Source organism: Papaver somniferum, chromosome 10 (assembly GCF_003573695.1).
Source record: "Papaver somniferum cultivar HN1 chromosome 10, ASM357369v1, whole genome shotgun sequence".
Classification (NCBI taxonomy): domain Eukaryota; kingdom Viridiplantae; phylum Streptophyta; class Magnoliopsida; order Ranunculales; family Papaveraceae; genus Papaver; species Papaver somniferum.
In genome coordinates this window covers 38,301,240-38,373,328 of record NC_039367.1, presented here as the reverse complement: position 1 = coordinate 38,373,328, position 72,089 = coordinate 38,301,240, and the positions used below count along the sequence as shown (strand labels likewise).

The following is a 72,089-nucleotide window of genomic DNA, read 5'->3' as shown; positions in this document are numbered from 1 at the left end:
CCCAGTTTGTGACATGTTTGATGTCTCGAGTGTTTTCGTGGAAAACATGTAGCACTTTGCTACGTGTGGAAAGTCAAAGTCGAGGGACTTACCACAGGAAAATAACATGTAACGCTATTGGGCTCGTTTTGGATGGTCGCCTAAAACTTTCCACAGGTTTGTCAGTTCGGTGGTGAACTTCGATGGCTGAGATCGCATCTCATGAAGGAGGGTAGCCGTTGATTATGGTTACCTTGTGTTGGCGCCTGATAATGGCGCAGTGGTGTTTCGGTGTACGCCGGTGGCAATGTGGCACGGCTGGCATGGATCGTGCATGTCAGTATCACGGTGGCGCAAGTGGCGCCTGGCGTAGCCATGGCCATTAGATTTAGGCGGCTGGTCGCCCAAAACTTGCCACAAGTCTGTCAGTTCGGTTGTGAACTTGGATGGTTGAGATTGTATTTCAGGAGAGAGGGTGGTCGTTGATTATGTCCACATTCTGTTGGCACCTGTTAATGGCATAACAGCAATAGCCACAGCGTGGTGGCATGTGCCTACGGCATGGTGACATAGCCGCATCTGTGGCGTTGTGGCATGGCCAAGGCTAGGATTTGGCGCCGTGGCCAAAGTTAGGGCTTGGCGGCATGTCCAAGGATAGTATTTTGCGTCGTGGACAAAGTTAGGGCTTGGCGGCATGGCCAAGGCTAGGATTTGGTGTCGTGGCCAAAGTTAGGGCTTGGCGGCATGGCCAAGTCTAAAGTGGCTCGTGGCATGTTGTGGACTATGACCAAAAAATAGGGTTTCGGCTAATGCTACTGAAGCAAAAGTCTTGTATCGATCATGAAATCCTAATTAGAGCCCGTTATGGCATTGGACACGAACAGAAAGTGGATTAGCGCGTAGTGGCGTCATTTGTGGCACATTGGCATGTTACTGCGGCAGAGTGGCATGTTGGCATGTTACTGCGGCAGAGTGGCATGTTGGCATGCCGATTAATATGTTTTTGTGGCAAGGCGCGTTTGGATTGCCAGTTAGTATGGTGGCGCGACAGGGTGCGTTTGGCCTTTAATATATGGTGGCGAGTTTAGAGTGACTTGATTAGTCAAGAAAAGGGGTCGGCCAAACATAAAGCGCGGCACACCTCTAGTGCTCGTGGCGTATTTTAAAGTGACCTGATTTAGTCGGTAGGAAGGAGAGGGGACGGCCAAGCATGGGCGTGGCTACACTTCTGAAGTGAGTGTGGCGGCTTTAGAATAACCTGATTGGTCGAGGGAGATGGGGCCGGTTTAGGATGGGGCATGGTCAATAGTGCTGGTTGGCCTAAGGCATGGCCACACCTCCCTTTGCTACTGCTCCTATCCTGCGACTCCTTGTTTTCTGATTCTGGGCAAGATTTTGCACCTACTAATCCATGGAGGATTAATTACCTAGTTTTCTTAGGCTTAATTTCGACAAGCAAGGTCTGATATACTGCGCAAGGCGTAAAAACCCTAACCTTTGCAAATTAGTCAGGATAATTGATTGAATTCTATGTGTTGACACAGAGTTCTTTTAAGTTCATTGCCAGAGAGTAGCATGCTTTCTGATTGAATACCTTATGCAAAGACCTCATCCTTGATACTTGGAAATTCGTGCTACTCTGCTGCGAGTGAACACAAATTGTCATGCCATATCAACATTAAGGGTTCAGCCGTGGAACATAGCACAGGGAGTATTCAAAGAAGCTTATATTAATCGAATGTAGGCAAGGTGCCAAAATTTATAGAATACTTGGGATTGTTGCCACATGCACCGTTCTGGGTAAATTTCATAAGAAAATATTGAGTTGCTCAATAAATGTGCCAGTGAAGAGGTGGAAACTCATGGCTCCGTTTCCTTACAGAGTGACGTCACATCAAATGTAAGGTTTTATAATTTTAACCCTAAGCTAAAAACCACCATCAACATTAAGTCCCCTGCTTAGCTCGGAACAGTGGCATTGTTGCGGGTAAGCATGAGATGGTGACAGACAAGGATAGAATCGAAACGGAAAGTCATGAAGAGATTGTCAGGAAGATTTGGCTAACCTTTGTCAGGAGGCATGAAGAATCTGTGATCCTTGCATTGGCGGATTTGCATAAATTCGGCTTGGCTGTTGGCATCAGTGCTGCATCTTTGGCTATTGATCGGCAGAGGTGGCATTGCAACTTGGTCCGCGGAATGGGCGTTGACTGGGTAGGAAAGGTAGATGGCGCTGCCTTGGCCGGCTAGGGCATGATCAATGGCGCTGCTGGTTAAGGCGTGGATTGTTGGCGCTGGTTTGGCTGCAGACTGATGGTGCGGGTTTGGGTGTGGTGCTGGCTGGGACGCGGACCGTTGGCGCTAGTTTGGTCGCGGCCTGTTGGCGCCATGGAGCTTTTCCAGCACGGGTCCGGTTGCCTCTTTCCGTATATAGCCCAAAACAAGAAACCTTCCTCCATCCGAACTCCAAAAAGGTGTTATGCCTATAAAAGGAGTCACCTATCCTATTTACCTCGTATCATTGGCTTTGTTTCCACATCTTGGTGCTAGCGACAGAGTGGTAGCAATAAACCAGGCGAACATATTCCAGGTACGTATCTCCGTGCTTCTTCTTTTTGTTTGCTCTTCTGTTGTTGGTGTAAACCCTAGCTATAGGCATATCTTCCATAAACTCGTAGAAATATTTCCATATGAATGATTCTTCTCTGCTAGCGGTATTGTAGTAACATTAGCCATCAGATTGATAGTAAGGAAACCGATTATTATGCAAAGTAGGCGTGCACGGACGGTGGCTGCCATTAATTCTTTTCCCATGAAAATCTAGCTCTAGGGTTTTCTTTTCGTTTTGTGGCCGTGCACACAACATCCGCGGTGTGACCCACTCTTCCTTTGGCCGAGAGTATACTTCCTGATGCGAGACACGGTTTTGGATAGGGGCGCGTTTTCCCACGGCAAAACATGGCTTGTTGAAGCGAGTATCAGCCCCCAAAACTTGCCACAAGTCTGTCAGTTCGGTGGTGAACTTGGATGGCTGAGATTATATTTCAGGAGAGAGGGTGGCCGTTGATTATGGCCATATTCTGTTGGCACCTGTTAATGGCGTAACAACATAGCGGCGGCGTGGTGGCATGTGCCTACGTCATGGTGGCATAGCCGCGTCTGTGGCGTTGTGGCATGGCCAAAGCTAGGATTTGGCTACGTGGCCAAAGTTAGGGCTTGGCGGCATGGCCAAGGCTAGGATTTGGCGCCGTGGCCAAAGTTAGGGCTTGGCGGCATGGCCAAGGCTAGGATTTGGCGCCGTGGCCAAAGTTAGGGCTTGGCGGCATGGCCAAGGCTAAAGTGGCTCGTGGCATGTTGTGGACTATGACCAAAAATTAGGGTTTCGGCTAATGCTACTGAAGCAAAAGTCTTGTTTCGATCATGAAATCCTAATTGGAATACGTTATGGCATTAGCCACGAACAGAAAGTGGATTAGCGTGTAGTGGCGTCATTTGTGGCACATTGGCATGTTACTGCGGCAGAGTGGCATGTTGGCATGTTACTGCGGCAGAGTGACATGTTGGCATGCCGATTAATATGTTGTTGTGGCAAGGCGCATTTGGCTTGCCAATTAGTATGGTGGCGCGGCAGGGTGCGTTTGGCCTTTAATGTATGCTGACGAGTTTAGAGTGACTTGATTATCCAAACATAAAGCGCGACAACACCTTTAGTGCTCGTGGCGTATTTTAAAGTGACCTAATTTAGTCGGTAGGAAGGAGAGGGGCCGGCCAAGCATGGGCGTGGCTACACTTCTGGTGTGAGTGTGGCGGCTTTAGAACAACCTGATTGATCGAGGGAGATGGGGCCGGTTTAGGATGGGGCCTGGCTAATGGCGATGGTTGGCCTAAGGCATGGCCACGCCTCCCTTTGCTGCTTCTCCTATCCTGCGGCTTCTTGTTTTCTGATTCTGGGCAAGATTTTGCACCTGCTAATCCATGGGGGATTAATTACCTAGTTTGCGTAGGATTAATTTCGACAAGCAATGTCTGATATACTGCGCAAGGCGCAAAAATCCTAACTTTTGCAAATTAGTCAGGATAATTGATTGAATTCTATGTGTTGACACAGTGTTCTTTTAAGTTCATTTCCAGAGAGCAACATGCTTTCTGATTGAATACCTTATGCAAAGACCTCATCCTTGATACTTGTAAATTCGTGCTACTCTGCTGCGAGTGAACACATATTGTCATAACATATCAACATTAAGGGTTCAGCCGGGGAACATAGCACAGGAAGCACTCAAAGAAACTTATATTAATCGAATGTAGGCAAGGTGCCAAAATTTACAGAATACTTGGGATTGTTGCCACCTGCACCATTATGGGTAAATTTCATAAGAAATATTGAGTTGCTCAATAAATGTGCCAGTGAAGAGGTGGATACTCATGGCTCCGTTTCCTTACAGAGTGACGTCACATCAGATGTAAGGTTTTACAATTTTAACCCTAAGCTAAAAACCACTATCAACAGTGAGGTAGTAACCGGTCCCTACCCGATTAATTTTATAAGTTAACTGGTGTAACCGGTCCTGGTAATTGATGTAACCGATCCTGGTAACTTGTGTGACCGATCCTAGTGATTGGTGTAATCGATCCTACCTGATTATTTTTATTGGGTAATATTGAATCCTACCTGATTATTTTTATAAGGTAGCACTGATTACTTTGAACTTCAAGATGTTAACATACTTTGAATACGAACAGATACTCTTATCTTTTATTTTTCAAAGATATTCCTTAATAACTCAAGGAGATCCCGGTCCGAAATAAATTAAGAATCTTTAAATTAAGGTTCTTAGTTTTATATGCTTTAATTACCAGCAATTAAATGCATATCTCTGGAAAATAAAAATTGGTAATGTGCATTTACTAATTGGAGATTTTCTAGTGAGATTTCGGAAATATTGGACAAAGCATTTCCAGGAATTATGAAAACCAATTTGGCATTTATTGCATATCTTGAGATATCTTTATCTGAAAGAATCAAGAGAGTTTTTACCAAACAGATTTGTTGTTCCTTTACTGTTTGGAATACGATCCAAAGGAATTGCTCCAGTGCGTGCACTTACTGAATGTCGGAAGCACATGGATACTGAAGAAACTAGGTAAACTATAAGTTTAGTTGCTTGGTCTCAACTATACGAAGTTTGTTAGATTTTGTGTGGTGGCTTAATTCTGAGAGTATTCAATTTGGGACTAGGTCCCGGGGTTTTTCTGCATTTGTGGTTTCCTCGTTAAAAAAATCTTGCTGTGTCATTTACTTTTGTTTTCCGCAATTATTATTGTTGTTTATTAAAATTAAAATACACAAACGTTAACTCCGTATTACTTGATAGCGATCCTATAGAGTTTTGTTAAGTCCGAATCTATTATCAAGTAATCACACTTTGATTGTTGTATTGTCTCGATCTCATATCTATAGACGATCACACAAAGTGTGAATACCGATTTGTAGTATTGTCTCGACTTTGTCCATAGACAATCACTTTCGGTAAGAGGACTTATAGGTGGGTAATTTAAAGATCGTGGTGTATTTGGGTACCCTCGTCTTTTCATATACCTATGAGTTTTTTTTCCATATTTTGATAAATCAAGGTGAACATGTACCAATTGATATATCGTACTTATATTCCCGAAGAACATCCTAGAAATATCAATCACCTCACAATAATCTTAATCGTATGATAGCGAAACAAGATATTGTGGAATCACAAACGATGAGACGAAGATGTTTGTGACTACTTTTTATCTTGCCTATTAGAGATTAAATCTCGAGTCAATCTTTGAGAAGATAGTACTCATTCACGATAGAAAACAGCAAGATCAGAACAAGCAACTACAGAGAAAATAATTGGGCTTGGCTTCACAATCCCAATGAAGTCTTCAAGTTGTTAACCTACAGGGTTTTGGAAAAAACCTAAGGTTAAAGGAGAATCGACTCTAGTCGCAACTACTATCACACAGGAGGTGTGGGGATTAGGTTTCCCAGTTGCTAGAGTTCTCCCTTATATAGTCTTCAAATCATGGTTTGCAATCAATGCTACCTTGGTAACAAATCATTCGATATTCATCGTTAGATGAAAACCTGATTAGACTCAAGCTAATATCTTTCAACTGTTAGATCGAACTTAGCTTATTACACACAAATAAAAAGTGACTTCATTTAGATATGAGTAACCGTACCTTAACGTGTACACCTTTGTTGGCTCAACAATAGTTAACCGAAGTTAGCCATATGAACACTTTCATATTAACCATAACTAGTTCAAATGACTCAAACGAAACTAGTTCTAGAGTTGTTCAATTGTTTATATTCTCATAGAAGTATACAAGACACAATTGAAGCAAAATCGATTTTGATTTACTCGAATCAATTCATGAACATTATAGTCATGGTTTGCAAAAGATTGCATTCCTTAATATATAAATGTATTAGTTCATGAACAAACCGATTTTAGAACATAACCTATTCAAGTATGCAAACAGGTACGCATACATAAGTAGCCGGACTTGGTCTGTGTTGCCAGTATGTAAACGGGTACGCATACTGTCGTTCACATCCGAACTCAGATGAATATAGTGCTCGTACGGGTACGCATACTAAAGTTCCCGGACTTCAACTGACTTTGCCAGTACGCATACGGGTATGCATACTATAGCTCCTGGACTTCACCTGACCAACCAGTATGCATACGGGTATGCATACTAGATTGTCGTTCTTGGACTACACATATTCAAGTGCGCATACTGTGTTTATGTCCAATCATGGTTAATCGTTCTAAACTCACATTTCAATCATTGAAACATTCTTGGAAGACGACAACAACTGTCTCACACAAACTATTAGCTTCAAAGAAATTTTTAAGTGATTGAATGATCAATACAAAATATTCCGAGTCTACATCAAATGACTATCTCATACAAATCATGTAAGATGTTACCATGCGATTTTCACATGATCATATTTTGACTTTCGTCAAGAATATAAGATAAACTTGGTTAAAGCGAAATCTTACTAACACATATTTCGAGAAATATGTAAGCGAGTTAACTCAGCTCGAAATATCAAATGTGTATAATTGAAGTCTATATAGCTACACGAATTTTTTCTCAAATAGTAGATAGAGTAGATAGACTTTTGAGTGATAGATGAGTTCAAGTCTCCACATACCTTTTGTTGATGAAGTTCCACAAGCTCCCCTTAGAATTTCTTCGTCTTCAATCGATGAACGTCGTGAAGTCTAATGCTCAGCTATACTTTCTATCCTAATCCGAGACTTAGCTATAAGTAGACTAGAAATCAAGACTTATAGTTATGACAACTAAACTTGACAAACAATCTTGAGATAGCAACGCTTGCGAGTTCGACCGAGAAGTGCTCTAACAATCTCCCCCTTTGTCAATTTTAACAAAACTATCAATACATATGGATGACAAAATAAATAAACTTTGTAGCTTCTCATCCAAATGCTGGATTTCCTTGGTTCTTCAACATTACTCGAAATCTTCGTCACTTCCAAGTACTCCAGTGATTCTGAACGTGTTCAACTCAGCATCATAGTTGTTAAAGATCCGTAGCTATAACAATGAGAAAACAGTTGCTCTCAATCATTGTTATACAGTGTCACATTATTATTACACAACATCAAATTCCAATTGTATCACAACTTTGACAACAATACTATGGTGATATGTATCACTCCCCCTTAGTCAATACTCCATCTCACATGAAAACCACTCCCCTTTACATAATGGTTCGTAAACCATATGTATTTGTAGTGTGAACTACACATTAATTCTCCCCCTTTTTGTCAATATAAATTGACAAAGGTACGAAAACTAGTGGGATCCTAATGAAATTCTCATAGATATTCTTCATGACTAAAAGAAAACATATCAACTTTATTTAGATGCAATAATATAGTCGAAACTAAATGCATTCATCAAGGAGTTAATAAAGATACAAGAAAACTCCTACAATATTCCACGACCGCACTCCCCACAAAGATTTGGCAATTAAGCACAAGTTCAATTAAGAACTCTCCCCCATAAAATGTCATTCCCGAAAGAACAACAAGAGCGACCTTACTTTTACAAGAAAATATAGATTTCTCTAAACATTAAAAAATCAAATGAAACATGAATTTGTATCCATAAAACTCAATTAAATTAACCACAAGAGAACGCATGATTAATTTAATCGGAAATGCTCACATAAGAGAACTTATGGAGCCGCACAGTACTTACACAAAGATGTGGATCAGGGAAAGACCAATAATGCGGAATATACAAAGATTCATTCTATTTTTCATCAATATTTGCATAAAGACATATAATAGACTTAATTTTTGCAGAAAAAAGTTCATCCTATCTTCATCAATATTTGCATAATGACATAATGGGCTTAACTTTTGTTGTCAAAAGTTCATTCTATCTTTTATCAATAAAGAAATATGATAGACTTAACTTTTGAGCAAATATGGGACAATCACAGTTCACGGACGCAAACACACATATCCCATAACAAGTTGCAATATACAAAACCATAAAGACTAGTATTGAAAAATCATCTTCCAAATAAACTTTAGAATTTAAATAAATAAATATAAAAACATTGCAAGATGAAAATCGTTGGCAATAGCTATGTGTACTCACAAAAATTGTTATCCCAAACCCTAGTTATCCTTCTTAAAGCACAAAAATAAATTCTCATAAGAAGTTTCCTAGACATAATAAATTTAAGCAAGAACCGAAAATCATTTCACTTACTTTGAAGACTCTTCTCATATTCCCTGTAATCATCAAGTTCATCTTCTATTAAATAAATCCTGGATTCAAGATTATCCATCTTGTCTACAAGTCTTTTGATGGAGGTAACTAGTTCGCTCTTCAACGCCCGTACTTGTTCCAAGACAAGATTCATGGTTAATGAGAGTTTATCAAAATGATAACCAGTAGTATTTCCATCAGAGGATGGATCATGTTTATCTTGACACATCTCATTATCAGAAGAACCAAAACGAACTTTCTTAGAGGGAAAGAGATTAGTCCATACGTCATCCTCTTTACTGGAAAGGCTTGAAGATGACATGATAGAGAAGGTAAATGAAATGCTTGCTTAAGGGAAATAAATATCTTTAAAAATAAGAAGAGATGAGATAAATTCCCAAAAACACCTTTGACAAAAAACCTAACAGAAACTTAAAAGAGATGGGAAAAACATCCAAGTGTTCAGAAACAGTTCTTAGCTAAATAACCAAAGCTAAAGCAATTTAGGGAGATACACGAACAAGTCAGCATAAATCTTTTCACATCTTCTTGAAGATTATTTTTCTTTTCAAAGGAAAATAGACAAGAAAAATCTTCAAAACTTACAAAGAATAATTTCTCCAACCTAAAGAAGGATCGAGAGGTTTCACAATAGAGGAGAATGATTTTGTTAAGACTTGTTTCATATTCCTCTTTGTTGAGTGAGAATTAGAAGAGGATATTTTTCTGAACAGATTGTTTATCGATTTTTGCATACTATGAATGGTTCTGAAAATCTCTTTAGAAAATGACATAGATTTCTTATGAGATTTCTTTTTTCTTCTTCTGAAAACGTGACATAAAAGAAGTTTTCTTATGAACCTTTGTGCAATCCGTTTTCTGGGCAATCCTGATTTTTATTCAAGGTATACTCACGATTTTCTGTGAAGCTAACCATGTTTTTCTTATCATGAGAGATATTAGAACACGACAAGATCACATGAGTAATATGTTGATTTAGTTTGCTAGAACATATCGAAGAGTATCGATCTTTCTCTATAACATCACAATTGTGAGAAGTCGCATTTTCTTGTCTTAATGTTTTCAGTTGACATTCCAGATTTTCAATCTTTTTAATCTAGACTTCTTTTTCCAGTTGAAATTTTCTCTTAATCAAGTAGAGATGTTTGGTCAAGAGACCGAATTTTTCTTCTGCAAAAGTTTGATTGTTTATCATGGAATAATCAGAGCTGTTGGAAGAACAAAAGTGATTATCAACAAAATAAATGAGAGAACTTTCACAGACTTCTTCCTCTGGACAGTAGTCAAGAGTTGACATCCATGCTTTGGTTATCTCACTCACTTCCTTATCAGGAACATCAAAAATGTGATGATCACATTTGTAGCACATGAAAAAGTTCCATTATCATAGTTTTTGTGAACTTTCTTATCCACTTCATTGATTGAGGAAGATTTTTTATGAGACCTTCTTTTTCTTCTCCTAAGAGTTTTCTGTAATTGTTGTACACACAGTGAAAGAGTAGAATTAAAGAAATTCACATCCTTCAGATCAATCAATTTTGGACACAGAGAACTTACATCAAAAGTACCAACGGAATTGAAACTCATTCGAAGTTTTTCTCTTTTACTAAGTTCATGATAAAAAAATCTTTAGCTTTCCTACCAGATTATTTATGGATAGAGTATCAAGGTTATTTCCTTCAACGATGGCATGTTTCTTAGAATCGTATTTGGCTGGCAACGATATGAGAATTTTCATCACAATGTCTTTTTCAGGAATAGTCGTACCCAATGTAAAAGATGTATTAACAATTTCAGACACTTTGTGATTAAACTCATCAAATGAATCTTCATCAGCCGTACGAAGGTTTCCCAATCAGAATTTAGGTTTTGAAGCCTAACTTCCTTTTTAGAGGTATTCCATTCGAAAACAGTTTCTAAGGTATCCCACGCATCTTTAGACCGAGTGCACGTAGTTACATGGTACCGAAGATTTGGGGTAACGTCATGTAAGATAGCATTTAAACCGTTAGAATTTTGCTTTGCAGCGAGAACCTCGTTAAGTTCATATCTACCAACATCCTTTGCAATAGAGACACCGTCCACTGTAACTATTGGAGGACTGTAGCCATTAACAACATAAACTGATGATTGACAATCACGCGCTTGAAGAAAGAAACGCATAGACATTTTCCACCATAAGTAATTCGATCCATCGAATACTAGCGGTATGTTTATACAGATAACACTTCTGTCCATAGAGTCATATCGGTACAAACACAGACGCATGAGGTCTTAAACGTGTTTTCCAGCTCTGATAACAATTAAAAAAGCGGGGGTCTAACAACCACATCCAATATTTCGCTTATCAATCTGTATGGACTAACTCCAATATACTTTCAAGAGAATCAACTAGACAGTCAGACTCAATCTTAAGAAAAGTATATCAAATAGTTAAATCTCAATTTCTCAATTCAATCTACAATCAAACAAATAGGAATTTGCGAGCCCGATTGAATATAAGAAATAAGTTGGACGATATCAAAAACCAATATCCAAGCGTCAATCAATTTAATCAACAACCAAAGGTTGGATTCACAATTGATTGAACTTACACACAACCTTTGATATCTCAATTATATAAACAAATATAATGCAGAAAACAAATAACACAGACACCGGAAGTTTTATTAACGAGGAAACCGCAAATGCAGAAAAACCCATGGACCTAGTCCAGATTTGAACACCACACTGTATTAAGCCGCTACAGACACTAGCCTACTGCTAGTTAACTTCAGACTGGAATGTAGTTGATCCCTAACCAATCTCACACTGATCAAGGTACAGTTGCGTTCCGTACGTCTCTGAATCCCAACAGGACTCTACGCACTTGATTCCCTTAGCTGATCTCACCCACAACTAAGAGTTGCTACGACCCAAAGTCGAAGACTTGATAAACCAATCTGTCTCACACAGAAAAGTATATTGAATATATAAATATGTCTCATACATATATACCTATGAGTTTTGTTCCGTATTTTGATAAATCAAGGTGAACAGGAACCAATTGATATACCGGACTTATATTCCCGGAGAACATCCTAGAAATATCAACCACCTCACAATAATATTAATTGTATGCCAGCGGAACAAGATATTATGGAATCACAAACGATGAGACGAAGATGTTTGTGACTACTTTTTATCTTGCCTATTAGAGATTAAATCTCGATCCAATCTTAGAGAAGATAGTACTCAATCACGATAGAAAACAGCAAGATCAGAACAAGCAACTACAGAGAAAATAGTTGGGCCTGGCTGTGCAATTCCAATCAAGTAAGTCGTTAACCTACAGGGTTTTGGAAAAAACCTAAGGTTAAAGGAGAATCGACTTTAGTCGCAACTAGTATCACACGGGACGTGTGGGGATTAGGTTTCCTAGTTGCTAGAGTTCTCCCTTATATAGTCTTCAAATCAGGGTTTGTAATCAATGTTACCTTGGTAACAAAGCATTCAATATTCACCGTTAGATTAAAACCTGATTAGACTCAAGCTAATATATTTCAACCGTTATATCGAATTTATCTTGTTACACACAAATGAAAAGTGACTTCATTTAGATATGAGTAACTGTACCTAAACGTGTACACCTTTGTTGGATCAACAATAGTTAACCGAAGTTAGCCATATGAACACTTTCATATCAACTATATTCATTTTAACCATAACTAGTTCAAATGACTCAAACGAAACTAGTTCTAAAGTTGTTCAATTGTTTATATTCTCATAGAAGTATACAAGACACAATTGAAGCAAAATCGATTTTGATTCACTCGAATCAATTCATGAACATTATAGCCACGCTTTGCAAAAGATTGCATTCCTTAATATATAAATGTATTAGTTCATGAAAAAACCGATTTTAGAACATAACCTACTCAAGTATGCAAACGGGTATGCATACCTAAGTAGCCGGACTTGGACTGTGTTCGCCAGTGCAAACGGGTATGCATACTGTCGTTCACATCCGAACTCAGTTGAGTATAGTGCGCGTACGGGTACGCATACTAAAGTTCCTGGACTTCAACTGACTTCGCCAGTATGCATACGGGTATGCATGCTATAGCTCCGGGATTTCACCTGACCAACCAGTACGCATACTAGATTGTCGGTCTTGAACTACACATATGCAAGTACGCATACTGTGTTTATATCCAATCATGATTAATCATTCTAAACTCCCATTTTAATCATTGAAACATTCTTGGAAGACGACAATAGCTGTCTCACACAAACAATTAGCTTCAAAGCAATTTTCAAGTGATCGAATGATCAATACGAAACATTCCGAGTCTACATCAAATGATTGTCTCACACAAATCATGTGATCATCTTTTAACTTTCGTCAAGAATATAAGATAAACTTGCTTAAAGCGAAATCTTACTAAAACATATTTCGAGAAATACGTAAGCGAGTTAAATTCAGCTCGAAATATCATATGTGTATAATTGATGTCTATATAGTTATACGACTTTTGTCTGAAATAGGAGAGAAAGTAGATAAACTTTTGAGTGATAGATGAGTTCAAGTCTCCACATTCCTTTTGTTGATGAAGTTCCACAAGCTCCCCTTAGTAGTTCTTCGTCTTCAATCGATGAACGTCGTGAAGTCTAATGCTCAACTACAATTTCTATCATATCCGTGACTTAACTATAAGTAGACTAGAAATCAAGACTTATAGTTTTGACAACTAAACTTGACAAACAAGCTTGAGATAGCAACGCTTGCGAGTTCGACCGAGCAGTGCTCTAACAATAGTTCTTAAACTTTGACACGACGTTCAAATTAATAATTCTTTAGAAAAACTCACACTATCTTGTACCCTACAAATGGGTAACGTCACTTTATATATTAAGAAATTTTTATTCTTCTTTAGAGACCCTAATTTGATTTTTGATGTTGTTCGGATTGTCTGCAAGTCAACACAACAAAAAAGAAGCACATTTTTTTGTCTAAGTCTATATAAAATATGTATATGATATTATTATCTATCTCTCAAAATGATATGATTCTAAATCAAAGAATTTTAATTTTATTTAATCATGATCATGATAAGCATAGGATAAAGGGTTATAAATAAAAATTATTATCAACACGAGAGTTATAGTGTTAAAGTCGTTAGGTGATGATACCATTGATTTGAGTTTGAACTCATAAAAAACTGAACCCTACTTACCGGGAAAACAACAACAACAACTAGCCATTATACTTTATAGATAACTGAGTTAACGAAAATGCTATATATTTTTTATGTATTTTATTTATTTTTAGTAGGCCATATTTTATTCATTTGACCCCCCCTCCCCAAAAAAAAACAAAAACATAACCAACATGTTATAAGCCGTACCATCAATTCATCATGGTGTCAATATAGTGTCCATAAGTTGAGCGCCATATAGAATTTCCGCTGAGTTCAAATTCAAAAGATAAGTTTACTGCATGTTTGGCAACTTGAAATGCTTCTGCTTCTTCGAAGTAAGATTAGTGAAATTAAAAAAAAGAGTTCAACTCAAAGGTTACTTTTTCACTTCTAGAAGTAATTTTTTTTGGTTTTTTGGTAAAATTACGACTTTTTGACTAATTAAGTCGAAAAATTACTTCTTAAAGTGTTTCCTAAAATTAGACCGAAAGGCCACCTCTTAAGATGTATCCTAATAGCATGTTTTGATGCCAGAAACAGATTATATTAGTCAGCTTCATAATTTTTTTTTGCTTCTAGGGATTATTCTGAAATTGTATACCCAAACTAACTTTTGATTTTTTTACTTATATAATCCAAAAATAACTTTTTAACTCATATCCAAACATGCTATAAACCTTGGAAGGATCTCTTCGCACTTTTATTTTCACAGTATCTCACACGTTGGACGTTATTTTTGTGAAAAAACCAAACCCTAACGGACTTGAAGCTAATATTTCGAGAATATGTTCCTCTTACCAAGTTTTACATGCCTACCAAAAATGAGCACATTCCGATATATAAAACCTCATAATCTACTGGTCTTAATTTTGACGGCCAGAAATCCGTTGATTTTCAATGAATCATTTTCAAAATAGTAGATGGTGGTGTTACACGTCTCGGAATACGCTCATTTTCGGTAGGAACATAGAGATTTGTAATAATTACATATCCCCAAAATATTAGCTTCAAATCCGTTATGGTTTGGTTTTTCTTCGTAAAAATGACGTCCAACGTGTGAGATAGTGTGATAATAAAAATGTGAGGGGATACCTCCTCCTTTTAGTAATATGCAAGGATATTATAAGTAAAGATCCCATGATAAAATCTCTCATGCTTTGCTTATTTTTTTACTACTAAAGATAACCCGTTCCGTAACGACACTCGCTGCAATATTTATCGCATGAATGCAACCAAAATCACTTATAACATAGTGTTCTAATCATATTTAACCAAAAAAAAAAGGTAACGTAAATTTAATTATTGCTTCGAGTGGAAATATAGTTGGCTACTAATGTATCCTTTGGTTAGGCCAAATCCCATATACTTATTATTAATTCTTAATAATCCTTTTAGGATTTGTTCAGATGGTATGTACATGTGTATTATATTTTCCATACATCCAATTCAAATATGAAAAATTAGAGCGAAAGAAGGTAGGCATTTGTCCTATGTATAATCTATTCAAACAAATAAACATTTTGACGATATTTCAACCTAAAATTTACATGAGTTAATGAAACCGTTCAAATTCTCAAATGATGCAGACTAACTGAATGGCTTTTGAACTCATTCCATCTCGTATCTACTGGAAATTTTAGAGCAGGCGATTCAGCTGTATTATATATTAGATTTGTGATGCGTGGTTCATAAGAAAACATGCAAAACCCATTAGGTAATTATAATTCTTTGCACATGTTTATTAATTAAAGTAGTTAATTCATAGGAATGAAAATGGTGGTTGTGATTCTTGGCACCAAACGTCTTCATATCACCAAGGTAATTTCCAAAAAAATTTATGCTTTAATTTGTTTATTATGTGGGCATGCTGAAGCGCCCCATTTTCAAGAATCCATAATTAACACGCAAATCCAAAACTTAAGGTACTGATCCATCTAGTCCATTATCACTAAGCTGATAAAACCAAAGTAAAAAACAATCGACAGCAAGCTTCAAAGAAAGAACAACAAGAGTTTCCCTTGCTGAACTAAGAGACTAAATGTACAAATTTAATCCGCACACTTGAAGAACATTTGCAATTTTTCAAATAACAGGCATCAAAAGAAAGACCAACTAAAGATTTTAAAAGGAATAATTTGTTGGAGTGATAATTAGGGGAAAGTAAAGAGGCAGAGAGGAGTTTTCATTGATCAGAATAATAGGGTTACATGGAATATTATCCTTTATACATGTGAAAGGGAATACCAAAAGGCTTCCATTTTGGACCGCACATCCATGGGCATGGGCCCTTCAACACTCCCCCTTGTGCAGTTCAATAATGGAACTCCAGATGTAGTGCCACGTATAGTGCTTTGAATATAGTTCTTCAAATGTCGTTCTCTCCTTGATGACTTGTGTCGAAATCAATTGCCTTACTAAAACTGTGACAAAAAAAAAACCAGTGGGATAAAACCTTGGTACAACTCTTCACATGTAGTACTTCACATGTTGTCTCGTACTTTACATGTAGTTCATCACATGCAATACGATCTTCAAAGATCGACGAGTCTAAGTTGATTGCCTCGTTAAAACTTCGTCAGGAAAACCCAGAGGGAAAAAACTTGAACTAAAGAAAAACAGTACAATATTAAGCAAACTTAGAACATAGTTGGACTCGAATATGTTGCCTCATTAAAACCTTGACAAGGAAACCTATTGGGACAAAACCTCGACGAAGGGGAAAGAGTACAACGTGACAGATGCAAGTAAAGGTGATCCGTTGCAGATGATCACTTTGCTTCGTTGAAGTTGATTAGTTGCCTCACAAATTCTAAGGCAGAAAACCCTTATGGGAAAGACAATAGCCTTAGTAGGGAAGTTAATTCCCGGTGTTTGTTGTTGTCTCATTAAAAACCTTGTCGAGCAACAAAACCCTGTGGGAAAAAGTAACCTCGGTGAAGGAAAAGAGTTCAACACACCATTAGATGCTCCTCCTGATTTCAGACAATTTTCATTGGTCTAATGCAGTCAAAAGGAGTTTATCACACATTATTTTGGTGACTTGAATGTTTTAAGACCCTGTTGTTGATTCTGGAAGTTACGTTGCTTAACGAACTATCGCGTTTCATTTCTTTGATTCAGATATTTTCAGTAATATCAACGCGATCTTTACGTCTTCAACGTTCTACATACTTGTGTTTTTAGTGTTGTCTTGCTAAAAACCTTGTCGAGTAACAAAACCATTTTGGAAAAACTATTCTCGATCGAAGGGAAAAAGAGTACAACACAACTTCAATTTCGAAGTAAAATATGTGGACATCATATCCTTGGATCCTCCCCCTGATGTCAGAATCTCCCCCTGATTACTTTCAGAGTTGTTCCAGACAGTTCCTTTAGTCATGTACTTTTCGAAACTGAATATCAGTAATGACTTAGAAAATAGTCTACCATATCTCCCCTGATTACTTTCGTTGGAGAAGAGATTATTGTTCTTTCATAATCAACAACCTTTGGATTGCACTTTCGTTAGCATTCCTTTTTATGTCTTTGTAGGGATATTACAAATTTATGTCGATGGTTACCTTTAAGTACATGCTTACATTCACTATACCATTCCAATGACGTTGCGTTGGCCTTGAGATGTATCTAGCTAACAAGTTCACTGAGGATGTAACATTTGGTCGAGTACATTATGCTAAGTACAATAATGTGTCTATTATACTTTGATAAGGAAAGTTCATCTCCCGACCCAACTTCCTCATCTTCCTTTAGACGAATTGGCCATTTATGTACATTTGAAACTAGACTAATCGTGGGTGTGCTAGCAGCATGCACGTCCTTGTTAAATTGCCTGAAAATAAACATATGCAAACTGGTGGAATAATATACCACAATCTCGGTCTTCTAGTTTAGAACATAGATAGGATCGAGATTTCCCAGGATTTTCATCTCAAATTCAGATTTTAAATAGCTTGTAAGATCTCTTATTCTATTAAGAGTACTTATCATGTCCATACCGTCGACATAGATAGCTATAAAACTGAATCATGAACTTATTTAATACGCATGGCACGAAACCTTACTTTTTTATCCCTTCCCAATCAAATAGTCACTTAGACGGGTATACCACATCCGCCTGATTGTTTAAATCAAAAAGTGAGTGTTCCAGTGTAACTGCAAACACACTCTGTGGTTTAGAGTCATTCGACTTGGTAAGCAAAAGGCCATCATGCACTTTTGCAAATATTTTTCAGTCTAAATCTCCAGAGATATAACAACATCTACTATGTTTCAAGTTCATTTGAAACTACCAAGAAAACTAATTAACTGAACATTATGATGTTCAAAAGAGTAAGCGATCCAGTGGTTTGTGACAAAACCTCGCGCCACAAGGTGATTCTTTATACTTTATGACCTCATTCTTCTCACTACACTTTGTGACAAATAACCACATATGTCGCACAGGCTTTACACTAGGTTGGTTAGCACTAGCACGCCAAATACCCGTATATTTGTCAAAGAACTAATTTCTACCTGGATTGTGTAGGTCAAATATGCTATTTATTTGAAATTAATCAAAATAAAGCATGGTTCGATCTCCTTTTGCTATACTTATGGCGCAACTATTTATGAATTATATCATCAGTGTGCACGCATGATCCTTCCATTGACTCATGTGTATTCTCGTAATCCGTCCGGATTTCATTGTTCTCTAGAATCATTTAAAACTTCGGAGCGTCCTCCAGTTTGATTTATGGACATATTCAGAGACAATCTTATGAGATGATTTCTGATGATATAAATAAGTTGTGCCTTACTCACCTACTTCCTTTCTAGGTGAGGATTGATTGAACCAAGTGGTCTCTCCAACTTACTTTATGGAGCCACGGCCTCAACCACACTTCCACTGAGTGTAGTTGCAACACCTTAGTCTATGGTGTATATCCCGTATTGAGGATTTGTAACTTTGCAGGTAGGTTTGCAGCTGGTATGTGTGATCTCATCACTTTAGCAACATCAATGTACATTCTGAAAATCGAATATTCTTTATCACTTCACATTTACATTTGTGGAGTACAAGAATCAATATGAGACACAGTGGGAACACACCACGACAATTCATGTCGTTCCCTTAGAAAATACTTTTTCTTATCTCCCCCTAACGACGGAAAGAATGTCTCATTAAAGTGATAACCCGCAAATCTAGCGATAAGAGATCTCCTGCCAAAAGTTTTAAAATGCGGATAATTGTTGGGAACTCATTTCCAACATAACTTAACAGTTTTGAAGACCCATCATAGTACGATGTGGATTCGTAATGGCACATATATAGTGCAACCAAAAATGCGTAAGAACACGAATGTCAGGCTTAAATCCATTTACCAACTGGTACGCAGAAAAGGTGGACTAATATTGGGTTCTAAAAACGAATTAAGTAAGATGTGTGTAATGTTGCATATACCCAAAGCAATAAAAGATAGGTTGGTAAGGATAACCTATTCCTTAGGCACCATCTTAACCTTTGATGGTAGCCTCTGCGAGACCATTGGGTATAAGATCCTCTATATTGATCCTATTAAACACGCAATATTCATCAAGTGCTTTTGATGTAAATTCTCTAGCATTAACAAGGGTGGTGAGCCTTTGCACTTTGCATTGTGTAATATGTGCTAGTAATTCTACAAAAATTAAACGCATCGTTTGTTGTGAGCAATAACTGATTCAATGCGTCGAATCATCCACCAAAGCCATAAATCACTTGAATGGTCCGCATTCTGCATGGATATATGTTCACTAATAACACTTTATTTCTTTGTAGAATGAGTTATTCACCATTTGCATCTACGTAAAACAGTGTGGTCTCAATCATGTTTTACTAAACAAAGACTTTGTTAGATGAGTGACGTCCTTTCTTACTCTAAAGCATAATGGGGAGAGGCAGTGCGAATCTAGTAACTTTAGAAATCACTGATCGTAATATATAGATAGCGCAACTTTGTATTCTGTTAGTTCATCGTCTTGTACACTCAAATGAAGTGATGCCCGTGTTAGTACTTTCAAAATGGAACATCGTATCACAACCAATGTGCCTTATGGTTATGTCAAAGTCTTTATGGATCAATCCCAATTAGTTCATTGTTGGGCTTAATATGGATTCAGTAATTCAAGTTCCAGTGATTTACAGTTCACTAGATTGACACATTAATTGTCTAAGACTATGCTTCGTTTCACATTCATTAGAAATAATTTATAGATGCAATCAACTCCATTCTCACTATAAGTTTCCAAAAAGGTAGGTAAAAGTTCACGCACGAACACCCTTTGCACTTAACAAGACGTGATTAGCCCTTACATACAGAGCTTAGACATAGAGTCTTGAGAGATTTAACAAGTGGTGTGGCCTTATTACGTAACAAAAGTTTCACTCTAATTACTTTAGAGTGAATATATGTTACGTTTCATCCAGATATATCTCAAGTACTTTAGAGAATTTATGTCTCGTTAGAATGATGTATCTTTCATTCCATAAGCGCAGACATTTGATCTAGTTCAATTAAATAGTCAATTGACCATGCAAAGTTCATTTTGTCATTAAAGTTGATGTCTAAAGTATGACCTTCCCATGAAAATTGGTTGTTGCTACGGTACTTGCATTACATTGCTTGTACCAATACCAGTAAGAAGATTCATTCCCAATTCTTTGGTGAGAGCTAGAATTACATCTTAGCTTCATCTCATTTTCAGTTGATACCTATACTTTGGTGTCATTACTACTGGAGACAAAAATACATATTTGTCTCATGATATATATATGTCCCTTTTCACATGCTTTATATGAGTCGGTACGTCTAACCCTTTTCATTTTCAATTTTGCTGCATTTAGCTTAATTTGAGAAATTCTATATCTCAATAGGCCAAGAGATCACTACACATGTCAACCACTTACTTTAGGTTGAGTAGATTACTAAAGGTAATTCTCTTGTTGTCACACTTCAACATATACTATTTCGTTAGTATCATGGATGAAGTAGAGAAATGGAAATTTTCTGACGCAAATAAAAAAAATTGTGAGTTCTTCCACAAAATATTGGGATACATGTGATTTTATTTGCAATGTATCTTTTGAAACTACTGACTCTTTAATAGTCGCGCAAATATATTACATTCCACGGAACATTCAAGTTTGGGGAGAAAATATCAAATATGCAATAATGGTCTTCAAGTACTTCTAAACCCCAAATACATACATTTGAATCAAGTTGGTATAATCAATTGTACAAAAAACACCATACAACTATAACCAATATCATATTCAAGAGAACTAAATAACATTAACCAAAATTCTTAATAGTCGAGATTAACAGTCATGATTTGAGTTACCGTTTATACGATATGGATTTATGTTAAGACAAAGAAAAATAGAATTAGACATGTTCTTAAAATAAATAAATAACTCAACAAGTATTTAATATTAAAACCCACATCAATATTGGTTACGTACCTCCATCCGAGCTTTGCTTCCACTGTACAGTCCATGTATCAAATCGAACATCCCATGTACATATCTTAGGTTCACACTGTACATAAGCGAAACCGGAACGGCTTTGATCATGCACGTCCGGAACTAGACCCAACAGAACAGGACAGCCTATGGGTTGGAAATAGACCCCACAGTACAGAACTGGAACTGGAACTGGAGCGGGACTGGAGCCGGATCGGGACGGGACTGGAGCCGGATCGGGACGGGACTGGAGCCGGATCGGGACGGGACTGGAGCCGGATCGGGACGGGACGGGACTGGAGCCGGATCGGGACGATTTCCTTTCTCCGCGAACAGACAGGGATGCGAATTGAATTCTTCTTCTCCTCGGAACGCAAGCACGCAGGTTCTCACCCCCAGATTTTCCAACGATCTAAATCTAGATCCGCAGGCACAAATCGCACAAAAGAACAAAAGCTTAGTTGATTAGTACATACGGGCAGTACCAAAATAATCAACATAATTACTGATTCATACATACACAGACAGTACGAAAACAACCACCAAAACAATTCTTGATCACAAACTTTTAATAATAATCAAAATAATCCCAAATTCATAATCAAAATCAAAGTAATTAAATTAATCCCTAATTCAAACGGATTAAATTAAATTAATGAAATTAATTAATCAAAGTAATTTCTAATTCATATTCATAATAAAAAAAATGGGAAAAGAGAAAAAAAGATAGGATCCAACTTATCTGATTTGATTCCATCAATTTCAACATTCCCATTGATTCCAACACACTGTATATGATTGAAAAAAAAAATACAGATTCAAAACAATTTTTCACGGATTTGATAGCAACCCAAAAAAAAATCCAACAGATTTAGAGCTCGTGGTGATAACGTGTTGGAGTGATAATTAGGAGAAAGTAAAGAGGCAGAGAGGAATTTTCATTGATCAGAATAATAGGGTTACATGGAATATTATCCTTATATACATGTGAAAGGGAAGACCAAAAGGCTTCCGTTTTGGACCGCACATCCATGGGGCATGAGCCCTTTAACATAATTTAAATATATAGCTTTACTAAACATTTAGAAACAGTGTGTTTGTGATAAGTTAAACACATCACCTTCAAGACAACAAACACAGAACTGCCCACAAAAAGATATCGGCAGTGACCTCCCTATACAAAAAAAAAAAACGAGACCCTTCACTCGACCCACACGCTAATCTCTTCTTCGCCCGAGTCAACACCTCTTACAACAAGGTTACCTGCCACTAAAAGGAGATGGAAAGAGTGAGCTAAACAAGCCCAATGGATACTTACACTACTCAAATGTAATCATTAAAGTTGAACTTTAAATAATGCAAATTTTCCCCAAAACGTCGATAAATCAAATCTGAAAAGATAACCAATAATTGTATCGTAAATAGCAGTAAACCATTCGGCACACTATAAACTAAATTCCATTCATTCAACATATAAATATACTGAGAAACATAATCCTTTGGAGTAGCAAGGCGTGACTCTCTTGGATTCTTCAATGATCATTAAAGCCCCCTGAAGTTTGCGGCTTCATAGTCAAAATAGAATTTGTACCTTACTAGTACCTCATTCTATGTGTTCTCTACATACAAGCACTTAAGGGAATAACAAATAGAAACACCATTAATTGACAGAAACGCTTAACACGAAGAGCCCATCCCGCTCATGTTTCAGAACATCGCCATCCATTTAAGGAGTTCTAAGAATCATAATCTAAAACGCCAAATTATAGGTAAACTGGATGCAATCGAAGTTGTCAAATTGCAGAAAGTAAACAATCATGTACACAAAACTAGCTCCCTCTTTTGATACTAATATCAGTGCAAATTCCACGCCTATTAGCGTATTACTGGCAGCAAATTCCACTCCTATAGGTGTACGTAAATATAGTTATAAGGAAAAGGTGAAGGAACATATTCTTTGTACCACAGATGGGGATTTTCCCTTCCCCAAACAAACACATAGACAATAAGAACATTTCAGGTTCTTTCCAGTCAATGGAAAGACAACACAGTTTAAAGAAATCCAAATTAAAATTACCGCCCTTATTTTAAATGTACCCTCCCTGGAATTCTAAAACAGTTTAATTGTTGCCCAACCATATATTTATAAGAAACATTCTATATCTGTACAACATCAATATCAGATACTTACACACATTCATACCATTACTAGGTACCAAAATGTAACATATAATTTGATAATAAAACTCTACTTCGCATACAACAATAGGGTATAGGTATCAAAAACAATGCATGAGTTTGTTTAAGTGTATAAATTTAGTTTTGTAAAGAGACATCAATGGTTACAAAAGAGTAATGTAAATTCCCACCTCAAACCGCTAGTCAAACCTTAAGCTTTGAAGATCTTCTATTGAATCCAATACACCTTAAGCACATAGAAGCTAAGTCAGAAAAACAGAACGACTCCACCGAAATCGACTTAAGAACATAACAAGCTGATCTGGACAAAAGTATTAACCCAAACATCGAATTCTATCTCCTTACATTGACATTGAACCATTGAAGACATTTCAAAGAATTAACAGTAGAAGTCTAAGGCTAAAACAAGATGCAAACATGTCCATTATGTTGAAAAAGTAACTGCCGTGAGTACAGAACAGCAGTCACCAAAACTGGTACATCTCACAACGAGTAAATCGAAGTGGAGCACTTAACACCACGATTCCATCATCATTCAGAGGCCTACTTTTCAAAGGGAGGAACTTTAATCCCAATCGTAAACTGTATTGCCCTAAAACATGTCAAAATGTCACCTGAAATCATGAAAAATTCTGGTGTGCTGTTGTGCAATTCAATTCAACAAATTTTCATAAGAATTCTAAAATTCATGGTGTCATGTAAGACCACAATATACTTCATTCCAAACCCTAGCACAGTTCTACCCCTATCATGCATCAGTAGTATGAGGGACTAAAATAGATTGGTTTCAAACGGAACCCTAAATAGTTCATAGACAGATCAACAATTGATAGTAGTGGTATTTGAATCAAAATATACATATCAAATTGGTTGGAGAATCGTTGTATAGGAATTCAATTAATTGAAACAAAATTATACCGACAAGGTTGAAATCGTACCGTTAACCTTCAATCAAGAACACACAGAGAAACCCCCCTTTCGATTACTCTTCAATTTCCCACGGAATTCAACTAATTGATCTGTTCAAGACCATAACTTTCCTTCCTCACAGATCAAAATCAGGAACTCAATATAAAATTCACTCCTTCAGATTTTATTTCCTCTTCTCGCCTAGTTTTCTTACTTTCTAAACCACAGGTGTTGAGACAAGGAACATAGCAGCAGAAGATAAGTTCAGTAGTTTAATCATATCCTTTTTCTTTTCAAACTTATCCTCACAGTCACAGGGCATACTAACCAAGCAGCTATGTGGACGCAACCTGTTACGAGGCATACTCAATTTTTTTGAGGCATACTCATTCATTACACCATGTATTATAAGGGGTGTTTAAAGGTAGTTCAATTACCTATATATCCTTAAACAATTTAAATTACTAGAACGTCCCTCAAAAACCTAAAATCAAAAATCAAAATAAACTTTAAACTTAAACATCTTGGACTCCAATTCAATCAAGAAATTGATCAAGTAAAGCAAACACGAATCAAAGTGAGCGATATTGAAGTGCGAAATCCAAACCTCAATTGCTCTTAGATGTATTTTAGAATGTATGTATAACAAACCCATCTTGTTTTTGATTGATTTTATTTTGTTTGATCGATAGAATATGATTTCAAAGATGAAATTAGGGTTTTCAGAAGATCAGTTCGGTTGATCTTGGGGTATCAATTTTGAGCCGAACCTAGTGTATCATTTAGAGAAACACTATGTTCGGCTCACGCGACTTTGCTAAATTTTGTTCGAATCAGCCGAACCTAAATTTGTCAGTTTCAGAGTGAAGTTCGGCTGACAACTTTTCAGCCGAACCTCAATTTTTATAAAATAAACCTAGGTTCGGCTGATAACTTGTCATCCAAACCTAGGTATATTTTCAAAAAACAGAGGTTCGGCTGAAAAGTTATCAGCTGAACTGTTCATCTGGTCAGTAGATCTGAGTTTTAAAAATTCATTTTTTTGAAAGATTCAACTTATAAAAAGAAATTAAACCTCGTATAAAAGTCTACCTCTGATTTGAATCACCCATTTTGGTCACTTTTAATCACTAAAATCTCAAAATTCAAAACCCAAGTTTTTTTTTCACTTCTTCTTCTTCCTCTCAAAAATCCCAACTCTCTCACATAAATTTGATTTATCTACTAATTCACCACTAATAATTTTATTTTTAATCAATCCTTAAAATTCCTAGCTAATCAAATCTAATCATAATCATTAACACTAATTATGTAAGGATAGTTATGCCATTATCGAAAAGGGTGGATACGGGGTGATGTTGTTTTTTATTTAGTGACCCTATTTTGGCATTATATAGTATGCCTCAAAAAAATTCAGTATGCCTCAAAACAGGTTTTTTATTTAGTGACCCTATTTTTATTTAGTGAACCCTGAACCATCTAGATGTCAAAACAGAAGCCCACCGCATGACCATTGAACTTGTAGATTAAGCCCAAAAACCATGATTTGCAAAATCCTAATATAATACTAAGCTAGATTAACCTCACCAAATACAATGCAAACAAAGCAGACATTTAGCATCCTAATAGTAAACTATTGAACTTCTGTAATGGTGTTTCTCCTTTCTCTCTTCCTTTCTGCAGAAAAAACCGTAACAAAGAAAAGAAAAAAAAAAGAACTTTCATCTTCTTCTTCGTTTTCACCCTGATCTGTCCGGATTTGATCTGATTTTTCGGATCTTCTGGGCAGATTAAGGTTTGTATTCCTAGTTTGTATAGTTTTCAATAAAACAAATTGTTATTCCAATAATTTTTAGGGTTCTTTTTATATTTCTGATGAATCAGATGGCTTATATATGCCATCTTGATTTCTTATTATATGTTTTTTGTAACAATTTCATATAGCCTTCAAGGCATTTCTATCGATTGTTGCAATCGTTTCAAAGACATCTTCGAGGACGAATTACATTGGTTTGACGTAGATCTACATTACTGTGAAGATCCATGGCTTCCGGATGTGATCGTGTTTTCGATAAACAACGCATATTACTCCTATGTTATGGGAGCATCAAATCTTAAAGAAGAAAATAAACTTGTTCACAATGAAGAACAACAATTCAAATGGTGGAATCAGAAACTTCACACCATCCCTCAAATAGCATTGATTTCCTCAACGAACTACATGAATTTAGTACTTTTGTTGTATTCTAGGATACATATATTTTGTATTTGTTTCTTGTAAGAAATCTTATCAATATATGAAATTGGGAGCATCTGCGCCTGTTCCCTCAAAAGAAAAAGTAAACTATTGATGCTATACAAAAAAATTGTCCAACCGTATGGTTGACATTCCAAAAATAAGAAATATTAGTGACACGATTATCACTAATTGAACCTAGATAAATCAATAAACAAGAGACTAAACATAGGATCGCTACACATGCTATAAGATTTTACTCTTCATAAATGATTTGTATCTTTTTATTACTTTTTTTATTAAATTTTCTTCTTGATACATGACTAAATAAAAATACAATTGATTATCATGGAATTTCTCTACAATCGGCTATCATGAATCATAAATAAATTAATTAATTTTCATTTAAGTTTGTGAATTTAATTAAAATGTTGTTAATTTTTATTCTGATTTTTTTTTGATGTTTTATCTATTTATTTGTTGGCGAAGAATATAATGTAAAAACCAAATAATTAGATATCTTAATTTGTTTTTTATATTTATTATAATTTTTATTTATAATCTTAATTATGAGGGAACCCACTCAAAGTATATTCATGATGAAAAGAGGTTACAATTTTTACATCCGTCAGATATCTATGGCTGGGATGAGACTGAGATGGTCAGATACAACGTTTGTCTTTGAAAATGCTATCCGATCATCCAAGACTCATAAACCCCTTCTGTTTTGTATTATAGATTTCTCTATAATTGGCTATCATGGATCATAAATAAATTAATTAATTTTTATTTAAGTTTGTGAATTTAATTGAAATGTTGTGATTTTTTTTTTTGATTTTTTTTGATGTTTTATCTATTTATTTGTATGTGGAGAATATAATGTAAAAACGGGAACCTAGCTCGGTTGGTCATCATCGTTTCCCAAAGTTTTATGCGTTCCAGGAGGTCTCAGGTTCGAGCCCCGGGTGACGTAATATTACAGGAATTAACATGGAAGGTAGAGTTAGCTTGCCCCCCTTGTGACACAATCTCAGCCCCCATCCGCTTCGGCTCCCTTGGATAGGTTACTCATGAGGCTCACTGGTAGGCTAGCACGACAACCTGTTCAATTAATGTATTAGTACGTTGTTGGAGCTTAGCTTGTTAGGCTTCCAACTAGTTAATGTAATAATCTTTATCTGAAATTAATAATGAGATATCTTAAAAAAAAATTATATATTTATTATAATTTTTATTTATGATATGTTACAGGGCCTACAGCCGATGGACGTGCGGTCCATCTAGTTACTCCTTTATATATATATAATGTAACCTATGTAATAGAATGACTAATCCCTCTAATATGATGGTTCTCCTTCTTGTCTCTACATATATTTCCTTCACCTATGATTTTCCTCAATCACGAAGCTGACTAGCAGAGCTATATGGGATCGATTGATTTTTTTTCTTTTTCTACATGGATGATTTTCATCAACGCTGGAATCAAATAAGCTAAGTTGGAATTTTTTTCTTTCTTTTTCCTGTTTTTGATTTTGGCATACACATTGGGTATATTAAATCTGCGGCGAAAATTGATTTAATCAAGAATTAGGAATTATTTTGATTATTATCTTGGTACTGTTTATGTACTAACCAGGAGTCACTTTGATTAATCTTTGATTGATTAGAAATAATCAGGAATTATTTTGATTTATTTTGGTATTGTGTATGTACCCACTTTGATTAATCTCTAATCAGTTGTACTCATTTTGATTAATCTCTATGTGATCGTTTGGAATCAGTCGTTTGGAATTCTCTGGAAAGGAGATGACGGAAAAGCATAACGCATACTGTCTAGATACGTGGAAAGTGGAGAAGGAAACCAGGTCTGGTCCGACCAGACGTGGTTCGGTCCAGCCAACCCGGTCCATCAAAGCCGACCCAGCCAACCCGGTCCATCAAAGCCGACCCAGCCAACCCGGTTCAACCAGGTCCGGTATAACCCGGGTTGACCCAACCTACCCGATCCTATCCTGTTCCTGTTCTCCCGTACTGGATTGGATCATGCGCGAGTAAGACAATTCTGGTTTGTCTATATATGGCGGGAACCAAAATGAAATGTGAGGTACGTAACTAATGTTTACATCGATTTTTTTTTGTGACCAAATTGGGGGATACATGGAATAATTGGGGGATATATGTCGGCATTGAAAAACCATGCCGGCATATATCCCCCAATTATTTCATGTATCTCCCAATTTGGTGTTCTTTTTTTTTTGGCTTATTCATCTATTTTTAGGAATATGCTTAGTTCTGTTTTTTTTTTTATTCCCCTTTGTCCATATTATATAAACGGTCAATTTAAATTATGAATGTTGACCTCGTTCATTAAGAATTTTGGTTAATGTTATTTAGTTCTCTTGAATATGATATTTAGCTATAGTTGAATGATGTCTTTTGTACAATTGGTTGTACCAACTCGATTCAAATATATTTATTTTGGGTTTAGAAGTACTTGAACACCATTATTGGATACTTGATATTTTCCCCCAAATTAAAATGTTCCGTGGAATGTAATCCACTTGCCCAATTATTAAAGAGTCGGTAGTTTCAAAAGATACTTGCAAACAAAATCACATATTTTTCAAAAAAATAATTTTTTTTTGTAAGAACTCACAAAAAGTGATATGAGTCAGAAAATTTCCATTTTACGTACTTCATCCATGATACTAACAAACCAGTATATGTTGAAGTATAGCAATAAGAGAACTATCTTGAGTAATCTACTCAACCTAAAGTAAGTGGTTGACATGTGTAGTGATATTCTCTTGGACTGTTGAGATAAAGAAATTTCTCAAATTAAGTTAAACGTAGCAAAGTTGAAAATGGAAAAAACCTCGAATGAGGGTTAGACGTACCGACTCATATAAAGCATGTGAAAATGGACATATGTATCATGAGACAAAGATGTACTTTTGTCTTCGGTAGTTTTAACACCAATACACAAGTATCAACCGAGTATGGGATCAACTAAAATATAATTGTAGCTCCCATCATATATGAAAGAGTTGGAAATGCACCTGGTCATAGGTGTTGAATATACAATGTAATGTGTGTATCATAGTAGCAACCAGTTTTCACATCAACTTTAATGGCAACAAGAACTTTGCCGGGCCAATTGACTATCTTATTGAGTTGAACTAGATCCAATGTCTGCACTTGTGGAATGAAAACACGAGACATAAATTCTCTAAATCACTTGAGATATATTGGGTGACATGTATTATATATTCCCTCTAAAATACTTGAGTTGAATCCCACTTTTATTACGTAATAAGGCCACACCACTTATTAAAACTCTCAAGACCCAAGTGTCTAACTCATAGTCGTTTTTCTTCCACTAGCTTAAGGAATTTAAACTAGTTGTTGAACTATTTCCTTATAACTTGACTACGAGGATTGGATCATTGAGTGAAGCACTGCTCAAAATTTGTTTTCAAGATAGAACAAAGACGTCACAAAATCTCCACATGTACCAAGAGATAACCACACCTTGTTAAATTCCACAGAAACCCATGCAAGTGGATATCATGTGGAAACTCACAGTGATGAGAATGTAACTGAATGCATCTTTAGTTTCTAATGTATTAGAGAAACTAGTGAGTCAATCTAGTGAAATGTTAATCACTATAGTATTTGGATTATTGAATCCATATTGACTCCGACGATGAAATGTTGGGAATTGACTCATACAAGCTTTGGGCATAACCATAAAGCCACTTTGGTTGTGACATGATGATCATTTTGAAAGGAGTCATACGAACACCAATTTATTTGAGTGAACAAAAACGGGAGAAAGATTGACAGAATGCGAAATGACGGCATATCTCTCAATAAGTGTTTTCTAAAGTACTAGATGTACAACCCCCCCTATTTCTTTTCAGTAAGAAAGTATATCGCTCATTTCACAAAGTCTTCAGTAAAACAGGATTGAGACCATCCAAAGATGCAAATGGTAATAAATCCATATTACAAAGAAAACAAGGTGAAATTTAGAAAAAAATATTCATGCAGAATCCAGACGGTTAAAGTGACTTATGGCTCTGGTGAATGTTTGCACATTTTGGACCAGTTATAGTTCCCGAGAAATTTTGCGTTTGGAAAACTACTAGCATGTATTATACATGTAAGGGCTCACCACCCCTTGTAAATGCTAGCTAATGTACATCAAAAGGACTTGATGGTTACTGCGTATTTAATAGGATCAATGCAGAGCATCCTATACCTTATGGTCTCGCAAAGGCTATCATCAAAAGATTACAGATGGTGCCTAAGGCATGGTTATGCATACAAACCTACCTTTAACTGCTTGGGGAATATGCAATATTACACGCATCTTCACTTATTCGTTTTAGACCCACAAGTGGTCAACCATTCTTTGCGTACCAGTTGGTAACTGGATATAAGCCTGACATTTTGTGTTCTTACGCATTTTTGGTTGCACTATATATGTGCCCTTACGAATCCACATCGTACGATGATGGGTCATCAAAATGATTAAGTGACTATGTTGGACAAGAATTTCCAAATATTTTCCGCATTTTAAAACCTTTCACAGGAGATTTGTTACCGCTAGATTTGCAGGTTGTCATTTTAATGAGATAGTCTTCCCGTCGTTAGGGGGAGATAAGAAAAAGTAGTTTCTAAGGGAGCGACATGAATTGTCATGGTGTGTTCCCACTGTGTCTCACATTAATTCTTGTACTCCATAAATGTAAATGTGAAATGACAAAGAATCATCGATTTCAGAAAGTGCATTGATATCGGCAACGTGACAAGATCACACATACCAGCTGCAAATAATCCTGCAAGGTTAGAAATCCTCAGTATGGGGTACACCGTGACTAAGGTGTTGAAACTACACTTGGTGGAAGTGTAGTTAAGGCCGTGGCTCCATAAAGGAAGATGGAGAGACCACCAGGTTCGATCAATACTCACCTAGAAAGGAAGTAGATGAGTAAGGCACAACCTAATTTGTATCATTAATGAAATCATCTCATTTTATTGACTCTGAATAAGTCCATGAATCAATACTGGAGGACGCTCCGAAGTTTTAAATGATTCTAGAGAACAATGAAATCTGATGGATTATGAGAATGCACATGAGTCAATGGAAGGATCATGCGTGCACAGTGATGATATAATACATAATAGTTGCTCCATAAGTAGAGCACAATGAGATCAAACCATGCTTTATTTTGATTAATTTCAAATAAATAGCATATTTGGCCTACATAATCCAGGTAGAACTTAATTATTTGGCAGATATACGGGTATTTGGTGTGGTAGTGCTAACCAACCAAGTGTAAATCCTATGGGACATACATGATTATTTGTCATAGAGCACAGTGGGAAGAATGAAGTCTCAAAGTATCAAGACTCGCCTTGTGGCGCAAGGTTTCTCACAAATCCTTGGAATTGTCCACTTATAATGAACGTTATAGCGTTCCGCTACTTAGTTGGTTTGGTAATTTCAAAAGGACTTGAAATGCAGCATATGTATGTGGTTATTACGTATCTCTGAAAGAATCAAGAGATAACAGATATTTACAAAAGTACTTGATAACCTTTTGTTTCCAAAATCAAGTGACTTTAAACCACAGAGCGCATTTACAGTTAGATAGAACGCTCACTTATAGATTGAAGCAATCGGGCGAATGTAGTATACCCGTCTAAGTGGCAATTGATTTGGAGGGGATAAAAAAGTAAGGTATTTTTCCCTTGCGTATTCACAAGCAAGTTCCTGATTTGGAATTCTAGCTACATATGTCGATGTTACAGACATGATGGGTGCTCTTGATGTAATAAGATATCCTACAAGCCACTCTAAATCCAAATTTGAGATGAGAAATCTGGGGAAAGCTCGACTGAAAATTGAGCTTGTGGTATATTATTCCACTAGTTTGCATATGTCTAAAGTTGTCAGGCGATTTAACAAGGACATGCATCCTGCTAGCACTCCCATGGTTAGTCGAGGTTCAGATGTAAGTAAATGACCAATTCGTCTAAATAAAGATGACGAAGATGTGTCGAGAGATGAATTTCCCTTATCTAAGTAAAATAGACGCATTATTTTACTTAGCATAATGTACTCGACCAAATGTTGCATCCTCATGTTAGATAGATACAACTTAGCGCCAATGCAACGTCATTGGAATGGTATAATGAACGTAATCATATACTTAAAAGTAACCATTGACATGAATTTGTTTTATCCCTGCAAAGACATAAAAAATGAATTCTAATGAAAGTGCAATCCAAAATTTGTTGATTATAAATGAACAATAATTTAATCTCCAACAAAAGTAATCAGGTGGAGATATGGTAGACTATTTTCTAAGTCATTACTGATATTCAGTTTCGAAAAATACATGACTAAAGGAACTGTCTGGAACAACTCTGAAAGTAATCAGCGGGAGATGCTGACGTAAGGGGGAGGATCCAAGGATATGATGTCGACATATTTTACTTCGAAATCGAAGTTGTGTTATACTCTTTTTCCCTTCGATCGAGAATAGTTTTTCCCAAAGAGTTTTGTTACTCGACAAGGTTTTTAGCGAGACAACACTAAAAGTATCAAGTATGTTGAACGTTGAAGACATAAAGATCGCGTTGATATTATTGAAAATATCTGAATCAAAGATATGAAACGCGATAGTCTGTTAAGCAACGTAACTTCCAGAATCAACAACAAGGTCTTATAAACATTCAAGTCACCAAAGTAAAGTGTGATAAACTCCTTTTGACTGCATTAGACTAACTAAAATTATCTGACATTAGGGGGAGCATCTAATGGTGTGTTGAACTATTTTACTTCACCGAGGTTGCTTTTTCCCACAGGGTTTTGTTACCCGGCAAGGTTTTTAATGAGACAACAACAAACACCGGGAAGTAATTTCCAAACTAAGGCTATTGTCTTTCGCACGAGGATTTTCTGCCTTAGGAGTTGTGAAGCAACTAGTCAACTTCAACGGAACAAAGTGACATCTGCAACTGATCACCTTTACTTTCATATGTCACGTTATACTCTTTTCCCTTCGTCAAGGTTTTTCCCCAATGGGTTTTCCTTGTCAAGGTTTTAATGAGGCAACATATTCGAATCCAGCTATCTTCTAAGTTTGCTTAATATTGTACTCATTTTCTTTAGTTCAGGTTTTGTCCCTCTGAATTTTTCTTGACGAATTTTAACGAGGCAATTAACTTAGACTAGTCGGTCCTTGAAGATCGTATTGCATGTGATAAACTACATGTAAAGTACGAGATAACATGTGAAGTACTACATGTGAAGAGTTGTACCAAGGTTTTATCCCACGGGGTTTTACTTGTCAAAGTTTTAATGAGGCGATTGATTTCGGCACAAGCCATCAAGGAGAGAACGTCATTTGAAGAAATACATTCGAAGCACTATATGTGAAACACTATGCATAAAGTTTTGTTATTGAACCGTACAAGGGGGGGTATTACAGGGCCTACATCCTATGGATGTGCGGTCCATCTAGTTACCCCTTTATATGTATATAATGTAACCTATGTAATAGAATGACTAATCCCTCTAATATGATGGTTCTCCTTCTTGTCTCTACATCTCTTTCCTTCACCTATGATTATCCTCAATCATGATCCTAATTATGAGGGAACCCACTCAAAGTATATTCAAGATGAAAAGAGGTTACAATTTTTACATCCGTCAGATATTTATGGCTGGGATGAGACTGAGATGGTCAGATACAACGTTTGTCTTTGAAAATGTTATCCGACCGTCCAAGGCTCAAAAACCCCTTCTGTTTTGTATCATAGATTTTTGTTTCTAATGAAAAATTTCATTAATTGGTACACATTATGTTTGTCCTTTTCAACAACTCTAGTAATGAAGTTGGGAGGAAAATTAGACCAGACTCTTGAACTTTTAATAACCTAGCATGCATGGCTAGTTTATCAGTAGGTTTATTTATTGTAACATATTTAAGTGACTAATTTGAAAATTCTCTAAACACATATTGTATTTGACATCTGCCAAAATTGTATGGTCGTGCCAAATGATGTTATTAAGATTTTCTTCGCATCCATCAAAAGGCACACACTTTGAATGTTTAGTTCCGCCCACTGTACTGCGCTCCAAATAGCTTCACATTATGTGCTTTCATCATTTGGTCATTCTCAGGCTTTATCTGATAAACCGAAAGTGACGTTTGTAAATTTCAAAGATCTATTTAGGGTTAGTCGCAGAAGTTAGTCAAATATCATTTTCTGGTAGAATGTTCTTTTGGTATTATTCCAGAGAGGTAAGTTGGCCATATTGGCGGGGAAAGCAAGAATCTCACATATTATTTGTCATTATCCTTTATTTTCCTTTTCCCTTTCATATATTTAAAAAAAAATTAACGAATATATTTCCTATAATTATTATTTCCCCCACATAAGGAATAGATTGCCGAGTCTTTCTACAGACTATTATTATTATTTTCAATTTATAACTGAAATGGAAAGGGGTCAAGAAGAAATTATTGAAGATCAAGTTTTAAGATGATAGGAGTAGAAAAAGAAGATGATAACCACCAGAGGATGATAATTGATAATATCAGCCTCAAAGACCTTTCAAGAAAGCTTGAAGAATTTGCTAAAATTCGAACTTGGGAACAACATCACAACCCAAGAAATTTAGTTGTGGCCATGGTAAGTTGATATCTATATAGTAATGTCTCTGCTATTGGAATAGCTAGTTTGTGGGCATGGGAAATTTTATCATACTGCTCATAGGCACAGAGACGTCTGCACTATTGCTCATTTAATTTTAGCTAATTTAAAATATTTATTCTTATATAGTTATATAGGTTGGTGAAGTAGGAGAACTTTCAAAAATATTTCAATGGAGAGGAGAAGTGGCAAAGGAACTACCAAATTGAGAAGATTCCTATAAAGAGTATCTTGGAATCTTGGAGAAGAACTATCAGATGTGTTGTTATACCTTATCAGGCTGGCTGATATGTGTGGTATCGATCTTGGTGTTGCTGCTGCCAAATAAATTGTCAAAAATGGCATCAAATACCCTCCACCTATGAGAATACCATCTTCTAAGTAACCTACCAGTATGAATCATGTATGCCTATTCACTTGATATAACAATAATATGGTAAACCCAAACTTTGGCTAATATTTGTTTGTTTTTTATTGTATAATACGCCCTCTTTTTAAAAAAGATATGCTTGTTTTATGTATAAATTACACATAAAACAAGCATATCTTTTTGAAATAGATTGGTATGAAAACAAGAAAAAGGAAGAAAAAACAAGAATAGTGATAATCATATAAGAAATAATATGGAGGTTGTATTTTGAGCCCAACACAATTCCGCAATATGCATCAACTTTTCAAATAGGTCGGTAAATGATTGACTTGACTTCAAGTCGTCTATGAGTTCGGCTACGATGGGAACGGGTCTCATACTCCAAGTATGAGGCCCCTCCTATCCAAGAGACACGTGCACTCTGTAACTGTATTAAATACTAAAAACAACATTTCAGATAGATTGAATCTCCGATTTACTCACGAAACCCTATCACAATTAAATTGTAATCCTTTATTTTGGGCATTTCTCTCGCTTGGAAATTCCCAATTTATTTCGGGTAATTGTTTTTTTAGTTTTTAAAATATTAAAGATGATGAAACCTGAACACAAACTCGAAATCATGATCAGTTTGTTTATTTTTTCGAGAAGCCAAGATGGATATATTAAAACATGGTGATGAAATACATTTTTGTACTAAACATCACGAGAATTTTTTTTTTTTGCAATAAGCAAATGCAATAAGGGCCATCCAATCTCATAGAAATTTGATTTATCCTTGATATAAAGATGAATTCACAATATTTTGGTAGTGGGAAACTTTTGAAAACCGCGTTTGGAAATCACAGAGAACACAAGCTTGTGAAATCACAAAGAATAAGGAAATAATTTTTGGGATGCGACAATTTTAGTTATTGTAGGTATATTGGTAATTCAAAAATAATTTATAACTGAATTCTTAATTAATAAAATTTTAATTAGTAGGTAGTTAGAAGTAGTGAGGTGTCGATCAGGTGAGAGGGGCCTCATACTGCCCGTCCCCATCGTAGCCAAACAGGTCACCTGCCTATGCTTGGTTTCTAAAATCCCGTTGCCCAAAATATGAAAACATAATAAAAATTCTAGATAAACGGATATATTAATCTAACTCTTTTAAAATCCTAACTAACTCATATGAGCGAGCGTCACCCTTCACTTAAGAAAGAGCTTCATATTCGCTGAGAAAAGAGTTCGTAGAATCGCTGAGAAAAGAGTTTGGAGTTTGGACGTTTAATTAAAGAAGAGTTTGTACATTAAATCTGAATAGGACACTTGGCGAGACTCTATTGGTCAAGGGGTTAAAACTTAGATAACAGTCGGCCAAGAGAATTCTTCTTATTCATGTTTCCTACGGCAAAAAAACTTACAAGGGTTTAATCAAATCAACTGCAATTTTTTATGTTCCTGCAATTTTTCTGCAATTTTAGGTACAATCTTTGTTCTTGGTAAACCTGAACCCTTTTCTTTTTATCTCTTTGTTTCTCCTAATTTATCTCTTTGGTAAACCTTAACCTTAACCCATGTTTTGTTTTGCAGGTAAAATCAATAAAACCCTGACCCATGTTTTATTTTGCAGGTAAACCCTAAGCCTATTCTTTCTGTTTGTTCGTTTTTCTGAATCAATAAACTTACTTCATAAGCAAAACTAAAATCTTGGGGATTCGCCGAGAGATAAATAAACACTAAACTAAAATCTCCGATTTCCTCTGATTTGATTGTGGTCGCTCCAATTTTGTCTTAGCATAAAATCGTATCTGAATTGATTTCTAATGCATTTTAGTTGGACACTAATTAACTGAACAAAGAGACTCGCTTGCTGTTGCAAACATGGTGGAGTTGTTCTTAGCTGATCAGTTTAGGGTTTGTGCTGAATTTCTAAATTTCTACACAATATAATTTCTTTGGACGTCAAGTTTTGGTTTCAGGTTGCCTAATTGTGTTCAAACTCCCTTGAATACGTAACAAAAGATATAAGTTCCCTGAAAATTGTGTTATTTTGATTATTGTAGATGTTTGTTGTTTAGACGAGAGAAAACAATATATGGGTTCATTCAATATGTGGTGGTTTTGGCAGACGCTCTCGCTCTTCATGATGCCTCCATTCAGGTGTCTATGGGGATGTTAGTAAGACAAGGGTTTAATCAAATCAACTGCAATTTTTCTGCAATTTTACGTACAATCTTGCAATTTTTAACTGAACAAAGAGACTTGCTTGCTGTTGCAAACATGGTGGAGTTGTTCTTAGCTGATCAGTTTAGGGTTTGTGCTGAATTTCTAAATTTCTACACAATATAATTTCTTTGGACGTCAAGTTTTGGTTTCAGGTTGCCTAATTGTGTTCAAACTCCCTTGAGTACGTAACAAAAGATATAAGTTCCCTGAAAATTGTGTTATTTTGATTATTGTAGATGTTTGATGTTTAGACGAGAGAAAACAATATATGAGTTCATTCAATATGTGGTGGTTTTGGCAGACGCTCTCGCTCTTATCTCGCTCTTCATGATGCCTCCATTCAGGCGTCTATGGGGATGTTAGTAAGACATGTAGCCGGTATATATGTTCATCTTCTATGAGCTTATTCTTTCGGCATGTTAGCAAGATAGATATTTAATCTGAAAGCTTACAGAGGTTTGTTGATTGCATCTTTATCTTAGGTCTTGAATTTTACTACACAAGATTGTAGATTGTAGTTATAAACTTAATAGTACTTAGTTTTATGTACATGATTAGCTATTGTTTTAACATATGTAAATATGTGGATTTCATGACTGTAGGATTAACTCAGGAATCTAGAAAATCGTTGAGATCGTACTTTGTATGGATGGACTCTCTTTCTTCCCAGTAAGTGCAGAATTCTCTTTTGTGCCCATATGAACTTAAGGATTAGGTAAATAACTTTAATGTTTTATTGGTCGGAATATGTTTATTAGGGTTTATGAAGTGACATTTACCAGTGAACACCTTTTATGAAGCGACATTAACCAATGAACACCCTATCAACCTTTTAGAAAATTTGTTTGTTTTGATCTTTCAGAAACCTAACCGTGTGAGCTTGGAAGAGCTGAAACTTTGTAACGATCTCTGGCTTATATGAGGTATACAATTCCTTCTTTTTCATTCGGAAAAATAATGCTTAATGTTCTGAAATTATCTATTTATGTGTCCATGGTTCCTGAAATATACAAGAAATCATTCCTAATCTGCACAAAATGTAAGCAGCATGTAGTTAACAAGAACAAGTCACAAATAAATCTGTGGACGATTTCATTATTCGCAGAAAAAACCATCAGAGAAAAGGGAATCAATTCTCAAGGCACCTATGATAATTGATTCTATGTTAATAATCTTTGATAATGTCCTCTGTATCTAAGTATAATATTATCAGTTTTATTGCTCATATCTCTCTTGCTCTCCCAATTCTTCTTTCCCTTTCTCTTTATTTTCCTTCTACTTCTTCTTTCGTTTATTATCTCAAGTGTAAACCCTAATTTCGTCACTAATGAACTAGAATACCGGGTAAAAACGATATTCCTTTTTACGGATTAAGAAAAAGGGTTTAAGATTTTTGTTAAGATTTCGTTTGATTTTTTGTTGTTCATCGTATATGTTTAAATTGTTCTTTATTGGGTTTGTTCTAATTTTTTATTTTCTTTTTTGGTTTGATTTTGCAGGAACGATTTTTACAATTGGTAAACCTGAAAAAAAAATGACCTTTACTACAAAGCCCTAACCCTATTTTCCATTTCTCTATTTCCTTCTCTTGATTTCAATTTAGTTCAAATTTTGAGATAGAACACTAGATAATTAATTATCATTGTTATAAGATGTTTTCAGCGTTCAAAAGCAAACATGGAGCTTCAAGATAGATCGTCAGAGGTGAGGTTTTGTTGTGTTATGTGGATCATGCCATTAATTCTAAATGGAGAAACACTTGCAGATCTTGGTGCATATATTGATACATAAATTCCATTGATGCAAACTAGCTACTCATTGATTTTCTAGATTAAAGTTATGAATATGCTCCTTACAAACTCATATTTGTATATTTCAGTAACTGCTTAGTGACTAACTTAGTTTATGTCAAAATCGATTTGCCAAAGTTGTTGTGGAGGATTAATTGGATTTTCTCAGTCAGTTATATATTACCGTCACTAGAAGTTGTAGTCTGTTAATCGTTAACTATATTTGTCCGTTCCAGTTCTTTGTGACATATTGATTAATGTTCGTCCTAAATGAAGTTTAAGAACAATGGTATTTCGTCTGCATTGCTTAGCTGAATTTGATGTGCATCGTAAAGAGAAAGCCCAAGTCATTATTGTTGATCATATATTATGTACTTAGCTGACAGAGATATCCAGAGTCTTGAACAGTCTACTAAATGTTTTGTTATTTATCTATTTCAGGTGGATCTATGGTTCTGCTTAGAAGCTAGCAAGGTACAGTTACAGTGAGCTTGATCGTTTTGTATACAACGCTAACTTCAGTTATCCCAACATTTCAGTAAAACTAAGTAATGTTATTGGCTAAAATTTGGGCTTTGTGGACATTGATACTACTCTTAACTTTGCTGGATTTGACCAGACGTATAAGGTTAATACCTTTTTTGTTTTACAAAGTAATATCGGAAAGATGCTAACAGCTAAATGTAGGATTTTACAGGAAGACAATGAGGAGACTGGGAAAATTTATACAAAAGAGGACATGTTTTCAGTTGGTATACTATGACACCCATTAAATACATCTCATAGTAGCTTGACATTGCTTGGTTTTGTGTTGTATAAAGCTAGCACATTAGAGAATTTAGAGTAATTAGAAAACCCTTTGTCATCGAAAATTTATTTTTGTGTTGTTTATAGAGTTGTGGATGAGAAATGTTATTTTGAGTGGCAGTTAATTCAAGGCAGAGATGATCAAAATCTTTCATTCAAGATCATCTTAATGATGCTTTTTGCGACTGCATAGATGATGAGCTTGGTAACGTTACTCCTAATTTGAACAGTTTATAAATAAATGCACCAAAAGAAACTCCGCCACATATTAAGCTTTTTAACTGTGCTTCCACTATCTACTAATTCACCGCCAGAACATCAGCTTCACGTAAAACTTTCCTTTAGTATTAAATCTAATTTTATATTAATAACTAATCGTAGTGGTCTTCCCGAGTCGATGAAAGGGGTTTTCCTTCCCGGACTACGGGCCTGAGGTTTGATTACACTAAAAGTTGCATGTTCTCTAGAATTTAGAGGGTCTAAATTTTCTTTATCCATGCTAAAACATCTTAAGTTTCGAAAATTTCTTAAGGATATTCGCCAACTCTGATCTCCTTAAATGTGGTTAAGTGCTTAAAAAAAATACAAAGGAAAAAAATGGGAATCTCTGGTGAGTGCTGACCAATCAATTAAGATGACATAATGGTCTTGGAGGAGTCTTTGAGTTAGATGGGAAACTCTTGCAAATGGTTCCAAACGAGCCTTCGATTTTTTATTTTGTATAATTTGGCATGGCAGCTGTAATTTAATGACATAATGATCTTTTCGTTGTTGAACATAACCGACCATTGACACATCAGGAGGAAACTCAATCGCTAAATACCATTTCGCTGTCTGGCCTTTGTAAAACATTTTTTTTATGATATTACATCATTTTATGGCAAACAAAGGAATATGTAGAGGAAAAATTGGAATTGTGGCGCCAGACTCTAGAATCGAAGGGTTTCAAACTTAGTAGAACCAAAACCGAGTATTTGAAGTGCGATCCCAGCGACTTCGGGACAGTTGAAGGGGAAATTTTGCTGGATGGACAACCTGTAACAAGGAAAGACTCCTTTCGCTATCTGGGACCGATACTCCAAAGTAATGGGGGAATCGAGGAGGATATTCGCCATTGAACTCAATCTGGTTAGGGGAAATGGCATTTGGCTTCTGGCGTCCTTTGTGACCGCAAAGTCCCGCTAAAGCTTAAAGGTAAGTTTTACAAATCAGCGATCAGGCCTACCATGCTATATGGTGCGGAATGTTGGGCGATGAACAGTCAGGACACATTGAAGCTGAAGAGTACCGAGGTGCGGATGCTGAGATGGGCATGCAGACATACGAGGCATGACCGTATCAGGAATGAGTACGTACCTAAGAAACTTATGGTAGCACAAATCAAGGAGATGCTCGCACATCATCGACTGTGCTGGTTTGGGCATCTCCAGCGAAGACCGCCTGATGCCCTAGTGCGAGTAGGTCGCATCAGGCGCGCTGAAGGAAGGATGCAACACAGAGGCCGACCGAAGCTAACATGGGACGGAGTGCGTAAAGAAAAACATGAGCAACCGAAATCTTTCATCAGAGCATGCGTTGGACAGACAGACCAACCCCTTTCTTTTTCCTGTAAATTTCTTTACCACTCAATTAGCGAACACGTAAAGGCAACCCTGCAGTTTGTGAAGGGGGGGGGGGGGGAATCCCCCTGTAGCGCTGCAGTTAGCAGGATTGTGAAGGGGAAACACCTCGTAGCTTCTGCAACCGGGACATGGTGTACGTATATCCGCATTAATGATCGAGAATTTGTAGTCCCATTAACACGGTGATTACTGTCCATCTGGTCCAAAAAAAAACAACAATCGCGACGCGAGTAGCGTCAAGTATTTTTGCTTTCCATATTGCAAGTTGTGCAAGGCTCTGATAGGCCGGCGTAAAACCTATGTTATACTCTTAGGTGATATTCTCTAGCCGACCTGATACTTGCTACTGGAAAAGACTTTGGATTTGGATTACATCATTTTATGATATTTTGTTTAAATACAGTCGAGATTGTGATGTCCCACGAGAAGTTGCTACTTGCATTATCGATTACCAGGTTCATCAAATGCATTGGGACAGGGCGAGGCGGAGCCGAGCTTTACCAAATCAAATCGGGACGGGGAGAGGCGAACCCGAGCTTTACCAAATCAAATCGGGACGGGGCGAGGCAAACCCGAGCTTTACCAAATCGGGACGGGGCATGGCGAGAAGAAGCCACTTCTAATAAAAAAGGATTGCGACGGGCCGGGCGAAGCCGTGCAGCACCAAATCAAAAATGCATCAGGACAGGGTGAGGCGAGGCAAAGCGGAAACCGAGCCACACCTAATCAAAAATGTATCGTGATGGGACGATGCGAAACCCCGCGACACCTAATAAAAATATATGACTAAAAGAACAAAAATGCCCAAGCATAACACATGCACAAAATCTCGTACTACATACAAATCTAGATAAACCGCATAAATCTAAGTACATAAAAACAAAACCGTAAAGGCACAAACCAAATTTAAGTGGACCCTCTATTTTTCCCTTCGAGCTCCTTTTCTCTGAGTCTATACGATTTGGAGTGGTACAAGAGGACGGTCTGTCCAGAACCACTCAAACAATAAAATGTCATTTTGTTATTACATGCCGAATATCCTTTTCAATCAAGAAAAATAAAAGATTGGACTCCTAAAATTCCTGGCATTCTTAGGGGCGATCCAAAAAGAATTAGGGATGACATAAAAGGACAAAATAGGTCATAATTGGGAGGTTAATCTATAATCGGTAAGTAACTTAAAATTGCTTTTTTTAATGGCTAAACTACCCTTTACAATCAGAAGTTTTATTTACAATCGGAAGTTTTATTATAATCGGTAGTCAAGATAGTTTATATAACTACCGAATATAGAGTAGCCCCAAAATGAGATTTTGCAAAAATCCTTTTTTTTTTTTGAATTTTGGTTGAGCCTATAATCGGTAGTAAATGAAATTATCATGACTTCCGATTATACAGTAGTTCTCTTTGCCGAAATCTTATCATAATCGGTAGTCAAGATAGTTCATATAACTACCGAATATAGAGTAGCCCCAAAATGAGATTTTGCAAAAATCCTTTTTTTTTTTTTGAATTTGGTTGAGCCTATAATCGGTAGTAAATGAAGTTATAATGACTTCCGATTATACAATAGTTCTCTTTACCGAAATCTTATCATAATCGGTAGTCAAGATAGTTCATATAACTACCGAATATAGAATTGCACCAAAATGTGATTTTGCAAAAATTCTCAATTTTTTGAATTTTGGTTAAGCTTATAATCGGTAAGAAAGGAAGTTATCCTGACTTCCGATTATACAATGACTCTTTGCTGAAATTTTACCATAATCGGTAGTCAAGATAGTTCATATAACTACCGAATATAGAGTAGCCCCAAAATGAGATTTTGCAAAAATCCTCTTTTTTTTTGAATTTTGGTCGAGCCGATAATTGGTAGGAAATGAAGAGTTATCATGACTTCCGATTATACAGCGACTCTTTGACGAAATCTTACCATAATCGGTAGTCAATAAAGTTATCTTGACTATCGAATATAGAGTAGCCCCAAAATGAGATTTTGCAAAAATCCTCTTTTTTTTGAATTTTGGTCGAGCCGATAATCGGTAGGAAAGGAAGAGTTATCATGACTTCCGATTATACAGTGACTCTTTGCCGAAGTCTTACAATAATCGGTAGTCAATAAAGTTATATTGACTACCGAATATAGAGTAGCTCCAAAATGAGATTTTGCAAATACTCACTATCTTTTGAATTTTGATTATCCTATAATCGGGAGGGGCTACGCCCCTCCGGACCTCCCAGACCCCCTGTATAGCATACCGGCGTTGTATTCATAACACGTCCATGCCGCCACCGGGCTTTTTCAACTGCATTGGTCGAGCCTATAATCGGTAGTAAATGAAAGTATCTTAGTATAATCGGTAGTCAGGATAGTTCATATAACTACCGAATATAAAGTTGTCCCAAAACGAGATTTTGCAAAATCCTCTATTTTTCTAATTTGGTTAAGCTTATAATCGGTAGTCAAAATAGTTCATATAACTACCGAATATATAATTGCCCAAAAAATGAAATTTTGTAAAAATCCTACTGATTACGAACTAACCTGCCGATTATGAAGGGACATAAAAATATTTTCAATCTATTTTGTCTTTTGTGTCGCCCCTAATTCTGTTTGGGTCGCCCCTAAAAATGCCAGGCTCAAATTGGGGCTCATCATTTTTGTCTTGTCAAAGACTCAAAAGACTCCTAAAATCCTTCATTTTAGATTTATAGTTACAAATTTCTTGTAAACTATTGGTGGTGGAGAAATCTTTCAAAATGTTAAGGTTAGTAAAGAATCTGTTCTTTTTTTGGTGTCAAAGGGTCATTACATAATACGAGAACTTAAACATTTGAAGCTTTTAAAATTACGGAATTGAGGTTATTATACATAAAATCTGAATTTGCTGTTATTTTTGGTTCCACATTTTTAGAATTTCCAGTAAAAGTTTAGAAACTCTAAACCAAAATTTAAGGACAGGTATTGGTTCTAAATGACAACAAACTTTGAGTTGTGGTGGTTTGGTTAATTTGAATTACCCGGAAAAACATTTCTTTAAACTCAATTTGGTACATTTCTTTTTTTCTTCTTCTCTTCTTCCTCTTCCTTCTCCTCTCTTTAGTTTGTCAAACAAATTACATTAGATATAGAAAACAGAAATATATATTTAGATGAAATTGTTGTAGAGACATGAGAGAATGTATTATGAACTAAATTACATAGACGGTGTCGGAAAACATATCGTTGTTCCTTCGACATTGGACGTATCAATTGCGTCCTGTGATTTGGTCACATTTGCTTTCATAGGTATGGATTTTCATTCACTTCAATAATTCATTTCTTATGTTTTGGGCAGTCAAAATTTGCCAAGAGAACCGCGTTAGTTAATCATTCATAGATTAGATAATTACCATCTGAAGTTTATTTCTTTTTTGTTTAGATCATCCTATCGTCGAGTTACAACAGTGAATGCTTTCCGACTTTTAAATGACCACGAAGATGAAAGGCCTGTTGAAGGGCCTGCGGTACATTTCACAAATTTTCGGTCAGTATATCGACGATTTCTCAGTTATTGAAAGCCAAGCATATTTGAGTTTCAAAGTGATCTGAAATAATTCCTTATTTCATTTGTCAACAGAAAAAGAAGATGAAGAAGAGGAGGAAGAAATGCAAATCGGTTTCCCCACAGACGTAAAACATGTGGCACATATAGGATGGGACGGTCCTGCTGTTTCTTCTCCCAGCTGGGTAAGCACTGATTCTTGTCATTGCCAATGGGATTGCCGTCCAACATGGTGATGGACCAATCTAAATGGCTCTTACCTAAAGCAATGCTAGCCGTTAAATACTTCCGAAACACCACGTGGTAATCGAGCATTGGTTGGTCGATCTACGTGGACGAATCCTCGGATCATTCCATTGTTCTCAATTTATATACTAGTATGGATAAGTTAACATATTTTGCTTTCTTTTAAATGCTCGTTGTTTAGATGAATGAGTTTAAGGGGACACCTGAACCTGCCTCAAATCCGTTAAATCCAGTTAAGCAAAAGGAACGATCTGCTTCAAAATCACCTTCTCAAGGTTTGATCTTATTGCCGTATTTATGTTTCATTTTCGATAATGCTACTTCCACATATTCAATTTTTTTTCTTTTATGTAGAGTTGTATGATCACATGAAGTTGTGCTTTTTTCCATGCTGTATGTAGATTATAGTACTTCTGGTGACTCTTCGGCTCGAAACGGCCCTGACCTTCCAAAACCATCAAGACGTCGAAACTCAAAAAGCGATGCGTCCTCGTTCGATTCCTCTACGCAAGAAGGTAGTGTACCGAAGCAATCATCGAGGCGTCAAAAATCAAACAGTGGTGATTCATCAGCCTCTTCACAAGACCCAACAACAATCCCTAAACAAACTAAAAAGAAGAAATCGAAAGGTTCATCCGGCGATGGATCAACAAAAATGAGGTCTAAAGATTCAGATATTAACACTAATGAAACTTATCCTCCTATAGGATTTGAATAATAATAATAATAATAGTTCTTGAGGGTGTCCAAAAACAAAAATTTGTGAATTGTGTGAATTTTAAACAGATATTTCAGTTTTCAAACAATCTTTAAATGCACTTCCCTGTTTTATTGCATTTTCTAAATGTTAAAGGCCTAATTTCTTACATGAATCTGATATTGGTTATGATGAACTTCTATTGAACTTCCTTTAACAAGAAAAAAAACCAAACCAGTATTAAAAGTTTAGATCAAAAAACCCTATACATAAACTAACCTTTTCTTTGTTTTTTTTTCACTATCTAAAGTCTAAACACAAAAAGAAAAAACAAACTCCATTTCTAGTAGTAGAAAACAAAGTAAACTAAGAAGACAAAAACATGAGAATATGGTGAAAGTAAAGAAGACCCAGATAAGAGAACAGCATTACGATTAGGAACAAGGTTCGAAAAACGGGTCACGGCCCAGGTCACAGGTACTAGGCGTGACCGTTATAACGTGTTTTGACGGGTGTGAGCACGTTTTGGGTCAAAAACGCGTTATATAGGAATAAAACGCGTTTTTTTGACGTTTTTTTTAAAATAACGGGTGTGATAACGGTTAAATAAGAAAAATAAATAATTTTTGATCTGAATTTCCTATGTAACGGTAATTACAGCTGTGAAAACGGTTACAACGGGTCTAAATAACGTTGTTACTACGTTTTTTCATTTTTTTTGGTTTAATTTATTTATTTGATTTTTTATTTATTTGTTTATGGGTTTTTAACATACAAATTTATGGATATCTAGTAAAATTCAAAACCCTAAGTCTATGACTTATAACAATGCATTGTAGTTATCGTCTACCGACAATATTTATACACGCATACTATCACTATCCACTTGATATGTTCAAGTTGTCACTCGAATAGTTCAATGCATTCCCCAATATTTCAATAATGCATATTCGGATTTAAAAGCAGTCAAAACTTTGTTGTCAAATAATACTCCTAGGCTCTTAGCTACTTGCTACAAGACTAACCAACAAGGAATGCAACAGGAAGAGAGTCAGAGACTAGCTAGAGAAAAAGAGAGTGAGAGAGGGAAGTCAGGGATTCGATTTATCTTTTTCTTTTGCATTTGGAGGTGTGTACATTATATGCTACATGTGGTCTGTACTTTAGAGTTCAGACTCAAAAGTTAAAGAAATAAAACAAAAACAAAAAAAGTAAAAAGAGTAGTTGGTTTCATGATCAAAGACATATCCAGACAAACACATCGTCTGGATCCGAGAGGAATTGGAGTGTGTTTGAAAGAATTCACACCAAACTACGCAACCGTTTAGTTTCGTCAAGAATAAACGATTTGGTATATGTTCAGTACAATTTAAGATTGGAGCAGCAAAGAGTTCAAGGTAAAGCAAAGCGACATAACATCGATGTCCACGATGTTCATAGCCTGCTGACAGATGAAAATATGCTTGATTGGATAGCATGGGATGATGAAACACCAGTTTTACCTCAGGAAGAACATTGGTTAAATGAATTGGAAGAGGAAGCAGCTAATAATCCAGAGCCTCTCCCTCCACCATACGAATGACATGATCCAGAAGTTGAAATCTCATATCAAAGGTTGCCAGTGAGTAACTTTGTTTATGACTTTGGTAACCTAACATTTGGAGACAATACACAAGGTCATGAAAATGAAAATCCCATATACAATTCTCATTACACTGAAGATCGTCCAGAAGAAGATACCCGAGGAATTAATGAAGAGTATAATTCCAATATTAATATCAATAATGAAGTAGATAATCGTAATGATAATGAGGAAGAAGACTATGGTTATGAAGATGACGATACTGTTAACTACGACAGCCAAATGCATTACGCGAACCAATATGAGGCGGAGGAAGAGGAGGAGGAATCAACTGAGAATCGTCGAGAAAACAGAAAATACTTGAATAAGTCGAAAAAAAATGCCGGTACAAGTTGGTTTGTCTAAGTTTAAAATTTCAAGCACTACTGTCACTAGGTTACTTATTGTAAGTTTATAAAATTTGAAGTGTTTAATGATTATTTATGAAATTTTAGTTGTAAGTTTGAAATTAAAAATTGTATAAGAATTTCTCCAACTCAAATTTTTTTTCCTTAAAAACGGGTTTAACCGGTATGAAAACGGAAAATACGGTGTAAAAAATGTGTGTTAAAATGTTATTTAGAAGAAAAAAACTGAAATATTAATTTTAGAAAAACGGTAATCACAGGTGTGAAAACAGTTATAACGGGTCTAAATAACGCCATTTTTTCCTATTTATCGGTGTTATTTAGGTAAGCGTGTTGGTGAGCCTCACGGGCACGGTATATGGGCGTGAGCGTTATAACGGACGTTTTTTCGGAAAAAACGGCCGTTTTTCAAACCTTGATTAGGAACATCCGGTTTGTTGCATAACTTGATAAACCCTGAACCCTTGTTGCTTTTAACATAGGAACTTCTCACCTCTTCTGAATCAACACACAGTCCATTATTCCCTCTTAACTTAATTCTTCCTTGAATTTTACCAGACAATTTAACTCTTCCACTTAACTTGTTATTCTCTAAATTCAATTCATGAATTGATTCCAAAAACTCAAACGCTTCAGGCACAGTACCTTCAAGGGTGTTATTATCAAGACTTAAAAAACTTATATTCTTCAAACATTTCCCCATTGAAGAAGGAATTTTACCAACTAAGCCTAATCCAGATAAACCCAACCCTAAGATACCATCCAAATTTTCCCAAATCTCTGGTATCTGTCCTCCTAGTTTGTTTCCATTCAAGTACAACTCCCTTAAACTCTTCATCTCTGATAAGAACAATGGAACCCCGCAATTACCAAACTGGTTCCAACTTAAATCCATAAATTCCAATTTCTGTAAACCCGCTAAACTTTCAGGAATTCTTCCATCAAACTGATTAAAACCAATATCAAGTTTAACCAGGCTCGTGATATTTCCGATTGATTCTGGTAAAACTCCTTGAAACCCATTATAACTAAGATCAACAACTTTAAGTTTCTTCAACTTTCCAACACTCCCTGGAACTTCACCAGTCAACTTGTTTCTTGAAATCGTAATCTGTTCAAGCTCAAGTAAGCCACTTATTTCATCTGGGATTTTCCCAGAAATTTGAGTTCCAGTTATGACCAATCTTCTCAAGCTTGTTAAAGTACTGAGTTCACCGTTTAGAGTACCAAACAGAGATGGGTTTTCAATGAATACCAGTTCTTGTAAAGTAGAAGTCAAATTTGAGAAATACCCAGGAATCGAAACCTCTTTATCAGTAAAACATTTGTAGAAGAAAAGCTTTTTGAGTTGAGAGAAATTAGTGAGTGAAGGAGAAAATGTTGAGTTGAAACTACAAGGAGGGTTTGAAGAGTATTCTGATACATACCCAAAACTTAGTTCTGTGATATGAACTGAACCATTGTCACCATCTTCATCAAAGAAATAGTCACAGACGAGACCATGAGGACCTGAGTTACAGAGATCATCAGGGAAGATAGATCGCCAGATAATATCAGAGTCAACCGATTCAAGAACTCGGTAAGCCGATTCTTGTTCATATGGACTTAGAAGAAGTAGTGTTTCGTCATCAGAGAGTGGGGTTTCAGAATAAGAGAAAGTGGTTATGAAAAGAAGAAGTAGGGTAAGATGAGGAATCATGGAGATGTAAGCCATTAGAAGAGGAAAGAGCCGGTGAAGAATGAAGAAGAAAAGAAAAGCAGAGAGAGTATGTTATTTAGTTCTAGTGTAGAGAGAATGAAAATGGAGTGGGGTAGTTTGCTTTTTAAATCAGAATCGAGAGTGAGAAATGATTGAGTTAATCACGAGAGTGCCATTGGGTTTTGTAGAATGACTAAGACGACCTTTCCATTGCTTGCAAAGAAAGCGCGAGTTAGTAATCATTCAATACGAGTGTGATTTCGCACCAATTAAGTTAGTTATTGCTCTTCCATTTTGTCAAAAGAATAAATAAATTCCAAACCCAATATTGAAAAGGAATCAACGATGATTATCAAAGTGGTATGTTTTCAAAAAATTTGTTTTTGATGATAACCTTTGGTTGGAGCTCCATGGTCTAGTTGAACACTTGCAAGAAATTTGGTTCATTTTGTTGTATAAGTGATGTTTGTGCTCAAATCTATCTTATAAAAACAAATGGTTTTGGCACCATGTAACGGTTCTGGATGGTTATTCTTAACTGATAACAGTTCATATTCTTTCCAAACTGCCTCTCGGTGCAAGAGATAAATCTCGGCGGAGAATTAACCCACCTCCAACGCCCCCATCCGACGTATGTGAGTAATTCAAAACGGCTTTGAGGCAAATATCAGGGTCTTTCAGCGGGAATCAATGAAAAACGCATCAACGGGAATCAATGTCTCCCTCATTGTCATTTATAGATCAAAAAGAAAACGCAACGAAGGAACTCAGTGTTGTTCCTTCAAATGTGAATCTAAATTATAAAACCACACACAGACAATCTCAATCCTAAAACCAGGTATGACTTTCTTTCTTTCTCATTTGGGTATCTGATTAGGTTTCTTATGTCACTTTGATTTGATTGCTACAATTTTTATTCTGAATATGGATTTAATTTGAAAAAAATTTATGCATTAATGGATAATTTTTGTCTTCAAATTTCAGGAGAGTCGGTTTTTGAAATTGTTAGGGTTTCTTTGTAGTCCATTATCTGGGCTTATGGAAGCTGCTCTTTCTAATGGGGGAGTAAGTATTTTTACTGTTTAATTTCTTTTATTTAGTAATCGGATGAGATTCAACCTAGGCATGAGAATACTGGAATCATCCTTCTTCGTGATATTGCAGTGTCCGTCTCTTGCATACCATCGATTCCATCATGTGTTGTGACTACTCTATTACCTTCCTTCTATAGCTAATTGTGATATCTGATTCTTTACCTTCCTTTCTATAGCTAATTCTCTCAGCCACAATGAAAGTTTTTTCGTCGTTGTAACTCGCTCTTCATTCATCTAACCATCTATGGCAAAGTAAGTCTAACAAATATGGAAAACAAATTACTTTCATAAACCCCCCCAAAAAATACGTGCGCAGTTTATTTTGTGCTTCCCAGATGTTGCACATTTTTTTTTTTTTGTGTGTGTGTTTTACCTTAAAATATGATCTGATTATGGTTTTGTTTTTGCAGATTTGTGTTGATGCTCGACATATTTGGAAACAAACCAACATCCATCAGGTATAAATTTATTTTGGTGATGTATTAGGTTAGGAAGTAAGCCACATTGATGAATTTTTTAACTACAATTTGATTTTTACAAATGATATCGATAGATTTCAAAAGAATATCTGACACCCAGTTGTTGATGTAAGATGTTGTACATATTTGTATCAGGTTAGGGCATTGTTTGTAAAGTATTGGAAGTTTAAGAACTAAACCAATCTCCAAGTTTATCCTTCTTTTGACTGTTATCTATTGTTTGACGTAGGATGGAGTATTTGTGAACTTCACATCTTTCTTGATCACACGTTCTGAGATTTTTGTTTTCATTATCATTTATTGTCTATTATCTTAGAAATGCAGCCTCTTCCGACGTTAGTAGGTTTGAGCCATTTTACTACAAAAGCACACTTCAATTTGGATTTTAGGTTGGACTGTAGCAGCATCCATCAGAGGATAGAATGGTTGCAAGCTACATAAGAAAAATCATTACATTACATGTCCAGCAGAACCTTGATTTTGAAAAAATCCATTTCCCTTTCTCTTACCACAAAATGGATGAGGACCAGGGTGAAACTCCACCTGTAGTGTTGATTCATGTCATGAGAACTCAGACTTAAACATCATTCCTGAGAAATCGCAATCACCTTATATATAGATATCACAATCACCTTATATATAGATACCAAAAATCTTATACAGTTTTACCCAAGGGATCATACTATGAACATCATGTAAACTTCGATAACCAAGAACATGAACGACATGTAAACTTCCTCACTTCTTCCTAAGTAAACCCTTCGAAAGCCTGCTATTTAAAGAAGACCAAATACCATTAGCATAACTTTTTATCCTATGACATAATAGTATAGTTAAACGGATTGGTAAATTTTGACAAGAATTCTTTTCATCTACATGAAATTTTGACTGAGCCTTATCTTTTTCTGATCAGTTTGCAGAACCAACTCCAAGGGGTCTTTGCAGTGAACAATTCGTATAAATAAATGTTTACTTCAGATGAACCAAGGGGTCTTTGCAGCGACTGAACAATTCATATAAATAAGTGTTTCATTCAGATTCTTGGTATTCCTACTATAATGTTAGGCTACATATGGGATGACTGCTCTCTTGGTCACACACACCAGCCTCATTTTAAAATACCTATCTACTTTTTCGGATCCAACAACAACAATTAAGACAGTCTGATGTTCATTGAATTGCAACCAGGCACGGTTCTATCACACTAGAAGTCATGATGCACAACAGAAATTAAGAATTCTCAACTAATATTACAACTCAGTGACATCTGTAACCCTATATGCAGTTAAAAATTAACCTCTGTGTACCAGTTACAGGTACATGTTTTTTAATGGGTGTCTATTATTACGGAAGAAAAACCAACTCGAAACACAATGAAGGATATGGTAAATCTCTTTGTCTAATCTTGTTGTCTATTTCTATAGCGTCGTTGGTGATTTTGCAGCTGCTACGTATCTGTTGCAATTTTTTTCTTCGCTCTCTCAGTCTCTGGCTATCTCTCATTTCTTTGGGACTGAGTCCTAAAAGAGTTACTGCTCGACAAAATAAAGGGGTGACGCAAAATACTTTTGTTAGTTTATGTTTGCTAGCGATATTGATCAAATGATGCTTAAAGTTTTAGAAATTGTATACTTTAAAATACCCTTCTGCGTAAGTATGTATTTGATTTCTTTATTCCCAAATAAGAGCTTTGTTGAGTTGTGTTATAACATTGTAGGATTCAATGCTTTTGTGAAGTTGTAAAGTTAAGCATAGAAAGATATAGGCATGTTAAAACGGATCATCACTTGAACATTTTTGAGGTCTAAATTTGTAATCTTATTTTTAAAGTTAAGTATTTCTTCTTATTTTTATATCCAAATTACATGATGATGGTGATCAAGAAATGCCTAATGTTGGAGGTGGTGATGATGGTGATGATGATGATGATGATGGTAATGGAGATAAAGATAAGGATATCGAAGATGAAATTGTTGAAGAGGCAGTGGAAGAAGAAGAAGAAGAAGAAGAAGATGATGGAGAAAAAACTCTAGCTATTGTTCAACAAACCGAAGCTTCAACTTCAACTGAAACCGGAAAGAAGAAGAGGGTGATCACTAAACCAGCTAATTCCCACATGCCTCCCCCTCACTTGATGGTTACACCGAAAAAGGGTGAGCTTCCAAAGGGTTCAACTTCAACTGAAACCGGAAAGAAGAAGAGGGTGATCACTAAACCAGCTAATTCCCACATGCCTCCCCCTCACTTGATGGTTACACCGAAAAAAGGTGAGCTTTCAAAGGGGACCCCAGGAGATAGTGGAAATGTTCTTTTTGGATACAAAGACTCATGGGCATGTACGATCCATAATATTATCGTAAGTAATCTCAATCCATCTTTGTTTTTTTATTCAAGTGTGTATCTATCTTAAATTTGCGTCAAGTGTTTGTATGTCTTTTCATTTTGTTTTTTTGGTATTTAGGATCATAAGCATGACGCCCGTCTCATGAGGCGCCAAGCTTCATGTTCAGTGACTAAGACTTGGAATCTTGAGGATGAATATGAGGAGGTGAAAGTGATTGTCAAGAACTCCGGGTTGTGGCCTGCGGTGGAGAGTTCGAATATTGAACATGATAGAGTTACCGTATTTGCATTCTGTGAGAGGTTCTACGGAGAGACTGATACAATGTTATTCCCATTCGGTGAGATGGCGATAACTCCCGATGATGCTCATCAAATTCTAGGCCTCGAGGTTCCACGTCCCAAAAAACTATTAACGTCGCTTACACTCCACCGCCAGCTCTAGAACATTGGGATGATAGACGTGGTCGTTACATCGATGTGAGTCTTTTGGATGAGGTGACCACCGGTAATGAAGCTAGTGAGAGATACATGGCGTGGTACTTGGGTTGGGCTCGTCCTACTCTGATTAGGGAAATGACTGCTGGAGAATTGGCTCGTAAGAGGAAGATGGCATCGAAAGACCCAGCAACAAGTCTTAAGTTCTTTTTAAGTATTTTAGAGTTGCTCTTACTATTTTAAGATTACATTATCGAATCATTCTATTAATTGTTTGTTGTTTAATTGAAAATAGAAGGAGCAGTTGAAGACCTTTGTGAAGGTGTTGTGTTGCGCGAAAGACCGAGGAGAGCCTTTGTCGATTGAAGAGCAAAGCAAGCACATTGACTATGCTTCCAATATTGACAATGAGGATGCCCATGAATTTTTCAAGCAAGCTGATGCTGAAGTAAAGAGGGAAGAAAAAGCCAGGAGGGAAGCACAAGCCAAGATGGATGCTGACAAAAAGAGGGCTCGTAGCGGTCGTGGTGGTGAAGGTAGTAGTAGTGGTAGTGTTCCTAAACGGGGTCGTGGTCGTGGTGGTGAATGAATGCTTTCCTTGTTTATTTCTTTATGTTGTGGTGGACAATGTTTACGTTAATGGTGTGGACAAATGTTTTTTTAAGGTTTATGGGACATGTTTTCGTATTTTGGACAAAAATGTTGGATTTCTAGTTATTGAATGAATGGTTTGTTTAGCTATGTAAAGTTTCAATGTTTATATCGGCATGCTTTTTTTAATATACAGTGCCGACCGCACCAGGGTCGGCATGGTTTTGAACTGTCAGACTGCCGGCCCTGACACCAGTAATTATTTGCATACCAGGGTCCCCAGGGTATTCAGATCACAACCTTGCCGGCTGTTACGCAGCCGGCAGGGTTTTACATTATCTACCATGCCGTCTATTTGTTGCAGAAAACACCTTCTCCTGATGTCTAAAATCATCATAAAGTTGGCATACTCAAAAATATGTTTCTTCCCGACCACATCATGGTCGGCACCCTAGTGACCAAATACCGTTCCGATGGTTTAACAAAAAATTGCATGTTCTCCTGATGCCTAATAGGCATAAAGGTCGGCATGGTAATAAATTTCCTACCTTGCCGGCCATATCAAAGCCGGCATGCTAATGACCAAATACAGTTCCGGGATACACAGAAGAAACTGATCTCCTGATGCCTAAAATCATCATAAGGTCCGCATGGTAACAAAATTCCGACCATGCCAAACTGGGGAAATAAAACAGTGCCAGCGGATTTAAATTTCAAATTTTTGCAAGTACAATTGCATTGATTGACTTGTACTTATACACTATAACGACCAAATTTGGGCACCATCCTATAAATACACTACTTGTCTCCACAAAACAACACACAACTATTTGCATATACTCTCCAAAGCTCATATCATCATACACTCCATCACTCACCCAATAGCTCTCTACATACATATAACAATGGCTTCATTTGATTCTAATGAAGATTTGGCAATCACCAAAGCTTGGTATGCGGAAAAACAACTTAGACGTCAATCCTCCGAAAGGGTGGATTCCACAACCTTTTGGGCTAGGGTACACAATAAATTTAGCCAAGAGTTTGGGAATCCTAATGCAAGAAGTGTTCAACAAGTCCATGAGAGGCACCTAGTCATCGAAAACGCGATACTTGTTTTTTTAGCTCTCCAACCTCGGATTTTTAACACTCGCCCCTTCACCTTGTCCATTGCATAATTTGAAAGTAATTTTGTGGTTTATTTTACGTGATCCATGTTGTTTTATCTTCCAATGAAACACCACTAACAAATGTAAGTTTGTTTTTGTGTTTTTGTATCACTAAGTCGTGAAAGCGCGCTACTTGGAGGAAAAGGGGGAAGCATTCGCATTCGATGCAAGCTATCACTTCTTGGCAGAAAGAATCCCGGAGGATAACCCGGACTACTTGGATGATGTATCGTCTTCGGAGGAGGAAGATTGATGACTTTAGAAGTTTTTGTATAGGTTTTGTGGGTAGACCTCTATGTAAACCCTCACGAGACTATAACTTGTCCACTAGGGTCGCCTAGGGGTTCAAAGGCTTGATGCACATGCTAAGTGCATTCGTTTTTCCGTCGACAAGGAGTTGTATTTTATGTTTCAATCAATGTAGTAACCAAAATTGCATGAATAAAGTGAATTGCATCTATTAGAATTCAGTGTTTTTTTTTTGGGATAACCAAAGTCGGCAAGGTTATAAGATTACTACAGTGTCGGCTAAATTCTAGCCGGCAAGGTAAGAAAGTTAATAAATGCCGACTAAAAAATGCCGGCAAGGTAATAAATCAAAACCATGCCGACTACCTACGCATTTATAACAGTCTCCTGTGTGTCAAAAAATATTATAGCCGGCATCTTCTTCATTCGTATACCCTGTCGGCCATACTAGGTCGAAACTTTCTTCATTCGTCGACCTTGCCGGCCTAGTATGGTCGGCATGATCTTCATTAGTCGACCTTGCTGACCTTTCAAACTTTCAGAACTGAAAGTGTGGATTTTTTTCTTTGATTTTAAGTATGATTTCATACAACAGATTTGCAATCACCTTTTAGAAGTGTTTCGGTTGTGTACTTCATTTTCGTTGTAAGAGATATTCTCAAAAAAAAAAAAATTCTCATCAAAAATCATCCCATAAAATTTCATAACTTCAATTCCTAAGTTTTAATCTATTCAATCAACCTAAACTCAATTAATTAACCTAATCAGAATTTTTAGTGTTAATTAAACAAGGGATATTAGCCATTTAGAAAAATAAGGTTAAGGGGTGGCTTGGTTTTACTTCATAATGACCACATTTTGTCTTATTGGGTATACCCAATTAATCTGGGTATAACCCAATCAAGCCAAGTTCTTAAATGTTTTTTTAGACTGGATTTTTTCATGATTATTTTTCTTAATAAATGCATGTAAAAGTACCGATAGGTAAATCTACGAGGGTACTCTAATGCACTTCCTCCTATATTTGACTTGAGCATTGTTAGGTGCATTACTATCATCTATCTAAATCCATATTTATCATTGTTGCTGACTAAAGTATCCACGTTGCCAATTTGATGAACACCCTTCTAAAGTAACTCATGAAAAAGTCACCCATAATTGCCTCATTCCCAATTATACCCCTGATTAAAACTTCTGAAAAGCAATAAGTACAGACACACCTAAAATAACTTTTTTTTAATAGATAAAACAGGTCTCACCCTGTGAGTTACATGCCTGAAAGTCTAGGATCATTCATATTACACATACTTTCCAAAAGAGGAGAAACTGCACTTTCATCCCAGTAGTTACAGATTTGTTGCCTTAAACTCATTTTTGCTAATCTAACCGGATAGAAGTTTTCCAAAAAAGGGATTATACTTATAGAGTTTACCCCTTTAATACATAGATTGTTTGTACCGTTGCCTGCGTGCAACCTTTGTGATAATTTTTTCTGTAATCAGCTTGTTTCTTATAGCTTCCATGACTTTCTCATTGTCACTCTCCAACTGAACTTCAGGATGGTTGAGTTGATGTAACCATTGGATCGTCGTAGAAGCTGCCTCCTCCTCTACATCTTTTCCTGATATTCCTGAGATGTAGTTGCACGTTGTTCCAAGATATCCTCCTGCATTATTTGATACTATTAGTGCCAGGACACCATTAAAGTTATCTATACTTAAAACAAAAGACAAAGAAACCTTTATTGTATCCCACTCTATTTTACTAGGTTTTGATCTTCTTACTGTTAGAAAAACTTCTTCTTGTTCCTTTACTCTTATCGACTTCCTAATTCTACTTATTAGGCTAGTTACGTTGTTCCATGTTCTCATATAATCTAGTTTTATTTTCCTAAACACTAAATCACATCTTGCTTTCCAAATCTCCCATAGCACACATGCCAATATTTCAGGCCATTGAAGTTTCCCCTCCTGATTTCTATATATGCTATCGAACCAGTTTGTTAACCAATAATGAACGTTATCATAATCATTTATCCACATGCTAGCATTCAGCCCTAAAACATTAAAAACAGAAATGGCAAAATCATAGTTCATAAAGAGATGAGTTAGAGTTTCTTCCTGCTTCCCACATATGGGGCATGTCTTGTTTATATAACTTAGAATCCTTCATATTTTCTCATTCAGAGGTAGAATGGAGTGGGCATACTTCCAAATAAAAGTCTTTATCTTAGGAGGTATGTTCATATCCAATATCCTTTTCCAAAACTTTCTTTGTACCATGTTTTCTGTGTGGCCTTTCCTAACCATCTTCCCATATAGTGACTTTGTTGTAAACTTTCCGTTCTTTTCCAGCTTCCATACTACTTCATCCTCCATATCCTCTTTGATATCAATCTTCATGACAATACTCACAATTCTGTCCTCTAGGTATTAATGTAGCTTGTTGATATTCCAAGTCCACTTCTCCACATTGCAATTCATTAGCTCATACAAATGAGTTATTCTTGGGATTTGATTACTTGGTTCTATTAACAGCTCCTCTTGACCTGGGTACAAATTGTCCATCCAAACTCTAATTGTAACCCCATTACCAACTACCCATTCCACATTTTCAGCTATTCTTTCCACCTCTCTGTTGAGGTTTTTCCAGACCCACGAAGCTTTTGGAGAGCAAACATTTGACCTGTCTAGGATATTTGTTTCTAGGTAATACTTATGCTTATAAATTTGCGCCCATAGTGAGTCAGGCTCCTTGAGCAACCTCCAGTTCACCTTTGCAAGCATAGCAGCATTAAACAAACGATTATTCACAAAACCCATTCCTCCCATACTCTTGGGCTTGCACACACCAGCAATCCACGCCTTGGGATAAACACATTTTTTTCCATTTTCATCTTCCCCCAAAAGAAATCTCTCTGCAGCTGATCTATCTTGTTAATTATATCAATTGGAACTTTAAAAGCAATTCATTTGATATAAAGCCACAATGTTAGAAGAAGCATGTATTAAACAGATTATACTAGCAATAGAGACTGTTTTGCATTTCCAATCCTTAAGCTTAGCTTCCACCCTCTCAGTAATTTTTTGAAATGATTTAACTTTAGAGACATGAGTAAACAAGGGAGACCCTAGATACTTATCATTGAGAGAGATCCTATTTACCCTTAGGATTCTAGTGACATTATCTATTGTGTTCTGATGGGTGTTCGGGCTAAAGAAAATGTCCGATTTTTCCAAATTTATAAGTTGTCCGGAGGCTTTGCTAAATTCATTTAAAAAATTCAAAATATTTTCAGCCTCAACAGACTTAGCATTGCTAAACACTAACAGGTCATCAACAAATAACAGATGGGATATTGGTGGGGCATTGCACCCCACCTTTATTCCATGTAAAAGGCTGGTATCTTCAGCATTAGAAATGGCTCTCGAGAGCACTTCCATGCGCAGAATAAAGAGATAGGGGGATAGAGGATCACCCTGTCTTAGCCCTCGAGTGGCAACAAATTGCTCACATGGCACACCATTTAACAAAACAGCTGCAGAGACAGTACTAATACATTGATGCACAAGATTACACCAAGTATTGCTAAAACCGAGTTTTTCCATAATTTTGTTTAAGAAACCCCATTCGACCCTGTCAAAAGCTTTTGACATGTCAATTTTGATCCCCATCAAGAAATCATTTCCACGTTGAGCTCTCATTGTATGAATTAGCTGATGAGCTATGAAAATATTGTCTGATATCTGTCTACCTTGGATAAAAGCTGCTTGGTATGGAGATATTATGTGAGGCAAAAACCATTTCATCCTATTTGCTAGAATTTTAGACATGACTTTGTAAATGGTATTACTTAAGCTGATTGGTCTATAATCACTAGCCGCTTGTGGGAAATCAATCTTAGGGATCAGAGATATGAAAGTAGCATTTATCTCTTTGAGAATGTACACACCCAAAATAACAAAAATACCCATTACCCCTTTGGTGATGGAAGTATACTTTAGTAGAACCAGTTTGTCAAAACGAGTTCTTTCTCATTTTCTGCATGCTGATGAAGTTCCAATTACAACTTGCGGAAACCAGAGACCAAAGAAAAAGTCTGTAACCCCAGCAGTAACAACCGAAGACACACTCAGAACCAACAAATTCTATTAAACATCGGACACCTTCAAAAAAACATCAGAGGTATCGAGGGTTCGGATGAAAAAGAGTTAGCTAACATCTGTTCGATATTTAATGCGTAGGCAGATACAGTACAGTGAAAAACGTTGATAGTGACGTGGAAGAGAGTAGAGTCGGATGCATAGAGCCGACAACTGTTCTGCCAAATGAGCACCCGCAGTTGTGTAGTAAAAAACAAAACCCAAAGGAAACAAATTCAGAGAAATTTAAAGTAAAAGACGAGACACAACAACAACTTAACTACCACTGCTGTGCTGTGAGCAGAAGCTAAGCTAATGTACTGACCCTAGTTAGCAATTCGGGATTCGGCAAACGTACGGAACGGCAAACGTACGAGTATTATACGGTTTTGTAAAATCCAGATTCGGTCCAAAATTCGGTCAACGGGACGTGATTCGTCAATAATTCGGAACGGCATACGTACGTGTATAATTCGATTTATAAATGTGAGTTCGGCTCTGAAAATTCGGTATCTATATATAACAAATAATTTGTATTTATAAGGTCATAGACCAATTTTTATGCATATGTGTGAGTTATTTAAAGAAAAAATAAACTTAATATGATGATATTAATAATATACAACATTAGTTATCCAAGAGGACGTCGTATGGTGGTTTAGATGCTTGGTTAGTGAGTTTGAGATCTCTCTCACCTTCACCTTCAAATCTCTTCAGTCGTTTTTTTTCATAAAAATTACAACACGTCTAATATTCGGTCGTGTATGCTCGGAAGGCAGTAAAACCCAAAAAGTGGAGTCTTTGAAAAGTAAAAGCTAAAGAATTTATGGTGAATTAAGCGTACGTATCATTCGGAATACGTAAAATTCGTGAACGGTTCGCGAATAATCCGGGAATGCCAAATAATACGCGACTTGGGTTCGGAGTTGCAAACGTACGTGAAGAAAAATTCGCGATACGAAAAAATTCACGAATGATTCGCAAATCATTCGCGAACTTACTAACTAGGGTACTGACTACGTAAAAAAGCATGTCTCCATCTATCCATTTTCATCCATATACTATAGTCCATAGACTCTATTCTAGTCTAGACTCTAGACAGAAAGTTTGTGGGAATGATCCATTTCATGATACGGAGTGCCACTTGTCATCATCCTGAACAGCGAAGGAGTAAAGTTGTGAAGAAGATGGATGATACGTACGATGGTGATGGAGTGCAGAGTACAAATATGGTTACGACTCAGACCCCGTACAAATGAAATGATCATTAACCTACAGATGTACACCCTACGACTACCTACAGTATAGAAGCAGTAATATGGGTCCCACCAGTTATCTTTTCTTCTGTTATTCTCAGCTAGGACACAAAGCTGTGTTGCAACAACATTTTGAAGGTGAGAGAGAAGTGATGATCATAATAAACTCATTCCGAAGGCAGCTACCAGCAACGTATATCACATATCGATGCAGTGTTGATTGATCAGGGAGAACAGTTCATAATCGATTTAATTGCTCTAATCTACTAGTGAGATACTACTACTAGTCCTTTGGCATGTCCATATTAAACGAACTTTTGTCATTTTCTTTTCTACAAGACACTCCAGTCCTGACTCCTGACTAATTATTTTTTTGGATCGGTGACTCCAACTTCAACCAATTTGTAAATGCAACTAAAATAGTCTAATGGCTCACTACCTCTTGGACGCCCGGATTTGTTTGTGTTGAACGCATTGGAAAACAAAGTTCAACTCTTTTAAGAGTATTAACAGTTACAACTTGATATTTTGGTGAATATCTTCCACGGTGAAAGTGTGGAGATATGAAAGATATTTATATTGATGAAATACTGCAATGCGGTTACAATTCCTGTTACAAACTTAATCAAAATAATAATGACTTTAACAAATTCAAAAAATGAATGTAAAGATAGCCTAATATCTCTTCCTTGTTACTCGCTCTTCTGACTCTCTTTTTGAGACTCAGTTTCACAGTCAATGCTGTTATGGTTAACATCCCCTCAAGTTGTACTGGAGCTTGCGAATGTGCAATGTGGAACGCAATATTTGAAATCTAGGTGCAGCTAGACCCTTCGTAAATATATCTGCTAATTGATCACGTGAGTTGATAAACCTGACATTGAGTAGCTTGTTGGCAACACGTTCTCGCACGAAGTGGTAGTCTATCTCTATGTGCTTTGTTCTGTGAAACACCGGATTTGCAGTCAAATACGTAGCTCCCAAATTATCACACCACAGTGTTGGAGTGGTAGACTGTACCCCCAACTCCTTTAAAAGAGACTGGATCCAATACATAGCAATCGCAACACCTATATATTCAGCTTCTGTGCTTGACTTGGAAACAGTCTTTTGCTTGCGTGCACTCCAAGAGATTAAATTGCCACCGAAATAAATACAGTAACCACTGGTGGAGCGTCTGTCATCCAAGCTGCCAGCCCAATCCGCATCTGAGTATGCATGAAGTGAATAATCTTTACTTGCTGTTAGATTGAGCCATAATCCACAATACTCTTTAGATAACGAAGAATTATTTTCACTAGTTCCCAATGTTCAATGTAGGGATCATGCATATACTGACACACTTTAATTACTGCCACAGAGATGTCAGGCCTGGTTATATGCAAATACTGCAATGCACCCACCACACTGCGGTATAGAGTTGCATCATGAAATTTTTCACTACCTCCTCTCTGAATCTTCACATTAGCAGCTAACAGTGTGCAGACTGGCTTGACTCCTTCCATTTTGCTGCTGTTGATGGTGGTTTTTAAACAAGGGGTAAAATCGTAAAAACTTACGCATAGCATGACGTCACCGGTGACGCTAAACATATTTATTAGAACATTTAATGCACTTACGTAAAAAATTACCAGGGTATCTTTTTTCAAATGCTAAACTAGGGTTTCGAAACACAAAACCCTAAGCCGCACAATCGCAACGCATCATGGCAACTATGCAAAAACCAAAGCCGCACAATCGTTGCGCATCATGGCAACTATGCCAAAACCAAAGCCGCACAATCGTTGCGCATCATGAAAGCCGCACAATCGCAACGCATCATAGCAACCATGCCAAAACCAAGCCGCACGATCGCTGCGCATCATGGCAACTATGCCAAAACCAAAGTCGCACAATCATTGCGCTTCACGGCAACCGTGCCAAATTCGAGCTACACAATTATTGCGCTACACGCGCCGTTGGCACATGCCAAGCGACGCTTGAGAACTAGCATGCCAAGCCGTGCAAACCTAGGGCCAAGTCGCCTCACGCGCCATTGGCACATGCCAAGCGACGCTTGCGACCTAGCATGCCAAGCCGTGCAAACCTAGGGTCAAGCCTCCACACGCGCCATTGGCACATGCCAAGCGACGCTTGCGACCTAGCATGCCAAGTCGTGCAAACCTAGGGCCAAGCCGCCACACGCGCCATTGGCACATGCCAAGCGACGCTTGCGACCTAGCATGCCAAGCCGTGCAAACCTAGGGCCAAGCCGCCACACGCGCCATTGGCACATGCCAAGCAACGCTTGCGACCTAGCATGCCAAGCCGTGCACACTTAGGGCCAAGCCGCCGCACGCGCCATTGGAACATGCCAAGCGACGCTTGCGACCTAGCATGCCAAGCCGTGCAAACCTAGGGCCAAGCCGCCACACACGCCATTGGCACATGCCAAGCGACGCTTGCAACCTAGCATGCCAAGCCGTGCAAACCTATTTCCAAGCCACCACACGCGCCATTGGCACATGCCAAGCGACCCCTAACCTAGCATGCCAAGCCGTGCAAACCTAGGGCCAAAGCCGCTACGCGCGCCATTGGCACATGCCATGCAACACTTTCATTTTGGCATTACCACTTGCACCCGATGTGCAACCTACAACCAAGGCATTCCGCACAAGCCATTGGCACATGCCATGAAACATTGCACTTTGGCATGCCGCGCCTACATCAAAGGCCGCGATTTCTCTTAAAATGCAAAATCTCGACCGTCTAAGGTCGCCACTGAGCCGCACATCTCTCAAGCTCAACTTATCAAACACCAGCGACATGCTACACGTTTTCCACGAAAACACTCGAGACATCAATACATGTCACAAACTGGGGGATGTTCTTTAAGGTTTTGGTTTGGCGGTTTACAGCCTGCGGCATACACAAATGCCCGTTTCAAGACAGTGTATTAAGAATAAAACGGTTAGTAAATGCAGGAAGTAATGGTGAAACGTTCTTTCATTATGGAACATCAATTCCATCAATACCAGGCGTTACCACCTCTTCCCATTTAACTCATCCGTTTCTTTTTCTTACGAGGCCAGAGTACGTTTCACTTAGACTTGTATAAATAATCTTACCTATTTCCACAAAGACAACAAGTTTTTGGTCAGGAGAAATACAATACTCAGAAAGGCAACTTTGCTAGCTTTCCCAAAAGCTTTCACCTTCTGATACAAGTCAAGTACTACTCTTCCAGAACTGTTCTGGTCTCAACACTCTCTTCGCTTCCCTCCCTAAACCATCCCTTCTCCTCCTCTTTGTGATCGAAGCAAATCCGGAACGGACATTTCTTGGTTTAGGCCAGAGTTGTACAGATTGATCTCTTGAATTTAAAGTACTCCCATGTAGTACATTTATTTAGGGTTTAGATCTGTTTCTCACTCACCTACCGGAATTACCAAAATCGGCAGAAACGATTTTCACCCATAAACAATTGGCGACCACAAGGGGAGATTGATCTTTCGGTTACAATGCCAGTTTTAAATCCTCGATCTCATACTTCGATCCAGACCTCAGGACGGCGAAAACAAGCGATTTGTTCTGGGATCTATAACTCGATTACCAGACAACCTGGTTACCAGCCGTGATCCGCAAAGAGATGGCTGGGGACTTCACAGGAAGCTCCAAAGCAACTGGGGACTTTCCGCATTCACGACAATACTACATACAAAGCCGATTTTACACGGGAAGGATCTTGTTTTCATCAGAAGACCCAGAAAACTGAGTAAGTCAAGACTGGACGGAATATACGATTTATTCTTTTAGGTTCTCGATAAAACCATCATCTTATTTCATCTTATGCTAACTAGCGGCACACGCTTTCACGAAATCAATATCCGCAAGTTATAATCAGAACAATACTATTAAAACCATTCATTTCAAAAATAATCCGGTATTCTCAAAATATACCAACCGTCTATCAAAAATCATTCAAACTTCAAACCAGACACCCTGCGTGCCTTTCAAAAAAAAAAACCTAAGCGAAAGTTTAAAAAAACAGAGAAACATTCAGGGAAAGTTTTCCAACAGGGGTCTGCTCTTCTTAGAGAAAGCCACCCTTGCATCTTCGAGAGCCGTTCTTTTCAGAGTCAACGTCTTGGAAAGTTCTTCGATTTCTGCCTCCTGCTGTGCAATTTCATCTGCAGAAAGACTTTCGACTACTGCGGTTTTCAATTTCTGGATCTCAGCGAAGCCCTTAACGAACCATGAAACGTTGAACTCGTTCTCTATACACATATCATGATGATACTTCCAACTGGTGATGACGTCCTCAGAAACAGTATGCCAGTCACCTCGCACATGTCCTCGACTGAAGACATTATTTCTTCCACACGCTTGACCAGTGAGAATCGACTGGTGATCTTTCTGGGCGTGGAAATGTGTCCATGTCTTTCCCAGATTTTGGTATACAACACCTCGTACTTAGCTAGCACACTGAAGCCGCCGACCAGCACATGACCTGGGTAAGGAACCAAGTACGGGGGATCGAAAGGGGCACCTGCAACCAGACCCACGACTGGCGAAGGGTTCTCTCCCACGCTTGCATTAACGGTCATCAGAACATCCTCCGATGTTCGAGTCGTGTCCATGCTCTTCATTTGATCAACTTCCATTTCGAAGGCGCCAGTAGCAGTCACAGCTTGAGGCAAATCTTCACGAACCTCTATCTCAGAATTGTCTCCAGAATCAGACCCTTCCTCAGATCCTTCCTGCAATCTTAAGTTAGACGTTTTTCTTCGAAAAAAAAAGAATAAGAGAAGGAAGAAAACGTGTACAAGACTTACCAAACCACTTCCCGAAGAAGATCCAGTGCACGCTGTCAGAAGAACTGCCTCTATCTTCTAAACTCTTCTCTTTCTCTGACTCTTGCCTATCACGAGAGGGCTCAACACTGCCGACCTCTTTTGAAAGAGTTGTTGTCTCCTGACGACGGGCAAGTGCAGTAAAGGCGTTAACACTACCGAAACCCTGGTGGAAACAAGATACAAATATTCAGAAACGAAATAAAAATCTACACGTTTTAGTTGAACCAGCAAAGAGGCAACACCTACCTGAATATTGGAGGAGTTGAAAGACACGGGAGTCGTCGGTTCTGTCAAAACCGACCGGAATCCACCAGCGCGGTTCTTCGTCCTCTTTCCTTCACCTGGGGACTGTCCACATTACCAGGCGATTTTCGTTAGTTGCAGGAGGATTTCTCAACATTGGATGCTTTGCCAAAATCTCAGGAGTGGGTCTACAACGGGAATTTGCCACCATATGGTTCATAAAACCCCGGATAGTAAGGAACTCATCTTGCCAGAACTCACTATACTTGAAAGTCATCGAAGGAACTCTTTCCGAAGGCAAGAAGGGTAGACGCGTACCCGGTTCAAGAACGCTGGCATGAAGAGCAACAAGCAACGAATTCTTAGGAACAACCGGCTGACGAGCAAGAGGGACCCCTTGGTCAAAACCAATGTGACGAGCAGCACGATCAATATTATAAGAAGCTACTTGGAACGATCCCATAAAGAAAGACGACATATAACTGGGCATGCAACTCTGCATAAACAAATCTTCACCAGCACTCAGGTTATCTTCGGAAAGCAAAGCCATATTCGGAGCGGAAGCAAAGGTGTTAACCTGAACTACGGACGCATGCACCGGGGCCCACGGGCAAAAACCGACTTCATGCAACTTATCAAGGAACCCAACCAAGTTCAATCCAGCTCTTGGGCGCCTGTTCACCCATCGGAGTATTCTGGAGCCACCCCAGCTCGCGGGAATCGAAGGTAACGGTTTCGGATCTTACTTCTCGAAATGCTCCCATAACCACTCTTGAAGGAAAGCAACATGGACATACGAGTCCACTTTCATAAAACCGTTCGAAACACGCATATTCACAACCAAGTGATCCAAATGCGTATACAGAGAACCAAGGAACAGGCTGCCAATGGGAAGAACTTCACCTCTCGCTAACCTTACGGCAATCGCCAGAAGTTCTTGTCTTATCGCTTTCTTGCCGGAACCGTCATCGAAAACGTCCTTAGAAACCATAGATCCAAGAATCCCGCAACATAAAGTGTACTACTCTTTTGACTCGGTTCCAGCTCATCCGGGAACCATTGGGACACCCACCAGCCGTAGAACACTTTTCGTTCTCTTTCCGAACGAAATCTTTCGACTTCGCAACAAGATCAGCTCGCATCTTTTCTTCATCTTCTGACAATTGGATATTAAGGTTTTCTGTTACAGGAAGATTCAACAGAAGGGCCACGCTTTCTAGGGAGATGGTCATTTCATCCCACTTGCATACGACCGTATGAGTACCCAAGCACCATCTGGAGATAAAAGCAACTAAACCAGGGATGTCCTTCCTAATTTGAATATTTGTTGAATCCCTAACAGCCTCAATGATCTGTGCTCGAGTCAAATTAGCATTATATGTTCCTGGCTCACCATAAACTCAATCCATTTATCAAAGGAGCGCAACGGGCTATGGGAAGCAGAGTACACCCCTTTATGAAGATAAAACCGTATTATGCTCTCTGGTCGGACTGAACGGGTCCTCCTTTCATCTTCCGAACCGGTCAAGATAATTGGCACGAAATTTGGATGATTTTTTCGGGCTGCGGCAAGGGGCTTTGTGAAGAAGTCATCATACGTGTTTGGTTTGGAGCTACCAACATATTTTGGTGAAGCAAGACTTTGTTCAGGTGACATCTTGTCGGAGTTTCTTATGGTGCTTTGGTAACAAGATATCTGCACCAACAGGGGAAGACGAGAAGAAATTATCACCCACACCCGTTTCAAGCTCCTTGATGCTGACAAGTCCCTCTCACACCAAGTCTATGCTAGCATCTCCGCCTCGCGCTCCAAAGCCTGACCACAAAGACATATAAACGATTGAGATTTATACAAAGCCACCAGATGCAAGGGTTGCGAATTCTACTTACATCTCGAAAAAGATCAGACAAGTCTCCTTAGCCCTTTTTCACGACTTACTGTCTCAGTTCTATCCTCGTCTGTCACAATCTTATGCTTACCTTGCAACATGTCCCCTGTTCCAAGCTAAGCAGGGGACTTAATGTTGATGGTGGTTTTTAGACAAGGGGTAAAATCGTAAAATATTACGCATAGCATGACGTCACCGGTGACGCTAAACACATTTATTAGAACATGTAATACACTTGTAAAAAATTACCAGGGTATCTTTTTTCAAATGCTAAACTAGGGTTTCGACACACAAAACCCTAAGCCGCACAATCGCTGCGCATCATGGCAACTATGCCAAAACAAAAGCCGCACAATCGCTGTGCATCATGGCAACTATGCCAAAACCAAAGCCGCACAATCGCTGCGCATCATGGCAACCATGCCAAAACAAAGCCGCACGATCGATGCGCATCATGACAAATATGCCAAAACCAAAGCTGCACAATCGCTGCGCATCATGGCAAGCATGCCAAAACCAAGCCGCACGATCGCTGCGCATCATGGCAACTATGCCAAATACAAAGCCGCACAATCGATGCGCATCATGGAAACCATGCCAAAACCAAGCTGCACGATCGCTGCGCATCATGACAACTATGCCAAAACCAAATCCGCACAATCATTGCGCTTCACGACAATCGTGCCAAATTCGAGATGCACAATCATTGCGCCACACGCGCCGTTGGAACATGCCAAGCGACGCTTGCTACCTAGCATGCCAAGCCGTGCAAACCTAGGGCCAAGCCACCACACGCGCCATTGGCACATGCCAAGCGACGATTGCGACCTAGCATGCCAAGCAGTGCAAACCTAGGGCCAAGCCGCCACACGCGCCATTGGCACATGCCAAGCGACGATTGCGACCTAGCATGCCAAGCAGTGCAAACCTAGGGCTAATTCCCACATGCCTCCCCCTCACTTGATGGTTACACCGAAAAAGGGTGAGCTTCCAAAGGGTTCAACTTCAACTGAAACCGGAAAGAAGAAGAGGGTGATCACTGAACCAGCTAATTCCCACATGCCTCCCCCTCACTTGATGGTTACACCGAAAAAAGGTGAGCTTTCAAAGGGGACCCCAGGAGATAGTGGAAATGTTCTTTTTGGATACAAAGACTCATGGGCATGTACGATCCATAATATTATCGTAAGTAATCTCAATCCATCTTTGTTTTTTTATTCAAGTGTGTATCTATCTTAAATTTGCGTCAAGTGTTTGTATGTCTTTTCATTTTGTTTTTTTGGTATTTAGGATCATAAGCATGACGCCCGTCTCATGAGGCGCCAAGCTTCATGTTCAGTGACTAAGACTTGGAATCTTGAGGATGAATATGAGGAGGTGAAAGTGATTGTCAAGAACTCCGGGTTGTGGCCTGCGGTGGAGAGTTCGAATATTGAACATGATAGAGTTACCGTATTTGCATTCTGTGAGAGGTTCTACGGAGAGACTGATACAATGTTATTCCCATTCGGTGAGATGGCGATAACTCCCGATGATGCTCATCAAATTCTAGGCCTCGAGGTTCCACGTCCCAAAAAACTATTAACGTCGCTTACACTCCACCGCCAGCTCTAGAACATTGGGATGATAGACGTGGTCGTTACATCGATGTGAGTCTTTTGGATGAGGTGACCACCGGTAATGAAGCTAGTGAGAGATACATGGCGTGGTACTTGGGTTGGGCTCGTCCTACTCTGATTAGGGAAATGACTGCTGGAGAATTGGCTCGTAAGAGGAAGATGGCATCGAAAGACCCAGCAACAAGTCTTAAGTTCTTTTTAAGTATTTTAGAGTTGCTCTTACTATTTTAAGATTACATTATCGAATCATTCTATTAATTGTTTGTTGTTTAATTGAAAATAGAAGGAGCAGTTGAAGACCTTTGTGAAGGTGTTGTGTTGCGCGAAAGACCGAGGAGAGCCTTTGTCGATTGAAGAGCAAAGCAAGCACATTGACTATGCTTCCAATATTGACAATGAGGATGCCCATGAATTTTTCAAGCAAGCTGATGCTGAAGTAAAGAGGGAAGAAAAAGCCAGGAGGGAAGCACAAGCCAAGATGGATGCTGACAAAAAGAGGGCTCGTAGCGGTCGTGGTGGTGAAGGTAGTAGTAGTGGTAGTGTTCCTAAACGGGGTCGTGGTCGTGGTGGTGAATGAATGCTTTCCTTGTTTATTTCTTTATGTTGTGGTGGACAATGTTTACGTTAATGGTGTGGACAAATGTTTTTTTAAGGTTTATGGGACATGTTTTCGTATTTTGGACAAAAATGTTGGATTTCTAGTTATTGAATGAATGGTTTGTTTAGCTATGTAAAGTTTCAATGTTTATATCGGCATGCTTTTTTTAATATACAGTGCCGACCGCACCAGGGTCGGCATGGTTTTGAACTGTCAGACTGCCGGCCCTGACACCAGTAATTATTTGCATACCAGGGTCCCCAGGGTATTCAGATCACAACCTTGCCGGCTGTTACGCAGCCGGCAGGGTTTTACATTATCTACCATGCCGTCTATTTGTTGCAGAAAACACCTTCTCCTGATGTCTAAAATCATCATAAAGTTGGCATACTCAAAAATATGTTTCTTCCCGACCACATCATGGTCGGCACCCTAGTGACCAAATACCGTTCCGATGGTTTAACAAAAAATTGCATGTTCTCCTGATGCCTAATAGGCATAAAGGTCGGCATGGTAATAAATTTCCTACCTTGCCGGCCATATCAAAGCCGGCATGCTAATGACCAAATACAGTTCCGGGATACACAGAAGAAACTGATCTCCTGATGCCTAAAATCATCATAAGG

The 72,089-nt window shown here is 37.6% G+C and overlaps 3 protein-coding genes and 3 long non-coding RNA genes across 14 annotated transcripts; 4 read left to right on the top strand and 2 right to left on the bottom strand.

The window, feature by feature from the left end:
* Window positions 1-22,385: 22,385 nt before the first annotated feature.
* LOC113316852 lies at window positions 22,386-24,927 on the bottom strand. The gene is made up of 3 exons (XR_003343052.1): window positions 24,606-24,927; window positions 23,838-23,893; window positions 22,386-22,737 (listed from the first exon to the last, which is right to left on the bottom strand). It is a non-coding gene; the product is annotated as an uncharacterized LOC113316852 (long non-coding RNA).
* Window positions 24,928-37,085: 12,158 nt separating this feature from the next.
* LOC113319332 lies at window positions 37,086-40,565 on the top strand. 9 transcript variants are annotated; one of them, XR_003345375.1, is made up of 8 exons: window positions 37,086-37,381; window positions 37,491-37,530; window positions 37,735-37,814; window positions 38,363-38,582; window positions 38,729-38,795; window positions 38,989-39,049; window positions 39,626-39,830; window positions 40,358-40,565. It is a non-coding gene; the product is annotated as an uncharacterized LOC113319332 (long non-coding RNA). The 9 variants fall into 9 exon arrangements; XR_003345373.1 differs by having other exon boundaries at window positions 37,964-38,582; XR_003345376.1 differs by having other exon boundaries at window positions 37,735-38,213; window positions 38,428-38,582.
* Window positions 40,566-45,206: 4,641 nt separating this feature from the next.
* Window positions 45,207-47,029, top strand: LOC113319486 (CRIB domain-containing protein RIC5-like). The gene is made up of 5 exons (XM_026567737.1): window positions 45,207-45,634; window positions 45,768-45,872; window positions 45,966-46,075; window positions 46,318-46,411; window positions 46,538-47,029. The coding sequence occupies exons 2-5, from the start codon at window positions 45,815-45,817 to the stop codon at window positions 46,852-46,854; spliced, it is 579 nt and encodes a 192-aa protein (XP_026423522.1). The 5' UTR covers window positions 45,207-45,634; window positions 45,768-45,814; the 3' UTR covers window positions 46,855-47,029.
* LOC113315546 (piriformospora indica-insensitive protein 2-like) lies at window positions 46,992-50,579 on the bottom strand. The gene is made up of 2 exons (XM_026563813.1): window positions 49,237-50,579; window positions 46,992-47,044 (listed from the first exon to the last, which is right to left on the bottom strand). The coding sequence occupies exons 1-2, from the start codon at window positions 50,534-50,536 to the stop codon at window positions 46,992-46,994; spliced, it is 1,353 nt and encodes a 450-aa protein (XP_026419598.1). The 5' UTR covers window positions 50,537-50,579.
* A 301-nt stretch (window positions 50,580-50,880) lies between these two features.
* Window positions 50,881-53,977, top strand: LOC113319614. Its single transcript, XR_003345684.1, has 5 exons — window positions 50,881-51,359; window positions 51,506-51,586; window positions 51,792-51,867; window positions 52,026-52,073; window positions 53,008-53,977. It is a non-coding gene; the product is annotated as an uncharacterized LOC113319614 (long non-coding RNA).
* A 124-nt stretch (window positions 53,978-54,101) lies between these two features.
* On the top strand, window positions 54,102-55,538 carry LOC113317798. The gene is made up of 2 exons (XM_026565928.1): window positions 54,102-54,450; window positions 54,556-55,538. Exons 1-2 carry the CDS (start codon window positions 54,211-54,213, stop codon window positions 54,877-54,879), a joined length of 564 nt encoding a protein of 187 aa, XP_026421713.1. The 5' UTR covers window positions 54,102-54,210; the 3' UTR covers window positions 54,880-55,538.
* The last annotated feature ends 16,551 nt before the right edge of the window (window positions 55,539-72,089 follow it).

Excerpts from the sequence above, each read along its gene's own strand:
- LOC113319486 (XM_026567737.1), top strand. The coding sequence starts at position 45,815 with ATGACCACGAAGATGAAAGGCCTGTTGAAGGGCCTGCGGTACATTTCA. Across the intron at positions 45,873-45,965 it reads GTACATTTCACAAATTTTCG|AAAAAGAAGATGAAGAAGAG; the intron begins GTCAGTATATCG and ends ATTTGTCAACAG. Across the intron at positions 46,412-46,537 it reads TTCAAAATCACCTTCTCAAG|ATTATAGTACTTCTGGTGAC; the intron begins GTTTGATCTTAT and ends TGCTGTATGTAG.
- LOC113315546 (XM_026563813.1), bottom strand. The coding sequence starts at position 50,536 with ATGGCTTACATCTCCATGATTCCTCATCTTACCCTACTTCTTCTTTTC. Across the intron at positions 47,045-49,236 it reads ACCGGATGTTCCTAATCAAG|GAAGTTCAATAGAAGTTCAT; the intron begins GTTTGAAAAACG and ends TTCTTGTTAAAG.
- LOC113317798 (XM_026565928.1), top strand. The coding sequence starts at position 54,211 with ATGCCTCCCCCTCACTTGATGGTTACACCGAAAAAGGGTGAGCTTCCA. Across the intron at positions 54,451-54,555 it reads GTACGATCCATAATATTATC|GATCATAAGCATGACGCCCG; the intron begins GTAAGTAATCTC and ends TTTGGTATTTAG.